At 47.7% G+C, this 56341-nt stretch overlaps 2 protein-coding genes across 2 annotated transcripts; both read left to right on the top strand.

The window, feature by feature from the left end:
- The first annotated feature begins 6718 nt into the window (after positions 1-6718).
- NFATC4 (nuclear factor of activated T cells 4) lies at positions 6719-35224 on the top strand. Its single transcript, XM_033169791.1, has 10 exons — positions 6719-6920; positions 14428-15415; positions 22230-22392; positions 24974-25173; positions 26451-26623; positions 27931-28071; positions 28384-28439; positions 29819-29945; positions 30072-30593; positions 32788-35224. The coding sequence occupies exons 1-10, from the start codon at positions 6824-6826 to the stop codon at positions 32853-32855; spliced, it is 2535 nt and encodes an 844-aa protein (XP_033025682.1). The 5' UTR covers positions 6719-6823; the 3' UTR covers positions 32856-35224.
- A 4327-nt stretch (positions 35225-39551) lies between these two features.
- LOC117059355 (receptor-interacting serine/threonine-protein kinase 3-like) lies at positions 39552-53679 on the top strand. The gene is made up of 9 exons (XM_033171020.1): positions 39552-39746; positions 42323-42534; positions 44564-44921; positions 47146-47306; positions 47688-47737; positions 49759-49932; positions 51167-51249; positions 52120-52264; positions 53392-53679. Exons 2-9 carry the CDS (start codon positions 42389-42391, stop codon positions 53637-53639), a joined length of 1365 nt encoding a protein of 454 aa, XP_033026911.1. The 5' UTR covers positions 39552-39746; positions 42323-42388; the 3' UTR covers positions 53640-53679.
- Positions 53680-56341: the final 2662 nt, after the last annotated feature.

Below are 56341 nucleotides of genomic sequence, written 5' to 3'. Positions count from 1 at the left end.
CTTTAAAGGTCAGCACCAACACTTTGAATTGTGCTCGGAAACGTACTGGGAGCCAAGTGAAGTGTTAAGTGCGGTAAAATATCTGAACATAAGTGGAAGATTCATTGGTTTCGGAGGAAATATTTTTCATAGGTCTATATATAGCTCATATATTGTATTTTTCTTTTTCCTTTCTTTATTTTCCCTCAGTTTTCTGTTTAAAAAAGCTTGATACTTGATGTTAACTATTTTTGTACAGTATAATATATACACACACACACTAACTTACATTTATAAAAAGGAGATTCGTTGCTTTTGTTCTACCGTTGCACTCATAGATTTCTTCTTCCCATCCAACAGGGCCAAAAGGCAGCAATGATGGGAGCCATAGTCCAAAACTACTTAGGACATGCAACTGTGTGTGAGTAGCTATACTCCTCAATTTTCGCTAGAGGGCGGGAAAGGTTAAGGAATCTGGAAAGCTAGGAAATTTCATTGTATTTCACCTGTCATTTCCAGGCTGAAGCTAACTGCTTAATACCCGGTTTAATTGAAAACAGCAATTTGGAGTTCCAGCAGATAAATTCTCTTTGTTTCTTCAACCTTGCTTAGCCACTCCTTTGCTTAAGCTCCGGAGCGTGTGTGTTTGATGCTGTTTTATACGGAAACAGAAACTATTCCTTCCATCAGGAGGCAGCAAGTATGCAGGTCAATATTCAGAGGCGGGGTGTGTCTGTCTTGTTTTCTTCGATACCCCCTCCCTCCCTCCCACCCACCTTTCCCATTTCTTTTTCTGTCCTACTTTCTAAAGTGAAAAATTCCTTAGAACATCCCGCTCAGAATTAACTCTATTCTAGCACATCATGATTTCATATTTTCAGGGCATGGCACAGTGACTATGTGCCTCTAAGTAATACTTGCTGGGCATGAGCAAATAGTAGAAGGGGGGGGATCTCTGGCTTCCATCCTCTACTTGCGGGATTCCTAGAAGTACCGTATCTGAAAGCCTGTCTGGTGTAGTAGCCACAGCTCTGGGTGAGGCCTGGGGGTGGGAACCAAGTTCAAATTCCCACTCAGCCCTAAAGCTCCCACTGGGTTATCTTGAGCCACTAACCCATTTCACAGGGTAGTTATGAGGATAACATCGGGGGACACACACATATATATTGCCTTGAGCTCCTTTTCTTGGAGAAGAAAATCAGGATATAAATGAAACAAGATAAAATCTGGCTGAACACGCTTGCTGAAGGCAGGGAGGCTAGAACAGATGGACGATGGAGAGGAGGGCTCAGCTAGAATCTAATTTGGGCCACTAGCCTACTGTACAGGGTTGCCAGTCAGATGGTAGGTTTGTAGAAAAAGGGAGCATGTTCACACCATGTTGGAATGAAAGGATACAGGAGGTACCATAGCTCCATGTAAGGTGGTAATGGAGATATAGGCTTAAGTATACTGGAACTTTGACTATATATGGAATACACATTGCCAGTTTGTATAGAACAGAGATGGGGTCCTCGAGAAACAGCTGGATTGAAACTCTTAATTCAGCCAGACCATTGGCCATGCTGACTGGGGCTGATGGTTCCACAGGCTCCCCATTCCTGACGAGTCTAAGCGAGGTGGGCCCTTAGTCTGATTCCCTAAAAAACACCTGGCTGTGTTCCTTTTTTTTGGGAAGAATCCTTGGTGAGCTGCTAACAAACCCCATCTTTTTCTGGGACACATTTCCCCCCGGAAAATATGTACAATTAAAAACAAACTTAATTAGGCCATATTGCACAATTTTAACCCAATCTTGTCACAATTCATCAGGGCTGTTGTGTGACCACGCTGCTGAGAAGTGCTACGATCATTTGTATTGACAAACTCCGGATTTTTACAAAAACGGCGTCGTTCAACTCCAAGCAGGGCACGTTGTGAACCCTCACTCTTGTCTCCCTTTTAGTTTGATTGAGCCAGGAAGAAAAGTACAAACTGTCCATTCCTCTAAAAGCAAAATTGGTGTAACTGCTTCTCCCCCCCCCCCCAACACCAGGGCCCATCTCTTTAAATCATTCCCCCGTCGATCTGTCCATCTCCCTGTTAGTAGGACAAGAATCAGTTCTGGGGTAGTCAAATCCCCTGTGTTTTAGCCAGTGCTGATAAAGCCGTTCTATAAAGAGGCAATGTGGTGTAGTGGTTGGAGCGTGGACTGCAGGAGACCAGGGTTCAAATCTCCACCTGGCTATGAAGCTCACTAGATGGCCTTGGGCCAGCTGCTGTCTCTAAACCAGGGTTTCCCAAACTTGGGTCTCCAGCTGTTTTTCAACTGCAACTCCCATCATCCCTAGCTGGCAGGACCAGTGGTCAGGGATGATGGGAACTGTGGTCCAAAAACAGCTGGAGACCCAAGTTGAACTTACCATACAGGGATGTTGTGATAATAACATAGAGAGAGGGAGAACTAAGTGTTGTGCTCCACCTTCCACCTTGAACACTAGGGAGGAAAGGTGGGATATATGCATGGTAATAATAATCATCGTAGTAATAATAGTATTACCGAACTATGGATTTTGGAGATTTTTTTAAATGGACCTACACAGCTATCTTTGCTCATTAAGGGCTCATTCTCTCATTCTTTCTTTCCACTCAGGTCATCAGAAAAATAATGTGGTGGAAGCCGTGGGATTACCTGGTTTGTTTAAAAGAACTTCTTTGAAAAAGGAGGAGGAGGAGGGGAAGAAGAAAGAAAGAAAGAAAGAAAGAAAGAAAGAAAGAAGACAGGGGGATCTCACTGAGAAACAGTTTCCGTGTCTGGCTACTGGGAATGCAAAGTTGTTATAGAATAGGCAGACAGATGTTGGACTGACACTGAAAATCGGGGGGGCTGTGAAAGCTTCCTGGGGTTCATTTGGCTGGGCCAGAAATACAGGAGTTACAGCATCATTGGAGACGATGCTGAGAAGTTCTAAGCCCTGCCCCCCCCCCCCCCAAGTCCAGCTTGGAGCAGGAGCTAGGAAAAGATTTCAAACTTGTCCCGCCCTGTGCGCTGCGCTTTGGCCTAAGTCTGCATGCTAACAGACGGATGGTTTTGATTAAGTTAAGGAAGGAGAAGAAAAGAGCGGGGGGGGGGGGGGAGAAAGAAGGAGGACACGTGCTTTGGCCTGGGACATCTCTCTGTTTTTGCAAAGGCCACATGCGTCACTCTCCCTCGTGGGCCATGGAAATGGGAAACGAAAGAATGTTAACTCCTTGGAGTGTGGACTGATGGGGAACCTGGGGGGGCTGGCTTGCATGGGTAGAAGTTGTTATGTGGCTTCATGGGGTTTTGCTCTAGGGGAAGAGGGGAGGTTGGGATTGCAAGGGTGGGGCCTGTCGATCTGGGGTGGGGTACACATTCAATTTTGTTTGCATCTCAACGAGAAACTACCTAATTTGAACTTCTCGAACCAATACGTGAACCAAAACGCAAGCATCTTTGGAAATTCACCACCCTTCTGAATCTTGCAATGCAGTTCTCCAAGCACTGTGTACAAAAATGCATATACAGTATTAGGAGAAAGTGTGCATAAAAATGCATTCATTCGTGAAAATAATACACCAAAGCATACGGTTTTGCAAAAAATGTTTATAATATCAATCTAAACTGCATACAAAAATGTGTATATTAGGATAAATTTGTACCCAAATGCTGGCAAGTGTTCATTTGGGTTTTTAAAAAATTGCAATTTGGTAAATTTCTGCAGAAATGTAGAGAAGAACATTTAAGAATGGAAGAATGAGAAGGAAGAGAGAAACCATAACTGACAAAATCATCAAGTCCTAATCTGAAGCAATGAAGATCGCATTTGGTGTTTGCGCTGAAGACCAGACTTTTATTAGGAGGAACTCACTATGATGAACTCCAGAACTACTTTTGAAAAGCAGCTTTTGCCCATCCCACTTGCTCTGATCAGTGTCACATTCCAATGACAGGAGAGAGATTCCCAGCCAGTTAAAGGCAGCACTAAGGGCTGCCCCATGGAGGAGGGTTCATGCTTGTTTTCTCCTGCTCTGGAGGATAGGACTTGAACCAATGGCTTCAAGCTGCAAGAAAGGAGATTCCGACTAAACATCTGGGAAAACTTTCTGACAGTAAGAGCTGTTCAGCAGCGGAACAGACTCCCACGAGAGGTTGTGTGGACTCACCTTCCTTGGAGTTTTTTAAACAGTGGTTGGAATCTGCCACGGATGCTTTAGCTGAGATTCCTGCATTGCAGGGGGCTGGACTAGATGACCGTTGGGGTCCCTTCCAACTCTAAAATTCTATGATTCTATCCCTGCCAAGTTAGTTGTCCAGTAACCTGGACGGTAATCATCACCATTTATTTGTATGGCACTTTCCAATAGAAAACCATACCAGTTCACAACGTGAATAAATATTACATTCAGTAACAATTATAGGTTGTCTAGTTTTGGAGTAGAAGCTTGGGATACCAGGGCTCAAACGCGTACTACTCAGCCGTAGGAATTTCTATGAGTTCAGCCGCCTTGTACAGATGGATCCTTACCTTGGTTTCACCCAACAGACAATGGGTTAGTCAGGGGAGTGACAAAAGAATGCCAATGATCCTTAATGACTGGGGATGCCTTTGTTAGTGTGACCTGGAACTCTTGCTCCCCTGCCTATGGAATGTGGCACTAATCAGAGCTAGTGGGAGGGGCAGGGAAACACTTTATTATACCAAGTGTGGAGAGAGGAGAGAGAGAGAGAGAGTTCTGAGTCAAGCTGGACTCGATGCATCCGTAGCAGGATTGCGGTGGTCCAAAGTGTTGCTCTTGGCGGGGAGGGGGGTCATATTCAGGATCAGCAATATTGCTGCCTGCTATAGGTGTCTCTTGCTTCCAATATGCTCTGCCTGCACATTTGTATATAAAACCAATATTACAAGTTGAGCATCTCTCCAGGTGCTCAATGTCATCCAAAAGAAACTAGCACCACTCCAGAGCTGGAATCCAATAACATGTGGGGAAGTCACAAATTCCCCATCCTTGTAATGGTGTATTCTCGTCCTCTCTATCTCTCTCCCTTTATCCCAGCTTCCACTTCCTTCCTCCTTCCTTTGTAGTTTCCTTGCTACAAAACTTTAGATTGCAGTCTCCTTGAGGCAGAGACCTGTTCCATTGTATTCTGCACAAATAATAATAAAGCTGAGCTGTGGCAGATTTCAGTTTGAGCAGGGTCTTAATGTTTGCTCCTCTTCTAACCCAGGCACAGCCAGAGGTAGATACATATGGGTTTGGGGGACAAGGCCAGTGTCTGGGGGAGGCCCCTAGAATTTTATATCCGGGACAAAGCACTACATATAAGCTGACTTCAAATAAACGGCTTTTGCAACGACTGCTCCTAAGGCGACAGATTAAATATAAAACCCAGCCAGACCCGTATTCTTCCCCTAGTAAATTGGTAATCCTAGTCCAGGAAGTGGCAGTGCCTCTGAGCACACACAGAGTGCCATATCCCATCTCCACGCATCTGCATTTAAGATAATTGGGTGAGCTTAGCTTCTCTAAGTGTGGTGTTGCGAGTAAAAGAAGCCTTCACCAGAATACTATCTTCCAGAGGTTTTGGATGCAACTCCCACCAGCCTCAGCCAGCACAACCATAGTAATCCAAAATAGCTAGAGGGAACCAGGATGGCAGAAACTGGGTTAAAACAGGTCGGACCAGGACCTGGCTCGAATCACCTGCTCAGTGTCAAAGCTCAATAGGTGACCTTGGGCCTCCTAGTTTTACCGAGTTGTCATGATAGGACGAAACCCAAAATAAACCATTTTAAAGAGGTAGTTTCAATGTTGTCAAGGACAGAGCCCCATAATAATACATTTTTAAGCAGACTCAATGCCCATGTAAAACGCATGACTTCCAAATAATCCTGGAAGCTGCAGCTTTTTAAGGGGGGGGGGACTGCAGCTCCCAGGATTCTCTGTGCTTTAAATGCGTGTCCACTTGTCTAGTGCCGGACCTGTTCTGAGTTTCATGTTTTGCATATCACCAGTGCAAGCACCAAACACGCAGCTTTCCGGGTTGGGAAGTTATGTTCCAATTAATGTTGAGTTTTGGAGCATCAAAATATCCGGAGCTGCATACAGGCAGCTGCACCATTCTTTCGCGTGCTCATATAAGATCTGTCACCCCCTCCCTGCATGGTTGCAAAAAAATGGCTTCGCGCACACACTGCACATGCTATAATCAGAATAATCGCAGTGTAGCTCTCAGCAAGAGCAACGCGTCCCTCTGCCTTTAACAGCCTGCCTGGGTGTGTCCAACCCGTGCATAATAAGCAGCCTAAGGAGGGCGGGCCCTCCTTGGGCTGCCTTCCAATGGGCTCCAGGTAGGCTGGTCCATCTGGAAGGACCAGAATGGGGGTGGAGGAGGAGGTGGTTCCTTTTTTCATTTTCTCGGGCAGCGTGAGATGGGGGATTATAGAACAGCCCAGTTCGGGTTCTCCCCCCCCCTCCTCTCCCCTTCTTGGTGGGCGTGGCTTAAAGTGACATATGGGGGCATGGTTTGGGTTTTCTGAAAAGCCAATCAGCAGCGAGGAAGAGAGTGGGAGGGGGGCAGCTGGAGGAGAGGGAAAAGTTTGTTTGGGAAAAGTTTTTCTTTATTTTATTTTATTTTTATATTAAAGGGGGAAGAAGGCGCGGAAAGAGGTATTGCGTTAAAAGGGGGAGAGCAGAGGTGAATCTAACCAACACCTCCTCCACCTAGCCCCCAATTCCCTTTTTATTTTTTTTTATTTTTTTGGAGGGGTGTGGGGAGAGGAAAGGGGCTTGCAACCCTATTAGGCTGCATCCACCGATTCTCCCCCACCCCCTGGAAAAAATGGGCGCAGCGAACTGCGAAGACGAGGACTTAGAATTCAAGCTGATTTTTGGAGAAGAAGAAAAGGAGCATCCAGGAATGGGGGTCCCCTTGGAAGGTGAGATGCGGGTTGTTATGGGGGCTTGTGGTGGCTGGTTACAAGGAGGGAAGGTGTGAGAATATATGGGGTGGGGGGATCAAGTTTTTTTGTGCGTGTGTCTGGTGTAGCTGGAAAAAGTCCCCCCTCCCTTTCCTTTTTAGGACAAGGGCGGAGGGAGATGGCACGAATGTTCCCATCTCCCTGCAAGAAAAGTGTGTGTGTTTTTCTGCTCCGAGAGTGAGTAATCGAATCCCTAAAACATGCGGCCCACGCAAATGGTTAATACTATTTGCAATCATTTTAAAGATGGGTGTTGCGTTTCTGCCCATGCTGGTGAGGAAAGTGCGTGAGTGAATGAGAGAAGAAATCGGTCTCGAGTTTCACACACGCCCCATCATGCTTCTGTGAAAATTTTGGAATCTGAAAACTTTCAGGTTGCACTGAACTCTGCATAGATTGTGGGGTGGTTTTTTTGTAGCTAATAATAATAATAATAATAATAATAATACAGAAAAACGTATTGATCAAAAAGAGTTAATGTGTGTGCTGCTATGTGTGGATGCTGTGAGCTGAAAAATCTTTGGTTCAAATCGTGGTTTAGCTGTGAACACATTGGTTAATCTGAAACAAATGGGGGCTGGGTGGCCCTCATGATGTTACTGGATGATTATTGGTGTGTTTTTTAAAATTTATTTTTTATCCTCTGTTCACCCTAGGGCAGGGGTCAGCAACCTTTTTCAGCCGTGGGCTGGTCCACGGTCCCTCAGACCATTTGGTGGGTCAGACTATATTTTGAAGGGGGGGAAAATGAACTAATTCTTATACCCCACAAATAACCCAGAGGTGCATTTTAAATAAAAGGACACATTCTACTCATGTAAAAACACACTGATTCCTGGACCGTCCGCGGGCCGGATTGAGAAAGCAATTGGGCCGCATCCGGCCCACAGGCCTTAGGTTGCCTACCCCTGCCCTAGGCTCCCTATTTTAAAATTTAAAAACAGGTGATAAAATTTACAACCAGAAAAACGAGCACGAGTCCTAAAGATCTGCATCCTAGGTGTCAAAAGACCAGATTGAAAAGGACAGTGGCTCAGACCATTGGCCTTGCAATGGCTGATGGGAGATTGAGTCCAGGCATATCTAGAGCAGGGTTTCCCAAACCCTTTCCCAAACTTTAGTCTCCAGCTGTTGTTACACTACAACTCCCATCATCCCTAACTAGCAGGACCAGTGATCAGAGATGGTCCAAAAACAGCTGGAGGCCCAAGTTTGGGAAGCACAGGGTCACAGGGTCCCCACACCTGGCCCAAGGTGACTTAGGATTTCCTAGCCTCGGCCACAGTGCGTTTAATGGTTGCCTACCTTATAGGGTTGTTGTAAGTACTGCTGAGCTCCTCTACATTAACTGCAGTTAAGCCAGTGGTGGTGAATCTGGGGGTCTCCTTCATTTTGGGGCAACTTCCCCCAAGCCATAGGCAAGACATGGGCGGGGCAGAGGCAAAAATGGGTGGAGCAATGAATGCAGATTTCCTCATTATACAGTAGGCTAGTTTCTGCAAGCATACACACATCTCTCTCTCTCTCTCTCTCTCTCTCTCTCTCTCTCTCTCTCCCCCACATCCAGAAAAGCAAGGGGCATTATCAGAGTTCATGGGCATGTTCTAACAGAGGGGAAACTCTCAAGGAGGGTCTGAAGCAGGGCAAGTCAGGAGTGTGGCCTGGGGAGAATCCTGAGGGCCATGTAGAGGAACTTTGAGGGCCACATTTGGCCCCTAGGCCTGACGCCCCTACTCCTATGTTAAGCCCCTCTGGTGAATGTACTCTTCTCCACCTAGTTGGCAAGAACAGGCTTTGCCTTCTCTCCAAAAGTGGGGCTTAAACTAGTTTGGTAATAATTGCAGGCAGAAATAGATACCGGTATCTGGCAGAGGGTATCTAGTCACAGGTGGTGCAAAATGCCCAAGAGGAATGAAACGAAACTGTAAATCCTTTTCCCCCCGCCAAACCCTCCATCAGTTTGAAAGGTAGGCTTCTGCACGTTCAAAACGGCATAATAATAGCATCATAGTGGTAATTCATATGTGCCCACACATAGCGCAAGAGAGGCTGTAAACAGGTGTTTGTTCACTGTATAGTTAGTGACTGCTTTATCTCCAGTTAAGTCATCTGGATGCTTAACTGCTTGCAGTAGGACATGTTGGTACCAATGTGTTCTTAGGGGCCAGCACCACAGTTGCAAACGTTTCTTCAGTTTTCATCGTGAATTAAGAGAAATTTTTGTATTTCCCCGAGGTTCCGCCCCCCCCTTTCGATGTCTGAAACTTGTCTCACCCCCGTCAAAACCAAACTTGAACCCCAATCCCTCAGGATGAACATTCGCCCCAGAATAATTTAATTTCTGTTAGCTTGTTGTTGCAGCAGCGTAGGGTAATCCCGGAGCATAGCGGCACCTTTAACCAATTTATTGGGCCATGGGCTTTTGTCGGCCAAAACCCTCTTTCTCAGATGCTTGAAGTGGTCACGTCAGAAGGAAGAATTCAAAACTCAAAATATCACATTTGCAAACCCAGGCTTTGAATCCCGAAATGGAAAAATGTGGATTGCGTGACATGCATTTCCACACGCATATTTGAAAAATGAGAATGGGAGGTGGGGGTGGTGATGGTGGGGGTGTGGGGGGGAAATCCTTCCCCCTTCTTTTATTTTCTTAGATGAAGTTTGCAACTCCCACTCCCCTCCCCCCTACGCCCACCCAATATCTGTCTCGGAAGCTGGTATGGGGGACATTCTTGACCCTGTAGCCCCCTGAACTTGTGGGGGGGGGTGCTTCTGGAAGGGGTTCAGCTGAAAGTGGGCTGGCTGCCCCCAAATATATCCACACCCTGGCTGAGGGCGCTGCTGTGAGGAGGAAGTTGGCAGCCCCCTGTATGAGCCAGCCTCTGAGGCGGAGGTAGGAAACTGGGTTTTTTTTCCAGAGAGAAAGGTCAAACTGTCTCTGGGCAGGCGGTGTCTGGTTCAAATGAAATCCAGATGGGGGCTGAGAGGGCCTCGGGATCCCACAGAATCCAGACCCTCTACACTGGCTCCCATCCAAGGCCTTCAAATCCCGGGTGTAGGGGAGCTGGGGTTGTTGTGGGGGGGGGGCTTTTGAGGTGGCGGCAAGTGGGGAAGAAGGGGGGGGTGGAGGAGACACACTTCAAGCCTCCCGCATACGGTTTCAACTAGCTCCCTGCAACAGTGCAATTTTCCTTTTCGTCTCTTGGCCTGCGCCCCGTTTCCTTGGCAACGGGGGTCCCTGCCAGTGGAGCCTGGGGCTTTGGGAAATGGCCCTTTAATTGGGTTCAGATGGCGGCCCCTCCCTGACAGTCTTCTCTTATTTTCTCTCTCTCTCCCCCCCCCCCTTTTCTCTTCCATCCAACTGGATCCTTGTCTCTGGCCCACAAAACAGGGTGGAGGCCCCCCGAGAAGACTAGGCCAAGTTCAGGGGAAACTTTCTAAGCCCACTTCCCCTCACCCCACCAAAAACTATTTCAGAAGCTTTTGTCTCAAAAAGGGAGGTGAGCCTTTTTGGCTTTCTCCCTCCACCTGCCCCTCAACCCAAGGAGGGTGGAAGCTGGGAGGGCAACTCTTGGAGGCAAGATGGGAGCCACCCTGCACTTTGGGACTTTTGCTGAAGAACAAACCAAAGCCTGTGTTACCCTGGAATATCCTGCTTCCAACAGAGGACAGCCTGGTGCCTCTGGAAAGCTCCCAAACACAGCAGCTCACCTTGTTTAAAAAAGAAAAATCCTAGGCACATGGCATTCAAAGATATACTGCCTCTGTACATGGGGTTTTTATTTGAGTCGCAAAATGGCAATGCAAAAAAAATGGAGGATGCAATCTGACCTGGTGGTTTGCAGGCTTCCTTTACGACCCACCGAGAGCAGTATTGTCTGCTGCCGCCTTTGCAAAACTGATGTTTTGGATTACAACTCCAGCCACTACCAAAGGCCCACCGAACCCAGTGCCCTGTTCTCAGCAGCTGCCAACCAGACACTTATGGGAAGTTTGCAAGCAGGAACCGAGGCCCCCCCCCCGCCCAACTTGATTACCTATCTTTGGTATTCTGAGGTACACTTCTTCCATTGGTGGAGGCAGAACATTGGGATAGAGTGCCTCTGAACCTGCAGGTTCTATTTAGCTACAATGCAGCAGTCGCTTGCCTTTTTGCCTTCCCAGATTAACAGGTAGATAGATACAAGGCTGCCAGTCTATTTGTGTGTGTGCCTGTGTTCTTGACCAGCCACCTCCATTCTTTCCCTGCCTTCCGGTTTTGCCAATTTCCCATAGTTGTCTCCCACACAACCACACATGCATTGCCCTGCGAGTACCGCAAAGCATCTTCCAGCTGCAACACCCAGGCAGGAAACAGTTGCTGCTCATTCCTGCTGAATATTGGCAGAAGGTGGAGCAAACACGGTGCTGGGGGTGGGTTGTGTAATGCAGCCTTCCACCAGCCTGCAGCTCCCATCACCTCTATTTTTGCAGTTCAAAACAATGTAGAAGGCACCAGGTTGGCAACAGCTGGTGTAATGTGACAAGACTGGGTTGGATGGAGGGTTGAGGTGTGAGCCATTTGGGTGCTGTGATCCACTCCCTAGAGAGAGAGAAGATGGCGGGAGCGGAGAGGTCACAGCCAGGCAACCTATTTAAATCACTTTTGCACCACTTTAAGAGTCATGGAGGAAACTGGGAAGTGTAATTTGTTAAAGGCGCCTTGTTTGTTTGTTTGTTTGTTACATTCATATCCCACCTTTCCTCCAAGGAGCGCAAGGTGGCATACATTGTTCCTCCTCTCCCCATTCGATCCTCACAACAACCCTGCGAGGTAGGTTAGACGGAGAAGGGAGTGACTTGGCCCACAAGCTTCACGGCTGAGCAGGGATTTGAACCCTGGCCTTGCCAGGTACTAGTCCGGCACTCTTAACCGCTAGGCAATCACTGGTTTTTGAAACTACAATTCCCAGCACCCTTAGCAAACTACAATTCCCAGGATGTGGGTGTGACCAGAGAGAGAAACTTTAAATTAGAAGCAGCTGTCAGTAGAAGAAATGGTTGCAGGGCAGAGAGGAAGAAATCAACTTTCATCTCTCTATTTTTTCCGCCTCTTTATATCTTTTTCCAAATATTTGCTGTGTGTATGTATTTTGTTTTTTTCTAGGGGGAAAAAGTAGATAACTCTTCCTTTATTTGAATTGTGGGTAGTTCTCTCCACCCCCCAGCGAGCTATATTTAATATCCATCCCATGGGGTTTGGGTTCTTTGCTTTCTCTCTCTCTTGACGTATGCAGGCAGGATGCCATAGGCGAAAGGACAGCATGCGGCTGGATCCTCCTTCTAGGATTCTTTGTTGCTGAAAAACCTCCTTTTTTGTTGTTGATGGTGGTGGTGGTTCCCCTTCATTGCTCAGGCCCTCTCTTGGATTAATTTGACAATCGGGTCACATATTTGGTGTAATGAATTCAGCTACTGATAGCTGTGGGGAGGAGGAAGGCAGAAAGACAGCAACTCAGTAAGCTAGTTTATATTGAGTCAAAGCCTTGGTCCGCCCTACACTGGCTGGCAGCAGCTCTCCAGTGTTTCAGACTGGGGGTGTTTCCACCCGTATCTGGAGATTCAACTTGAGACCTTTTGCAAGCAAAACAGATGTTCTGCCACTGACCTATGACCCTCATTGCTCTCTTACTGCTAGATGTTCTGATCAGCCATCTGTTGGCTCATGGCTTCACTAGAATTCATTCATTCATTCATGGCTTCACTAGTGTGTTCTCAATTCATTCAAATCATTTCTATCGGGGAAAACTCCCGATAAAAATAACTAATCCCAGCCCTTCAGGCTTACAATCTTAAAAAAAGGCACAGCGTGAAAGGAAAAAGGGAAGGAGAGGGAAGAGGAAAATGCATGCACTCAGGCACTAAATTCTTACCGTTACAAGGCTCTTACAATGACCAATTGGTACAGAAATGAGCTGCTCACATGGCTCCTTAAAATTTAACTGTGTTATTCAAATGGAAACTTGCACATATACCCAAATGCATTTACCGCTTCATGAAACAGCATGCAGATTGAGGTTCTCTTCAGAGCCATAGAAGCTAGAAAGCTTTTGCTTTTTTCAAAAAAGATGGTTCACAAGACATTGCATTGGTGTGCAAGACAATCATGGGATTGCATGCAGTTTAGCAAATTGTGTTCCCTTTTACCAGTAGAAAGAGGTGCTCATTTCACTACCTGTCTGTGGTCTGTTAGCCTAAAAGTATATCTGCCACTTTTTGGTAAACTTATGGTAAACCTGCTACCTTGGTTTTTTCCTATCACTTTTGGGACAGCTGAGCAGAGAATCACTTGAACATTAGATTATCCTCTGACACCTTCAAGGTCTCCAAATTCCATCGGTCACACCCACACTTAAAGCACTTTGATGTCCCCCAAAGAGTCCTAGGAACTGTAGTTTGCCTCTCTAGAGAGCTACACCTCCCAGGATTCTTTTGGGGGAAACCACATTTTAAATATACAGTACATTAAATGTGTTTTAATTGTATGGTGTGGATGTGACCATTATGCTTTGATCCTTATTGATTTATTAACGTGCCTACATGCTACATCTGTCAACAGCTAGTGGAGAATGGAGCCCCCATGTTTGAAAGCAGTATACCTTTGATTGCCAGTTGCCCGGGGTGGGGCAAATAACTGGAAATGGCTATCTCTATCTTGTGATCTTACTAAGCTGTTGAATGCTGTGGCCAGGTAAACCTTTGATTGACTCCAACGTGGTGGCGCTCTCTCTCTCTCTCTCCTTTTCAAATTTATACATTTCATTAATTTTACAATCATTCTAACATTTCAAGGTCTGACTTCCTTCCGCCTCTTTCTGCGGTTCCTTAAATTTATTTTTTAATATCTCCGGCATATCCAAATTCATTTAATCAGCTCATTTAATTATCTACTGTAAATATATACTCTTTTGAAACTGCAGGCTCTTACAAAAATCCTGCCAGTGTTTTTATCTGTTTGCAATCTATCTGTAAATATTCAATAAACCGTTTCCATTCTTTTATAAAAAGTTTGTTACCTTGATTTGGTAAGTTTCACCATTTCTGCATGTTCCATAAGTTTTTGTATCCATTCTTCCTTTGCTGGGGCGAGTAACATTCTTGCTGCTGTGGTCACATACATGAATAAATTTCTATACAATTTAGGTATAGTTCTGTCTCTATAATTCCCAAAAGAAAAGCTTCTGTCCTCCCCCCAAAGTTATTTTAAGCATCCTTTTCAATTCATTATATATCATTCCCCCAGTAAGCTTTAACCTTACGACAAGATAAAAAGAACCTTTGCATTTCCAACACTTGTTTGATTTAGATTTATACATTTTTGCCAGTTTCCTCGGTGTTAGATACCAACGACATACCATTTTCAGCCAACATGGTGGTTCTAATTTCTTTTCTCTTTCTTTCTTTCTCTCTCTCTCTTTCTTTACAGACCTGGATGCGGACAACCTCCCTGCCTACTGTTCACTTGCCTTGGGAGACCCGCCTCCCTATACCTCTCCCCTGGGGATCCCCTGCCCTCTGCATCTTGGCGGGGGCCGTGCAGGCATGCACTCCCCCCCACCCAGGCCGGCCGACTTGGACGGTGACACCTTTGAGAGCCAGCCCGCCCGGCGTGTCCGCCTCGGAGGCTCCCGTGTGCTGGAATGCCCCAGCATCCAGATCACGACCATTTCGCCAGGCCGGCGGGCCGAGGAAGACGACTGGGACTCCTCGCCTCGCGACTACCTCCTCCTGGAGGCTTTCGGGGGCTACCGCGAGACCACCCCATCTTCCGGCTTCTTCACCCCGAGCCCTGCCAGCAGCGGCAGCGTCTCGCCCTGGAGCTTCTTTTCGGATGACGAGGCCCCCGCCGGGGATGATGTGGAGCGGGAGCTGAACGAGGCGGCGGCCCGCTTTGCCCTCAGCTCCCCCTTGGGTTCTCCCCGGGGCTCCCCCAAGCCATGGTCGCCCGCCGACGAGTCATGGCAGCCTTATGGCGCCAGCTATTCCCCGAGCCGGGGCGCAGAGGATGGATGGATGCTCCTGGGCCCGCGGCCAGCTTCGCCCTGTGGCAAGCGGCGATACTCCAGTTCTGAAACGCACTCCTCGGCATCCCCGTGCCTCTCCCGGAGGGGCAGCCTTGGAGAGGAGGCCCCAGGGGAGACCGTAGAGGCGGGAGGCGACACCACGCCCTTCAACTGTACCGGAGCCCGGCCGGCGGAAAGCATCCCCCAGAAAGCCCGGAAGACCTCGACTGAGCAGACAGTGGCCCTGACTAGGAAGGAGGAAGGGAGCTGCAATGGGGAGGATGGGGGCAGCGGCACCACGGGGGGCTACGGACTTGGAGTGGGGCGCAAGGAAGGAATGGATTACCTGGCAGTGCCTTCCCCGCTGGCCTGGTCCAAAGCTCGCATTGGAGGTCACAGCCCTGTGTTCAGGTAAACTGAGACTCTAATGCTCTGTAGAGTTTGGATAAGTGGTCTCCCTCCTTTTCCCATGCAAGAATGTCAAGAGTTTGGGTTGGAACTGTGGCCTGAGAGAGGGTTTCTAAAAGCGGTCATCCAGGTGGCTTGGGGCGATTCCCAACAAGGCATGATGGGAATATCCGTCTTGTGATGCTTATCTCTAGCTCTTGGTAGCTGGAGGTGGATGGCTTTGCGAATGTGGAGTTACAAGTTGGAACCACTCTGGGAATTGTAGCTCTGTGAAGGGAGCAGGGATCTCCTAGCAGCCCTTAGCAAACTACAGTTCCCAGGATTCTTTTAAACTGCCAGAGCTGTTTAAAGTGAAATTATTATTATTATTATTATTATTACAGTATTATTATTTATATCCAACCACTCTGGGTGGCTTCCAACAGGATATTAAAAACACAATAAAATATCAAACATTAAAAACTTCCCTAAACACAGCTGCCTAAAAGTCAGATAGTTGACATCTGATGGGAGTGCATTCCACAAGGAGGGTGCCACTACTGAGAAGGCCCTCTGCCTGGTTCCCTGTAACCTCACTTCTTGCAGTGAGGGAACTGCCAGAAGGCCCTCGGCGCTGGACCTCAGTGTCTGGGCTGAACGATGGGGGTGGAGACACTCCTTCAGGTATACTGGGCCGAGGCCGTTTATGAGCTTTATGAGAATGCTTTAAATGTATTACGTGGATGGGGCTTTGCTTCTTAGCTTCCTCACATGTAGTTCTTTCGTTCACCTCTATAGACTATCTGTAGTTTACAGGATGGATTGTGGAAATTTAGGTTTGTGCAATTTAAAGCGGATTAAAGTGCTCTGGAGCAGCAAATCCACTTTTTAAAAATGGACTTTTGGTAGTTTCACAGGGATGGTGGGAAATGCGCTAAAACGTGTAGTGTGAACAAAAAAAATGATCAATGAGGAAATGCAGGAGCATTACTAGAACTCAGCTCTGGCAACTCTCAGGTGGGCGCCATTGTGATTCTAAGAGAACAAGGGAGAAGTTTGTGGTGAGCTCTGGCACCCTCCCCCCCCCAGAAAAATAGCACTGGGGGATTGTATAACCACTGCACAAGCAAATCAGGATGAACCATCATTGTCACATAACCTGCCCACAAAACAAATGAGAAGGAATGCTCAGCAAAGCACAGGCGTCCAGCCTTTTCGTAAGCTTTGAGCCAGCTAATCAGGACAATTAGCAGGGCATCTGGAGCAGCCCCAGCTCAGTCCCTGAGATTGCAGATTTTGCTGCCCTCCTAGCGTGGGTCCTAGCTATCTTCCTGTAGCATCCGAAGACCTTCACCTGAGCATGCCGTTGTCGGGAACTGCGGGTGGGGGTGGAAGCCATGGCTCCCTCCTTCTCCCACCCTTAAGCCAGCTGGTTTGAATTTGCCAGCGCCATTGCCGGCTCTGTGGTTTGGCTGCCAGAGTTTCTGTTGTATAAAAACAACTTGTCAGACCAGACCAGGCAGAAGGGCTGGTGTCTCCAGTTACACATCCCAGACCCCGGCTCTGCATGCGGTGCTGGGGGCGGACGGGTGGGAGCTGGCGTAAACACACAGTGCCTTGTTCCCTGTTAAGGTAAGCAGCTGGATTGGAAGAATTTCTCCTGCATGGTGGATCAACGTCATGACCTTTGAGTTCAGGGGCAGTGGCTCCATCCATTCCCTCCTCTGCCCCCTTTGCAGTTCCAAAGCCCATAGCCAGCAAGTCCCCCATTTCTTCAAAGTAGAACTTAGCATCTCTTAAGCCAAGCTTGTGGATACAATGGGTTAGCCTGCGACAACAACCCCACGAGGACTAAAATACAGTAGACCTTGCCTCTTTGTTTGCAGAGGTTTCTATAAGGGTGGTATTGGCAACTTAGGTCAGCCTTGCAAAAGCTGAGCTGCTGCATTAAAGGGACCAAGTTTGCAAGTGCCAAACTGCTGAATCAAAGAGTCCTTGGGTGCGTGTACACGGTACCAGTTTAAAGCGCACTTGGTTGTCCTTTTTCCCAGCTGGTTCTGGGGGAAATGCATCAAAACACACTATTTCATAAGAAACAAGACAGATACAGGAGAGAGATGGATTGCATACACCACTTCCCAAAGCAGCAGTGGGAGGGCACTGGATACAGAGCAAATGGGAGCGTGTAGACAGCTTCCCCCCCCTTTCTTTTGGGAACTCTGCTTCTGCACGACAAGTGCGAGGGGAGAGGGTTTTGCAGGAGCTCTTGGTCAAACTCCCTCTGCATGCGAGTTGAAGGAAGTCTCACCGAATAAGACACCCAGTTTCATAGCCTCTCTGCACGTGAAATCTATGACAGGCTTCCTCAACCTTGGCCCGCCAGATGTTTTTGGCCTACAACTCCCATGATCCCCAGCTAGCAGGACCAGTGGTCAGGGATGATGGGAATTGTAGTCTCAAAACATCTGGAGGGCCGAGGTTGAGGAAGCCTGATCTATGGTGTGGCCACTTCTCGCATACGGTGTACTCAGAAACCCGGTCTCTGAAACCGGACACAGAGGTTACAGAGGAGGGCGACCAAACACACGGAACACCCAGTGTTTGGAAATGGCCTACAGCAGGAGTCTGCATATATCTCAGGCTTGTATGGTCCACTTTGTCTACCAGCCAGAGCCAGTGGCTCTGAGCATATGCCTGATCCAGGAATTTGAGACCTATATTTAAACAAAGCTCACAAGTCCTTTATCTCTCTCACACACCAATCCTGGTTTCTTCTCCGCCACCATTTTTTAATCACAGAGCTTTCCAAACTCTGTGTTGGCTGCAGTGTGGACGTGTGAATGCTCCTCGTGCTCCTACCAGGGCTGCAAAGGGATTGGTTTAACCTCCGGTTTGCTAATAAAATTGAATTACTGTGTCACGAAATGATGCATGTCTCAAAAAGTGTGTCACCCATATGAAAAGTTTAGGAAGCTCTGCTCAGGGCCGTCTTAAGCATATCCGGCGCCGTGGTGCAAAGATCCCTTCAGCGCCCCACCCCTTTCCCAGAGTTGTCGATCTTTTTTTTTAGGGCTAGAGGAGGCGGGCAGCGGCTGGAGGGCAGCTCCTCCGGCGGGGAAGAGGTGGAGGCTGGACGCGGTGCCTCCCGGCTCAGCTGGATGCTCCGTGCCATGGTGGCCGCAGCAGGCAACACACCGAGCAAGCGGGCCTGTGCTGAGTGAGGCAGCGTGAGCTCGTTTTTTTCCCTTTTAGCATTCTGGTCCCCCGCAGAATTTGACACCTGCAAGCTAAAAGGGAAAAAACCGAGCCGACGCTCGGTGGGAGCGGCACATGCACCCTTGCTCACTCAGCGCACTGATTCGGTGTTCCTGGACTCTCACCTGGCACCCTCCAGAACCTGGTGCCCTGGAGCCCCATGCCACTGGCCTCTATCGATAAGACAGGCTCTGCTTTATAGCAATCTCATTTGTTGCTGCTGATAGTCAACTGGGAGTCCTGAACGCTTGCTGAACTACTTCAGATCCCCCAGAGGTCTACCAGTAGCTCCTGATTTGCCTCCTGTCCACCCTGTATCTAAAAGCATTTGAAGATTTTCAGTTGTTGTTTTTAAAATACATCATTACATGGGCAGCTTCATCAGATCACACATGGTAGAGGTAGCTAGCATAGATGCACAACTCCCATCGCCCCTTATCATTGGCCATTGGCCATGCTAGCTGGGGGCTGATGTAGAATTGGGAGTCTAATAAACATCTGCAGGGACACCCGATTGGCTACCCCTGGAGGATAGAAGGCCAATGATAAGGAACTGCCTTTCCAAACATCTCTCCCATAACTTTAGAACTGTGGGTTGCCTAACAACATGGATTGACTGACATTTGGGACAGGCCAGAGGGCTTAATTTGCAAAGCATGGCAGCCTTTTGTGTTTTAAGCGCACTAGCCTGCTAGCCAGTGGTGGCAAGTAATTGCATGCAGGACGCTGCCTGGGATTCTGCAGAGCAGGGAAGGGGAACCTGCGATCTTCCACATATTTGCAGGAGTAGAGCTCCCATCATCACTGAGCATCGGCCATGCCAGCAGGCACCGATCCAGTATCGCCCAGAGAGCCGCAGGTTCCCCATCCCTGCTGTACAGGCTAGTGAGCTGTATCACTCCTCTGCAGCCAGCATAGAAACCAAGTTCATTGCCCGGGGTTGGCGAGAGGCACTCTTCCATACGCAGAGTGCTGTAGGAAGGACAGAGAGCTCTCTGTAAGGCTAGTAACTATTGTGGAGTTGCATATAAGGCAGAGAATTTGGGGCCAGTGGTTTGTTTAGATAAGAACATAGGAAGAGCCTATTGCATCAGGCCTAAGGCCTACCTAGTCCAGCATCCTGTTCTCACTGTGGCCAGCCAGGGTCCCATGGTCAGCTCACGAGGAGGACCTGTGTGTAACAGTGTCTACTTTTGATTCCAGTAACTGGTATTCAAAGGGATACTGCCTCACAGGAAGGCAAAGATAGCCACTGTGGCTAGGAGCAAACGGATATCCTTATCATCCACGAATTGGTCTAATCATCCTTTAAAGCTATCCAGGATGGTGGCCATCACCACTTCTTGTGGGAGAGAGTTCCACAGTTTAATGGATGTGCTGAATGGAGAAGCACTTTCTTTTGTCTGCCCCGAGTATTGCAGTGTTCAGCTTCATTTGAGAAAAAACTTCTCACCATCCACTTCGTGCCGTCCATCGTTTTATAAACTTCCGTCATGCCTCTTCGTACTTGACTTTTCTCTAGCAAAGAAGCTCTAGTTCATAGAATCATAAGAGCTGTAGAATTGGAAGGGACCCTGAGCATCATCTAGTCCAACTCCTGTCCCATGCAGGGATCAAACCTGTGACCCTGGTGTTATCGCCACCATACTCTAACCAATGGAGCTAGCTCAGTTTCTGAGCTACAAACTCAGGTTGCAACCTTTCCTCATAGGGTAATTCCTCCATCCCCTTGATTGTTTTGGTTGCCCCATTCCGAACCTTTCCCCCCTCTGCAATGGACCAATTCATGGAGAATCAATCTAGCTAGGGCGGTTAGCTATGATGGCAAAACAGATCCTGTTTTGAAGCTGCACATCTCTAGATACACTAACATGAGTTTGACCAAACTGCAGGAGGCAGTGGAAGACAGGAGTGCCAGGCGTGCTCTGGTCTATGGGGTCACGAAGAGTCAGACACGACTAAACGAGTAAACAACAAAATCTCTAGATACAAGCTACTGTGGCCAAACTGCGAAGGGAAGGGCTATAGCTTTGGTGGTAGAGCATCTGCTTTGGATGCAGAAGGTAATCCTTGGGCATCTCCAGGTAATCCTTAGGAGAAGCCCCTTTCTGAATCCTTGGATACCTGATGCCAGTCTGTATAGACAGTAATGAGCTATACTGTACAGTCGTACCTTGGGTTACGTCCGCTTCGGGATACGTACTTTTCGGGTTACGTACTCCCGTAACCTGGAAGTGTTTATTGGTGCGCAATCCGCACATGCGCAGAAGCATTCTGCGCAGTTTGTGCATGCGCAAAGCACGATTTTTGGGTTACGTACTTTTCGGGTTTCGAACGGCAACCCGGAACCAATCAAGTACGTAACCCGAGGTACCACTGTATATAATTTGACTTGTACATTTTCCTATGCTTTTATGCTCTCCTTGTGGGCTTCCAAGGGCCTCTGATTGGCCACCATGTAAGAGTGGATGATTGCATGGTATGGTTCTTAAGTCTGAATCCAGCAGGGATCATGATCTGGAGCAAGAGAAGTGTGAAATTGGGTACTCATCAGGAGTGTGCTCTGAATGAATGCCAATGTGAAAAGGTTATCTGGCTTCTGACTACTAGACCCTCACCTATGGTAAGCTCAAAATTGGTGATGAGCAAGCCAGGAGAAAAGTATATATATCTGAAATACATGAGGGCTAGTAACTCATTGTAGATCCCTTTGCAAGGCTTGCAATTAATGTTCTTAAATATTACTAACTGCAAACTTGGGAAAGGAGGCTGGAGGTTCTGCACTGAGTGCCCGTGAGCGTTGTAGTTGGGGAGAAATCAGCTGGTCAAATCTCATGTGCTTTTTTAATAGTTGTTTTGAAGCATGAACTCTGGTGAGGCCATCTTCCCCTGCCATCCTGTTGCAGCCAGGATTTGGGGGGGGGGGAGCTTCACCCACCATCCATTGGAAGAGAAGCCGCAGCATCATGATAGATCGCATTCTCTACGTGTGTGGGGGTTCCAGATTCGATCCCTGACATCTTTAGTTCAAAGGAGCAAGCGCCATAAATAGTTTCTATCCAAGAGCTTTGATTGCACTTAATAATGATCTCAGGGTCAGTAGTAAGTAATAGTAAGCAGTGAGTAGTAAGGAATGAGACAGGCTCTTAGGTTATGCTATGCTTTTAATAGGTTATGTTATACTCTGGATTATGTTATGTTTTAATAAGGATGAGAGTGTTGGAGATATGTGCAAATGTGTATGGTAAATCCGGTCTTTGGGTGTTTGATTTTCGTTGTTGTGTATACTGTGTATATACGGACAATGACAATAAATAAATCTTATCTTATCTTAAAGGACCGCTGCCTGAGATCCTGCCAGTCAGAGTATAAAATGCTGAGTGAGTTAGGTAGACAAATAACATGTTTTGTTACTTAACAGCTTCTTGTGTTCCAGTTTCCTCTTTGGTGCAGCTACCTATTAAAGGTACACGAGTCCCCTGCTGCATTCCTGTTTGGGCTGCTAGCAGGAGGAGGTCAGGCGAGGTCACTTCCAGTGCCTAAGTCATCAACTTCATGGTGCTTCCTTTCACTCATTCCCCAGGTCTTCTGCTCTCCCCCCTCTGGACTGGCCTCTCCCCAGCCAGTATGAACAGTATGAGCTGAAAATCGAGGTGCAGCCCCGAACTCACCACCGGGCCCATTACGAGACGGAGGGCAGCAGGGGTGCTGTGAAGGCCGCTCCAGGAGGACACCCTGTGGTGAAGGTATCTAAGGGGTGGGGGGAGCTAACAAGAACCGGGATAAGAATGGGACCAGGGGATTGGGCGGGTGGGTGGGAGGAGGGACAATGAACTGAAAAAAAGTCCCCAGTTCGCATCTCTCCTGCGGCCACTGTCTCACAAAATGACTGTAGGCCAGGCATAGGGAATGCATGGCTTTGAAGTCATTAGACAACAACTACCATTATCCCACGAACGTTGTGATGGGAGCTGGAGTTCAAAACCTTCTGGAGCATTGAAATGTATGGTAACGCAGAAAAGGCAATACAGTATTGCATTCTTCTGTGTGTCATGGTTTCATCTTGGATGTGGGCCAAGAGTACACCTGAGCATGTGTAGAGTATATCTATTCACACCACATAATCACAGGCCACACCTCCATATTTGGGACAGGAGCTGGTAAGGCTTTCAGGCTGAGGGTTGGGTGCTACCTTTGTCATTTAGCCAGGTAAAGCCAGCTTTGCTTTCAACACCATTTATTCCGTAAGAGCTCCTATGCGTTTTTGTTTTCTGTTATTGTTATTTTTAAAAGCCCTCTCTTCTGCCCCCAGCCTCCAGAGAGCTTGTTGACAACGTAGTTTTTAAAATATATATATATAAACATCTCGGCATTTTCAGTCAAGCTAATCCAGAAGGGAAACTTCCTTTTAAAAAAATCTTTTCTTTGAGGGTTGGTTTTGAAAGTCTCCATCCAGAAATTTGAAAGATGAAAACTATTCCCACTTCAAAGGCTGCTTGCGGGGGCCAAAAAAAAGGAAAAGAAAGAAAGACAAATGTCACGGATTTTGTTTGCAACAAATTGTGAAATAGCTGCCCGCTAAATTTAGATGAGTGCCTTTTAAATAAGTGGGAAGGTTGAAACATTTTTTTTTAAAACTAACCCACCACTTTATGAGAGTGTGGGGGTGATATTTGGCCTGCTTGTTCTTACAGTGACAGGAAGGTTTGATCAGTGTGTGTGTGTGTTTGTGCTGTGATGCAACTTTCCCTATACTCTACGGGAGTATCACTTTGTATCCTAGTTTTTCCCAATGACAACATGGAGACCTACCTGTGTATGTTGATTCTCCTAGGGTTCTATTGTGGGGTGTGTGTGTGTGTGTGTGTGTGTGTGTGTGTGTGTAAAGCCAAGCTCCATCCTTTCTCTCTTCTCCCCCCCCCCAACCCAACTCCTTTTTTGTGTGTGTGTCCTTCCCCTTCCATTCCCCATCACATTCCCTTGTAACCAGGATCTCAGGGCTGCCCTTTCCCACGCTCTTGACTCGTTTCAGATTCGCAGCGCTGGTCTCCTCCTGCATCCAGCCCCTCTGCGTCACTCTTAGGGATAGCAAGTCGGGGTGTGTGTGTGTGTGGAGTGTTTGTATGTGCGCACGTGGGACAAATACCCCCACCCCTTGCTCCATATACTTCCTGGCAAATTCCACTCCTCTTCTGCGGGCGTTCAGAACTCTCGCCCTTCCTTGCAGAGAGGCAAACCCTTCGTTTCCTAAAGCTGCGTCCCCTTCCCCCTTTCTCCTGCCACCTCCCTGCTTCCCATTCCCCACCCCACCCCTTTTCCAAAAGCTGGCATAGGTTTGTGCAGGTTCCAAGGCTGCTTCCACTGCCCCCACAGTCCTTCAGGCCTCGGATCCTTCCATCTTCCATGGCATGAGTGGGGAGGGGAGAGGTAAAAACGGAGCGTTTTCCTTTAAGGCTCAAATCGACTGCAGCTGGAAGTCTTAGCCTCTGATTGGAAACATCTGGGCGTCCCTGAGGCAAGACCACCGAACTGCTGATGTCTCCAGCTGCAGTGGGCATTGCCAAAGAGGGTGGCTGGTAAGGAGGCAGTGGAGACAGAGAGTAATCAATATGTAAGACACACAGTGCTCTTTTCATGGAATAGAGGCCCACCTTCCAGGTCTGTGATTTCACAACTTAATTTAAGACAGGGATTAGCCCCGAGAATTTAAAAAATAAAATAAAATTCAAGACTGAATTTGAAGCAAGCGTATTTCATATCCACTGCAGCGATTAAAAAAAAAAAAAAACACAGCCGAACCTTCCCCTTCAGCTGCTAAGTGTTTATGAACATTCTGTGACGTCATAGCCACAAAGTCTTGGACAGACTCTTTCCTAGCCTTGCTGTCTCTGAACCTTCTGAAGTGGTGATGGCGAGGAATTTGAAACTGGGACTTTTAAAACATGCAGATCCGTGACCACCCATTGCGGGTTCTTCTCGCAAGGAAATGAACCGGGCCACCCTTTTGCCACATACAGAGCATCTGCCATGACGCGGCATCAGAGAATGTTCGGAAGTGGACGGGAAAATTTATGTGTGAGATGTCCCATTACAGAAGGCGTTGGCTGGGGATGGTGGCCAGGTCTTAGCAGGGATGATCGCTCAAGTCGCTTTGGTCGTGCAGGAAAATGTCTGGGGTGATTATTTTTTCCTAGAGGGGCGGCAGTCATCACACAGATTTTGCCACACCCTCAGACGAACTCAAAAGCTCGGTCTGCGGTCAGGGCAATAAGATGAGATATTTTATTTCAGAGAAGCTTACCGTTCTCCTTTATCTCCCCACCCCAGCTTTTAGGCTATGATGAGAAGCCCCTTACCTTACAAATGTTCATCGGCACGGCGGATGAGCGGAACCTGCGTCCCCATGCCTTCTACCAAGTGCACCGCATCACCGGCAAAATGGTTGCCACCACGAGCTATGAATCCATCATCAGTGGCACCAAGGTCCTTGAGATGTCCCTGCTGCCTGAGAATAACATGGCTGCCAAGTAAGAATTGCTTTGCGGGGCTTTCGAAGGGTGGTGGGGGGGTGATGTGGTTGGCGAATATGCCCAGTTATAAAAAATACAGAAATCCCTCCCTATGTAGCAGCAAAGCTGATTTTGCAACTAAATGTAGATGCTTAACAGGGAGTAGCAACCAATCCTGTGTTGGATGAACATACTTAGTGAGTTTACAACACATAGGGAGGTGGGTTTGTGCAATTTCAGAAAGGTAATATATTTACAGGGCAACAAGGTAAACCCTCCCCCAGGTTCCACCCCATGCCACTCTCAAATTGAATGCACCCATTATTCTTGTTTTGTGGGTGCTTTGGGATTAATGAGTTTTAGAAAGGAGTACTGGATCCTCAACAGGCGTCAACACCCATCATGGTCAGGCAAGTGCCAGGGCCCAGTTGAGCTTTTTTCAGGTCCCCAGCTTCCTTTTCATAAAACCAGTGCATCTGTTGCCTGCCATGTTCTTTACCCCATAGTGCCTCTGGGTTTGCAATGCAGTGGGGCTCAAGGCGTTCTGGGGGAAAGAAAATGTTGGGTGGCCAGTGTCCTGGTCTACCCATGGAAAAGAAAGAGAAAAGAAAAGAAAACCCTGTGTTGGGGGAATAGAAGAGGGCACTTGCGGAGAGCAACCCAAACCTGGCAGTGACCCTGATTTTTTCCAAGGCAAAATGTGTCCTAGTTATCAAATGTGTGTGTAGTTTCAGTTCAGCTCTAGGCAGCATTCTGATGCTGGTAGGAGACAGAAGCTGATGATCTAAGAGACTCTTCCTTCTCTACTATTCTCAGGCGGGGTGAGGGACCCTTTCAGCCCAAGGGCCATATTTCCTTCCAGGCGGCCTTCTGGAGGCCACATGCCAGCAGAGGGTGGAGCCACAAGCAAAAGTGGGAGGAGCTACCCTCTGGGAGCAGGTCCCAGATCTGGAGGGCAGATCCAGAAGGGAAAAATGGGGAGGAGCAACAAATGCAAAGTGCAGGAGCCATGTTTCTTGCCTATCCCTCCATCCAGACGAGCAAGAAGCACCACCAGAGTTCAATGGAATATTCTAGCCGGGCAAAAGCCCTCAAGGAGGATGCAGAGCAGGCCTGGGAGGAAGGGGTGTGGGTAGGATCCCAAGGGCCCAACATGGGCCTGTAGGACTCTATTTAACCCACGGGACTGAGATTTGCCATCCGTGTTCTGAGAAAGTGGTGCATAACACGAACAACAGTGAACTGCTGTGGATTCACAGACAACTCCCCCCCCCCCCGTTTTCCCCCTGCACCAGTATCGACTGCGCAGGGATCCTGAAGCTACGGAATTCGGACATTGAGCTGCGCAAGGGGGAGACGGACATCGGGCGCAAGAACACGCGGGTGCGCCTGGTCTTCCGGGTCCACGTCCCACAAGGAAATGGAAAGGTGGTCTCTATCCAGACTGCCTCTGTACCCATCGAGTGCTGTGAGTGCCCTCTGAGTGTGTCGTGTGTGTGTGTGTGTGAGAAGCAAGCCTCCATATAGCTGCAGGTCAGCCTGAATCCTAAGGTCTCATCCACACCAGACATGGAAAGCACTCTAATACCACTTAACTGTTGTCCCCTCCTAAAAAAGGGGGGGGGGGAGGAGGGAGCTGTAGTTTGTTAAGGGTGCTGTGGAATTACAGCTCTAAGGGGTCTCCTAGGGACGCAGGTGGCACTGTGGGTTAAACCACAGAGCCTAGGGCTTGCTGATCAGAAGGTTGGCGGTTCGAATCCCTGCCACGGGGTGACCTCCCGTGGCTTGGTCCCTGCTCCTGCCAACCTAGCAGTTTGAAAGCACGTCAAAGTGTAAGTAGATAAATAGGTACCGCTCTGGTGGGAAGGTAAATGGCGTTTCCGTACGCTGCTCTGGTTCGCCAGAAGCTGCTTAGTCATGCTGGCCACATGACCTGGAAGCTGTACGTCGGCTCCCTTGGCCAGTAACGCGAGATGAGCGCCGCAACCCCAGAGTCAGACATGACTGGACCTAATGGTCAGGGGTCCCTTTACCTTTACCTTTAAGTGGTCTCCTTGCAACTCTCTCAGCACCCTTAGAAAACTACAGCCCCCAGGATTCTTTGCAGAGGGAGCCATGACTGTTTGAAGTGGTATAATGCTACTCTAAATGGATAGTGTGGTTTAGATATTTCAGACGACTTTACTTGATCAGTGCAACAGTGCCCCCTGGGGATCGCACAGAAGTGGAGTCCACAGGCCTGTGAGTTACACGGTCTTATACAGAAGCGCATGCGTGCATAAAGGGCGATGGCGTGGTGTGAAAGAAATAATTCTGCGTGACTTGGCAGTGTATCGATCAAAAAGTCACATGGCGCAAGTCGTAATGCGTTGTAAAAGGAACTGTTAGAAATTGGGACAGAAGCCGTTAGCATTATAAATGAGGGAACGTGCAATAATCCCTTCATCTGAATGCACCCATATCTCTGGAGATGAAGAAAAAACAAAGGTGATTTCCCAGAGTGCAATGCTGATAGGGCCAACTTATGCTGATCCAGTTGTGAACACAAAATGGCGGCTGATTCATAATAAGCCTATAGGCATCATGGAAAAGGTGGATTTTAGAGAGAGGGCGGGTGGGTGGGTTTGGGGAGGCAGTTCCCTTGTACACTGGGTGTATTCGGTTCTTCATTCCTTTTAATGGAGGACTGCCTCAATTCCTCTTAAATGTGCCTGTGCTTGTGCAAGGTGATCTCTCCTTTGTGACCCCCCCCTCCCTTTCCTCTCCTGCCCTCAGCCCAGCGCTCAGCTCAGGAGCTCCCCCAAGTGGAAAACTACAGCCTCAGCGCGTGCTCGGTACATGGCGGAGAAGAGATGGTGATCACTGGTGCTAACTTCCTGCCCGAATCAAAAGTTGTCTTCATTGAACGAGGCCCCGGTAAGCAATGAGCAATTTTTTACTTTTGGCGATGGGGCGGCTGCTTGGCCTTTGATTGCTTTGCAGCACAGGTCGGTAATGACAACTGAGAGATGGAGCATCCATCCTCAGAGGCAGTGTGCCACTAAATTGCCAGATACTGGGGGCAATGGCCGTCTCCTGCACGACCAGTTGGTGTGCTCTCCAGAGAAACACAGCAAGCCTTAAACCCCTTTCAGTCCCCTGCCCTCATCATCCTTGTTAATAGGCCCTCCCCTCCACCTGACCTTGGTCAATTGCTTTTGTTGTTGTTGTTGTTGTTGTTTACTTCAGATGGAAAACTCCAGTGGGAAGAAGAGGCAAATGTCAGTCGGCTGAAAAGCACAGAGGTGAGAATTCTGGACAGGGGCTAGGTTTATGAAACATATTTAGTGGCTGTCAGGATCTTCCCCCGTACTGCTCATGAGTAACAACAGAGCCTCTTATGAAAACTGAAGCTATTTATTAAGCATTGCTATTTACAAGCGGAGCTAGTCAAAAACATGACCGTTCAATCACTATCAGAATCCAGAAGTACATTCCTTCGGCTCCCCGCCCAACACCAGATTATCGGCACCCTGAAACGATGTCTCCTGGGTCCTCTAGCCCCCCTGCTCTGTGCCTGTGTTGGAAGCTGTGGGCTTCTGTCCGATCTTCTCTGGCTGGTGGTGCTGGGTCTTTCAGCAGTGTCACAGAGCCCTTGCTCCGCCCCCTCGCTTGGAGACAATTCCTGTGATAAGTTGGAGGAGGAGGAGACTGTTTGCAAAAGGGGCTCGGGTTCCCTATAGCTTCGTGAGCTGTCTTCCCTTCCTCTCTCCCTCTCCTTGTGAGTAGCTGGGCTACTCCTGACAGTGGGGGACAGGGAAAGACTTTTATTGAATGTGGATGAGAGCAGGGAAATCCTGGGCTGGACCATTACGCTGATCACACAGAGACAAGTAATGAGTCTTAGCTATTGGAGAACAGCTGGTTTGTTTGTTGGTTTGTTTTTTAAAAAACCTCCATGTTGGTAATTATTATTGCCAGGAACAGGTATATTGAGGGGAAATGGACACTTAAAAGCTCCTGGAGATTCAGTGCAGGGAAATAAGTCCTGGTATTTTTTCTACTGATACATGCAACGTCCAGGAAGGGGAAACTGTCCAGGTGTTGTTGGATTATAACTTCCATCATTTGTGGCTGGAGTCCAGTGGCATCTGAAGGGCCACAGGATGACCCTGCCCAGCACGAGTCACATTTATTATTATTATTATTATTATTAAAATAATTAACATTGAAATAGATGGGATATAAAAGGGATAGAGAGATAAGGCGGGAAGGAATCAAATCCTGCCAAGTGGAACGGTCACTGACAGAGGCTGGTCTGGGAATGGGGAGTCCAATGGCAGTTGTTCCCAAATGAGCCGATGGAGTCGGCCTTTCCATTTCATCTTTGGTTCATCCCAGTGGAATGGCTGGCAGTGGCGCCCGCTTTGAGCTTGTACACAGAGCGGGATTGAAAGTGTGTATATCCTCTCATGCTGGAATGGAAACAGATCTTTTCATGAGGAGCAGGAAGATGATACGAGGGAACCCAGAAATGATTTCTGAGGATCTGAGGTGCTTCTGCAAACGCCTGCTCATGAACTGTGGCTGGTTGTATAGATAGGCAGACCTCCGTTTGGCAATTTTTTACCTGAGCAAGGCCATGCAACACATCATCTCCTGCTTTTTCCCCCTGCTTCCACAGGCCTCGCTGACCCTCACTGTCCCCGAATACAGCAACAAACGAGTGTCGCGGCCTGTTCAGACCTATTTTTACGTCTCCAACGGACGCAGGAAAAGGAGCCCTGCTCAGGCCTTCAAATACTTACCTGGTACGTCAAAGTGCAAACTGGAAATGGGAGGAAACATTGAGGGGGTGTATGACTGCTAAAAGTGATATTGATTGTTTTTCTTTCTCCCCTCCTCCCTTTCCCCTTCAACCCACCCATCTCATCCAGTGATCTTCAAAGAAGAAGCACTCCCAGATGCCCCACACCGTGGTTTCGCCCACACCGCTCAGACCTCTCCTTTCCCACTACAGCCGCCACAGGGCGCCATGGATTTCTCTCCCTCCAGACCCCCCTTCCCTTACTGCCCCGAGCGCTCCCCGCCGTGCTCCCCCTACGGCCCCGACTGGAACCCTTGCTCCTTCTCCTCCCCCAACCGCTACAACCCTGCCTTCCGTTTCCCTCAAAACGAGGCCTATAGGGGCGTCAACCTCTCTGTGCCCCTCCTGTCTCCAGCGGGCCTGCCCCATCTCCATGCCCTGGAATGCCGCCCACCCCATGTCCAGCCTCCCAGCCCACAACTCGGCGCTCAGCCACCGGGGCGGGGAGAGAACCGCAGCGGGGAGAGGACTCCGGAATGGACAGATCCAGAGCTGGGGTCCCAAGAACATAGCGCCAAAGAGCTGGAGAAATCGGGGTTTGATGGTGGCTTCCGGGATAACTTGCCCATCCATGGGATTACGCTGGAGGAAGGTAAAGCTAGAGCTGTGAAGGTGGGGGGGGGGGACAAAAACATGTCTTTGTGTCTTCTCTTGAGATATTTACAGATGATAGATTAGATAGATAGATAGATTGTTGTTGTTCAGTCGTTCAGTCGTGTCCGACTCTTCGTGACCCTATGGACCAGAGCACGCCAGGCACGCCTATCTTTCACTGCCTCCCGCAGTTTGGCCAAACTCATGCCAGTCGCTTCGAGAACACTGTCCAACCATCTCATCCTCTGTCGTCCCCTTCTCCTTGTGCCCTCCATCTTTCCCAACATCAGGGTCTTTTCCAGGGAGTCTTCTCTTCTCATGAGGTGGCCAAAGTACTGGAGCCTCAACTTCAGGATCCGTCCTTCCAGTGAGCACTCAGGGCTGATTTCTTTAAGGATGGATAAGTTTGATCTTTTTGTAGTCCATGGGACTCTCAAGAGTCTCCTCCAGCACCATAATTCAAAAGCATCAATTCTTCGGCGATCAGCCTTTTTGATGGTCCAGCTCTCACTTCCATACATTACTACTGGGAAAACCATAGCTTTAACTATATGGACCTTTGTCGGCAAGGTCCGATAGATAGATAGATAGATAGATAGATAGATAGAGATAGATCAGTGTTTTTCAACTTTTTTTGGGCAAGGGCACACTTGTTTTATGAAAAAAATCACGAGGCACACCACCATTAGAAAATGTTAAAAAAATTAACTCTGTGCCTATATTGACTATATATAAAGTAATTCTCTTGAATAGGAATCAAATAAACACAATTTTTCCCACGGCACACCAGGCAACATCTCGTGGCACACTAGTGTGCCGCGGAACAGTGGTTGAAAAACTGGTTGAAATATTGCCAGGATCGTGGTATTCTATGGACCGCCCCAGACTAGCGGTTTATTGTGGATGCATTTTTCAAAACAGTCGTAGCTTAGAAGTCGAATAGAATCTGTTCCAGAAGTCCGTTTGAATAGAATCTGTTCCGGAAGTCCGTTCAACATCCAAAACATTCGGAAACCAAGTTGCGGCTTCTGATTGGCTGCAGGAAGCTCCAGCAGCCAATCAGAAGCTGCAGAAGCCCCATTAGACGTTCAGATTCCAAAATAATGTTTGCAAACCGGAACAATCACTTCCTGGTTTGCGGCGTTCGGGAGCCAAAACGTCCGAGTTCCAGGGTGTTCGGGATCCAAGGTACGACTGACTGTATGTTCATGACACAGTAATAATGTACTGTGTCTTCATGGTGGATTTCACCTGCTTTCGTTTGTTACTGCTGCCTGTAGAACAAAAGCAGGGCAGAAGAAAAGCAGAATGTTTGTGGTATTAAGAATTTAAAGGATTTCAGCAGGATATGCACAGACTGGAAAGGAAGCTTTTGCAGGCACGAACATTATTTGAAAGCAGGATCGTATCTAACCACCCCAATAGCATTGTGAGTGTAAGTCATCATGCATGCACAGTAAAAAATAAAAATAAAAAAGGATGCCTGGGGTGGCTCCAAGAGGATATGGAGGATGAAAATGTCACCTCTCCAATCCCAGGCCACAATATTCTGCAAGTTCCACCTGCTGATCTGCCTCACCTGCCCTAGGCCACAAGGGAAACATAAACTCAGCAGCACTGCTGGTGGTGTTATTCTCTTATTGCAGATGTTGAGTAGAGAAATTAAGAAATTTCAATTTGCCTAGGTCATGAACTTGCTTAGGTGAGTTCTTGGTAAGGACAGGGTGATGAACTAATTCAGTCCCTCTTTTTTCGTCTCTCAGGAGGTCAGCCATAGGTCTTTGTGTGTTTCTTAGAGAATGCACAGATTAGCCTTTTAATTTACGCGCTTCTTACTTAAAACACATGCTTTTCAGGGTAAAATATGCACTTTTCAGTGCATTCACATGTAAAAGAAACCCACATGTTTTGCACGTTTTTTTTACATAAAACGCGTACTTTTGTGAACACTTTTTGCGCATCAGAAAAGCATAGCAAAATCCAGAGAACTGCATGATCTGACTAGGAGTAGCACACCAACCCACAAGCAGGTTCAAGAGGACCAGATCCGTCTGCTGCAAACGAAACACATTCCTCCCCAAGCCCTAGGGGGGACCTTGAGTAGTTTGCCACTGAGCTCCTAAGGCAGCACTTATGAGGCTTCTCTCAAGCTGTCTCCATCTCACCCACATTCGCCTCTTTTCTCTCCACAGTAACCGAGATCATCGGCAGGGACCTAAGCGACTTCCCCGAGCCCTCCTGCGAAGGCAGGCGGAGCTGAGATGCCGCTGGATTACGGGGTGCTCAGATCTTCCAAGAGAAACCTGGAGCTTTGACCCAGAGAAAGCTGGCAACACCCAAGATCACCCTGAGCGGCCAGTTTTCATGGGCTCTCTGCATCCATGAGTTTTGCCTCTGACATTTTCTGCCTATCCTTTTTATTCATTCATTCCGCCACTCCTTTTCTTTTCCTGCCAATGCTTCCATAAAGGGCAAAGTCAGCCTCAGAATAGCCATGGGTGGATAAAGGCAGCGGCTCTCCGTTCTCGGACGTCCCGGCAGAACAAGCCTCGAAAGAAGCTCACCAGCAGAGCTACCACTGCAGTAGCCACCCATTTCTGTTCATCCATAGTATCTGGTGCTAGGAGATATGTCACATTCTGGACTGAGAAGTGGGCTTGCACATCTGGGTGTCATGGCGCAGAGCGACCTTATCTTGTGGCTCCTTAAAATCCCTGTATGATATTGGCCAGTGCAGGGCCCTGTCACAATGAATTCAATAGCCTAGCCTGGCCATCTAGGTGAGGCCTTCCATTTGCCAGATTCCCCTGTCCTGTCTGCTCATCCATCCAGTCTTCTGCGCATTTTCTCCGCCCGCCCTACCATCATGCTCTTGACCATGTCCGTCCATCCAAGCCACCTCCCGTCTTCCCTTGGCGTTGAGAAGGGCTCCAAGTTTCTCCTTGGTGACTTCCGAAATGGCTTGTGCCATAGGTTCCTGGAGACAGGGCTGGCCCGAGACATTTTGGCACCTGAGCTGAACCACAAAATGCCAGGGGGGAAAGATTAGTGAAGATCCACATCAGGAACATCTGCGCTGGGAACAAGGATGGAAGGAGACCAGCAGCACCTCCTATGCAACAAGAAGCCACTGTAGAGGCAACTGAGGAAGTGATAGATCTGGCCTACAAGGAGTAGCAGGCGATGCATTCCTTGGAGGCCAGATCTGCTGCCCTTGTGTACCCTGAGGTGGTTGCACCCCCTTGCCTCATGGGTGGGCCGGCCCTGCCTGCAGAACCTTCTCAGAAGGTTCCTTGGTTAGATGAGTAGGAGCGCAAGGAAAGTTGCTCTCGAAAGGCAGAATGCCCCTGATTCCTGATCTTGCCTTGCAGTGGCAGGGAAGTGTCCTGTAAATTCTCCTGCTTTTGTTCAGTTGCTTCAGGCCATTGTCAAGGAGTGTTAAGCCTGGAATGTGTCATTATATCAGGGCTGGGGAATCTCCTCCAATGTTGCAGGACTCCAACTCCCATCAACCCTGACCGTTGGCCGTGTTGGCCAAGACAGACAGGAGCTGAGTCCTGACAACTTCTGGAGGGCCCCGAGTTCCCTATCCATGCCAGTACATTTCCCAGGCTCTGTTGTTTGCTTGCAGGTATTCCTTGGCAAGTGCTGGGGGCGGGGGGGGGGACACTTTGGTAGGCGATTCTGTGGGTATGAGAATCCCATGGCTCTCCAGATGTTCTCCCATCAGCCCCAGTCAGCATGACCTGTGGTCCAGGGTGATGGATGTTGTAGTTGAGCAACAACATATGGAGAGCCCTTGGTGGTCAGCTACCCCTGATGTACCACCCTCTCCATCCGTCATCTCCTGTGGTGCAGTGATCCTTCTGAAGAACAGCCGTGACTAATTTTTTCCTTGATATTTGCCAGTTTCTCTGTTCTGGAATTATTTTATAATTGTGCCCTTGCTGAAGAAGCTGCTGGTGTGTGTGGAAGGGGAAAGGAACCGTACCACTGTTGTCTTCCCACCTTTAATATGTATGCTTCCAAGTTGGTCCACGGGGAGGGAAATCGTTTCCAGCCGGGAGAAAAAGCCATAAGATGTGTCACTGGTGCTAACAGAGGAGACCCTAGTCCTCATGAACACTCTCCCTTACAAGGGTTATCGTTATAGGTGAGGAGGCACACAATGTTTTCAGAGCCATGGGCTGCTTTGGAAATGGCCTTCCTACCTTCACTCAAAAGAGATGTGCTTTCCTCTCCAGAGTTGACCAGGTGAGTGGGAAGTGGAGGGAAGTGTCCTGTGAGCTTGCAGCAGGAACTGGCTGTGCACAGGGCTGATTGGCTAGTGCTTGTGACGCAGACAGGAACCTCTTGCATCCTCAGAGCAGTTTTGCACATTAACTTTTTTAAAAAACCAACAACAACACAAGGTGATGAATTAAAGAAAGGTCAATCCAGTACCTTTTTATAATAAAAAGTAGGTCAGCTGAAGTGGCGGCATAGGAGACAGACAAGCCTGATATAATTCATCTAGAATGTTGATTGGCCGGTACGCACATTTGTCACTTCAGTTGTGAAGCTAGGCTTGCTCTGCAGCTGAGAGTCCTGTGAACTCTTTCTGCACCCTTACAATCACAGTGATTTTTTTTTAAAAAAATCAAAGTTCTAAGCCCTAAGCCTATGAGAACTATTCTAGTAAATGTGAGGGTGCTGGCTAGCTTGCACAATCTCAACAGTCACCGTGACTCCTTTCTCCACATTTAGCAGAAATGGGATATGTTTGTGCAAAACGAGTCAAAGTATTCAAAATTATTTCTTTAACAACATTTATTCAGGTTTCAGAATCCCCAACTTTTCTGAGCCCAAGAGTTTGCATTACATCTGGGTGATGAATTTTCAATCAAGTGGAGAATACGCAGCTAAGCAGTTTGAGAGAGGGTGCCGCCACCGAACCACAAATTGGGGATTGACAATACAGAGTTGATAGCAGCTGTTTTTAAAGCATTCATCTCCCGAAAAATAATAATCGGGCATCTGTGTGAGGCTGGTAGAGAGCAGAAAGCTCAAAGAAGGAAATGAATTGCACCACAGTAACTTAATAGGGTGCTTTGAAATTTGGAGAGACAGTAGTTACACTCATAAAGTTGATTCCCGCCTTCCTTAAATCCTGCTCCTTGAGATTGCGATCAGAGACTCAGGGATCGGAAATGGTGAGGGTTAATTAACAGCCCCCCCCCCAGCGTTTTCCTTGTTGGGGAGGAGTCGTTGGCATTTTATATTTTTGATATGTACTTTTGGGGGAGTGGTGGGAATGTTCTTTTGTAATTAAACACATAAAAAGGCCTAAAGGAAATAACGCTCATTGTGCAATGCTGTCTTGTGTGCGTTTCTGCCCCGGAGGTATCTGAAAGAAAGGGAAGTTCTAGCAAGCAGAGAAGCAGCTGGAGGAAATGCCGAACTGAAGTTTATCGTCCGGTGGTGGTTATCTTCTCTCTCTCTGTTTGTGATGTCCATGCGCGAGAGCTGTTGCTTTTGCAGCTACACCGGGGGTTTGCAGAACTACAGAAGTCTATGGAAATGGGAGGTTGTGTGTGTGTGTGAGAGAGACAGTGCCGGATTGACGTATAAGCTAAACAAGCTATAGCTTAGGGCCCCACTCTCTTGGGGGCCCCCAAAAAAATTAAATGGAAAAAAAACTGGATGTACATTTCCAAAATATACGGTAAAAAACAAATAAAATAAAACCTGCATACAGCAACAGTGGCAAATGGCTTTAGATGCCTATTAGGTCCATAAATTACCATATAACATATTCAGCACAAAAACAGCAACAATTTGTTGCTGACAAAGGACAGCTGGACATATAAAGGGGGGCCCCGTTACCTTCAGTAGCTTAGGGCCTTATTAAACCTAAATCCAGCCCTGGAGAGAGATGGATGGGAGGGGGAAATGAATAGAATCTGATGGGAGAAAAGCAGGGCGGGCGGGCTGGCACAATGACCAGGAACTATCCATGCTGCACCATTTTGTTGCAGGTAGCACTTTATTCAGTGTTCCTCCTTTTCACTTGAGCTATATATCTAGCTAGATTTTTAGCAGTTGTCTATCACCACCCTACCTTCCCTTAGGGCTGTCCTGTCAACTGAAAAAAAAAAAGCTCAACAACATTGGGGTTTGTCTAAAAAAAAAAAGCTCAATTTTCCTGGTTTTTTCTTTTTGAAATATGGCAACCCTACTTCCCTTATTCTCATTTTCATTGTACCCATTCCCTGAGTGCTGTGGGCTGAGCTTTGGCTACATCAAGGAATGTCTAGAAACATTCCCAACTGCTAAGTGGAAATGAATATGGAAGTGGCTGCATGTAGAACTGTTGCCCCACCTCGTCCCCCACATAAGCGTTCCTTGCATCGAATTGTAGAGTCAGAAGGGACCACAGGGGTCATCTAGTCCAACCCCCTGCAATCCAGGAATCTCTTCCCCAAACATGGGGCTCGAACCCATAACCCTGAGATTAAGAGTCTCTTGCGCTAGCAACTGCATTTGTCATGCATCCCACACCTACTCAGGTGTGGATCTATGCATGCTCCCAGAGCACCCGCCCAGCTCCTGATTGCCTGTGTGCCAACCCTACATGCAAATCGGTTGACTCATGCCGCCAGGGTGGTTGGTGTAGGGAGTTCTTGCATAGGAATGCCCGTGGCTGTTCTAGCCCAGAGTCGTGGAATGATGCAGATTGTGGTAGCAGCCACGACTGCCCTTGTGGCCTAGTTTTGGCTGCTTCATTTTTGTGCGTGTGCATTTGCTGCCCTGGGCTTCTTTGCGGGGAAAGGATTGGATATGAATAGTGATAATCAGAACTGGAAATTGCCAGAACTCGGTTCCAGCACCTCTCAGATGGGCGCCATTGCCATTCTAAGAGAACGAGGGAGGTGTTCGTGGTGAGTTCCGGCACCTATTTTTCTAGAAAAATAGCACCGATGATAATAATGGAATCTCAAATCAATTCATTGGGCTTGGAGAGGTGCTCTGTTCTGCAACGCTACTGAAGGATGACTAGCTGAGATGATGGGGGCGGGATTCAGGAGGTGGACAGGGAGGTCCTCTTCTATAATGTCTGTGGGCTGGAGGTGCACAGCACACCTGATGTGGTGTAGTGTTTCACTTGTAACATAGACTAGGGAGGCCTGGATTTACATCCTCGTAAAGGTGGCGCTGTGGGTTAGACCACAGAGTCTAGGACTTGCTGATCAGAAGGTCAGCGGTTTGAATCCCTGCCACAGCGTGAGCTCCCGTTGCTCGGTCCCAGCTCCTGCCCACCTAGCAGTTCAAAAGCACGTCAAAGTGCAAGTAGATAAATAGGGACTGCTCCAGCGGGAAGGTAAACGGCGTTTCCGTGTGCTGCTCTGGTTTGCCAGAAGCGGCTTTGTCATGCTGGCCACATGACCCAGAAGCTGTCTGCGGACAAACGCCAGCTCCCTCGGCCTATAGAGCGAGATGAGCGCTGCAACCCCAGAGTCGGACACGACTGGACCTGATGGTCAGGGGTCCCTTTACCTTTACCTTTAAAGCCCACTGGGTAGCTCCTGGGCCAATTGGTATCTTTTTGCCCAAGGCAGAACAGCAAATGACATAGCTTTATCTGTGCTCACAAGACACACATCAAGGTTCACAGCTGGTCAGATCTGGGCACCAGTGGCACACTCTACGTGCCTCTCTTAATATGCATCAACAACAACTTAGATAACTAGCCATCGGCTGCTCTTTTGCAGCACCCAAAACCAGCTGCCTGCAGTGGGCACCTCACTCTCCTCAATGTTAGGGCCGGCCCTTGTGAGCAGACTTGTGGTGATGCTACAAGTATACTGCCCTGAGCTCTATAGAGGGGCAGATGAGAAAGGACCTCAATGGACAGCCCAGTAGCCTGGGAAAGAGTTTATCCCCTATACATGTTTTGATATCAGCAGATTCATACCTTTGAAAACAAGATGCAAACCGAAACACAGCCATGTTTTGAAATTTCACTTGTCCAAACTGGGCAGTGTCCTTTTTCAGGTAAGTACTGCGCACAAAGGTGTACATATTAATGGAAAGTGAATGTTAGTGAAAATACCATACAAAAATACATCAGGGAAACATGCTTTGCAAAAAAAAAGGTGTATATTTGGGGAATTGCGTAGGAAAATGTGTGTTTTAGGAGAAATTATCCCTAAAATGCAGGTGTTTTTTCCTGATTTTAACTGACGTGGAAATGTGGAGAGCCTGAATTTAAGACTGGAAAAATGAGAAACTCAGAGGAAGCAACATATTGACATATTCACCCATCCGTAGCAATCAGACATGTATTTTCTTTGTATGTGGATCACCACCCCCCACCACCCCAAAATTGTCACGTTTTATGGGCTATCCGAAAAGGCAGAAATCTACTTCCAGCCATTTCTCCCATTGCCTTCTCTCTCCTGGACTTGAGGATAGACTTGCTCTGCATAGGAAGGTTCTATGGTTTTGAATTCATGCAGCACAGTCGTCTTCTGCTGATATGCCGGTGAAGGCTGCCCTGTCTACGAGGAGCGAGGGGGAAGAATTGCTCAGCTGCCCAGGCTCTGGCGGAGAAAAGAAAGCGCTCTCTGCACAGGCTCAAAGCCACGCTCTCCTTTCCTACCACGGTCCGGGTGCTGAGCTCCACTCCAGCTCTGATTTCAAAGCCTGATCTCAACTAGGGACCGACCTCTTGCAATGCAGGAATCCTTTCCTTTCTCTCTAAAAAGAGACGAGCAGCACTGGAAACTGCCTTTTAAATATTGGGGTGGAGAGAGGCTGTCCACTGAACGCGCGCGTCTCCCATTTATTCGCTGCTTGGTGTCATTAGCCGGAGATGGCAGGACTTGAACCTGGGACCTGCTGCTGCGCGCTGAAGCTCGAGGTTGTAGCGGCGGGGTCCGTCCTGAGAGTCTCTTCCAAAGCGCGGGAGGGGAAGCGGAAAAGGGGAGAGAACAGCAAAGAGGTTGTGAAACAGAAAGTAAAGGGGAAGCTCCTGGCAGCGCTGAATCCGCTCCTCGCCCGGAAGGGAAGTGGGATTAAGTTTGCAATGTCTGCCGAGGGTGAGGCCTGAAATTGAGAGGTTTCCCTGCCGCAAGGAACGCTTCCAGAAAAGAGATAGAGAGAAAAAGAGGTAATGGAGGGAATGGGTTTGAGTTGAGTGGGCTCAGTCTACCTGCAAAAGGAGTAGCAAAAGCGAGGGAGGCGAGGGAGAGAGTTTGGATCCTCAGACTCGTTTCTGCCTCTCCACCCTGCACCCCGGCCAGCCCATAATGATCGCTGCGCCCTGGTCCAGGATTTCCAGTAAACGTGGCTGTCTAATTCTCAGTCCTGCGCAGGTAAGGTTTCCAAAGCCACACACCGAACACGCCTGTGCCTATATAGAGCAGGAAATAAGGCACCCACAGGCTTCTCCCGCTTGTTCCCTTCCTCTCAGCCAGCCCTAGGCCCATCGCACTTGGTCATGCTCCTGGTGCGACCCAGATAACAAGTATTGGATCCTGCCCTGTCCTAAGTCCCCCTCTCGCTCAGGTGCTCATTGTGTGATTGGCACCTTTCTATCTCATGAGTTCCGGGTGGTTTTCCTCTTCCCCATCCTCACAACAACCCTGTGAGGTGGGTTGAGGTGTGAGCGAGTGGCCCTAGGGCAACCAGTGACCTACATGGCTGAGTGGGGGGCGGGCGGGATTTGAACCCAGGTCTCCCAGGCCCAGCACTCCAACCACTGCCTCCGTTGTGTAAATGCAGCAGAAATCCTGGAGAATGTGCCAAAAATACAACAAGGCATCCCCAAAAGGGGAAGGGGGGAAAGGGCAGGAAACCTTTTGAAGCTCTGATTAGAGTAAGGCAGGCTAACACAGGGTCCTAGAGTCCTCCTTCCTCAGCTTTGGGAAGGAGGTGGGAGGCAGTGTTTGAAATTAGCCAGGCACCAGGTGCATTTCGCACCCGGCTATCCGCCACTTGAGACCCAGTGAGGGATACCTGGACGCTAGGATGGCGCCTGACACCTTCACCATCTGGAGGTGCGTGCCTGGGGATGCTTGGATCTTGACTGTTTTCTCACACTTAATCCTGTAGGAATAGACTGTCCCTGGATCAAGTGACTTTAAGTTCTCAAAGCTCTTAACCTACCTCAAGATTATCATCTGAACTAGCCAGACATTTAACTGAGAATCAATCTTGCCCCCAAATGGCAATTAGACATTCCTTTTTGGCAACTGCAACCTTGGTTTAAGGATCCATTTGGCACCTAGGTTATATATCTGAGTTTCCAACACTGGTGGGAGGGCTCTAGGACACTGCTAGAGCCTCACACTTCCCAGTGCCTCCCTTAACCAGCTCTGGGAAGGTTGCGGGAGGACTTGGTGTGTGTGTGTGTGTGTGTGTGTGTTGGACCGCCCTGGATTAGGTTGTGGGATGAGGACCTCAGAGACCAGGTTTCAAATATCCACTCGGTTGTGAAGCTCACTGGGAGACCTTGGGCCGGTCGCTGCTCGTCAGCCTAACCTACCTCGCAGGGTTCATGTGGGGATTGAATAGGGAGGGGGGAATTGTGCATGCCATTTTAGGCTCCTTGGAGAAGAAGGGTGGGTTACAAATGCAATAAATTAAAATAAAAATAACCCCACTGTTATGTACTGAGTTGAATAGGATCCAAACTGCAGCAGTCTGATTGGTCCTAGAACAATAGGATTGAGATTGCAGCAGTCTGACTGGTCCCAGAACAATAGGATTGAGATTGCAGCAGTCTGACTGGTCCCCGAACAATAGGATAGAGATTGCAGCAGTCTGATAGGTCCAAGAACAATAGGATAGAGATTGCAGCAGTCTGACTGGTCCCAGAACAATAGGATTGAGATTGCAGCAGTCTGATAGGTCCCAGAACAATAGGATAGAGATTGCAGCAGTCTGATTGGTCCGCAGGAGCCACCCAATCCAGCTCCAGGTGGAAGTGAATCTGCACTCCGATTGGCATACAGGAGTATCCCGGAATTAGCCAATCACGTGGGGCCCATTGTGTAAATAGTGTATATAAAGCAAACGTTTTGGGGAAACTGCATTCCTCACTACTATGAGCTGAATAAAGAGCATGAAATTCACATTTCACCCACACCATTGCATCATGGATGGGCGGGGATTCAAACTCACACTTGCCATCTTGTCTGCTCCTCTTTGTCTGCCTCTGCCTTCCCACTTGCTCTCATGAGGGCTTGGGCTAGACAGACGTGTAAGCACCCGGATGTTTTTAGCTCAGAGCTGGAATGAAGACAAAGTCCCTAGCAGAGAAGAATGGCAAGCTGATGGACTATGTCGAGATGGCAAAGCTGACTGGAAAACTCAGAAAGCAAGAGAATAAGAACTTTATAAATTAATGGAAGAACATTATAAGTTACTTAGGAGACCACTGTAAGCAGATAGAAACAAAAACAGGATTTTGATTCACTTGTAGTGTAAAAATCACTATGGACAATATGGTTTGATATAAAAATCGGAGTATGGATGAATATGCAGTTATAGATCTTTAAAATGAGACCCCATGGAGGGGATGGGGGGGGGACGTCTTGAGATTCGGAGAATCTCTTTATACAGCTATGTTTTTCCTAGTTTGTGTTTATTTGTACTTTGTATTTGCAAAACCAATAAAAATGATTTCATTAAAAAAAGACACGTAAGGTGCCTCTTTTTCTTCCATCTTCGCTCACCTTTAAGGCAGGCCTTATAGCATGAGTCAACGCTGAGTGAGCTTCGCTGCAGGCAGATGACCCTTCGGGAAGGATGGCTGCTCCAAACAAGTTCTATGAGGAGATCACCGACCAGCACCTGAAGGACTGGCAGTGTATTGGCCGGGGAGCCTTTGGGACCATCTACCGAGCTCGACACAATGACTGGAGGATCGATGTTGCCGTGAAGATTCTCAACAGGTACTGGGAGCAGGTGGAGGTTGGGTAGGTGAGGAGTGAGCGAGTTAGTTAGATAAAAGGAGGTACTGTTCCCCTCCCCTCATACAGCGGAACCTTGGTTGTTGAATGTAATCCGTTTCGGAAGACTGACTTCTGAAACCTCCAGGCGCAATGGGCGGTCAGCAAAATCCATTGGGAAAAAATGGAGAAACACACCTCGGAAGCCGTTCGACTTCCGAGGCGCGTTCAAAAACGGAAGCATTCACTTCCGGGCTGCCGCCGTTCGAAAGCCAAAACGTTAGACTTCCGAAGCGTTCGACAACCAAAGTTCCACTGTACATGAATTCTACTATGGTAGATTGAGTAAAAGCTTTTACGAATCTAAGTCCTAAATGCTACGGGTGAGGAATGTCAGGGCTAGGGGGCAAAAATGTGCCCCCCTCCGGCCCTCTCTATGTGGCCCTTGGGACACTCCCCAGACCACATCCTATGTGCAAATCCTATTCTAGAAAGATTAAGTTTACATTTGTTTCCCAGGCCACTTTTGCCTCTGTTTCTGAAGGCCGTGCAATGAATAATGATGGTTTGAAATGATGATGATGATCCATTAGAGAATTCAGATTTGTGACAATGCAATGGGCTTTCTTTTTTTCCTTATCTAAACACCCCCCCCCCGCTCTCTCACACTACTGTTAGACCTTTTTTGGGGGGGGGGACATATTGGTACTATTCAGGTACCTGTGCTTATTTCTTCACTAGGGTTTGGTTTGGTTTGAGTGAAAAAAGATTTTAAATCCAGAAAATGGCATGGGAGAGAGGTATAAATTTCCCCTTCCTCAGATACCACTGCTCTCATCAAAATCTCCCCACTCCCAATGAAGTGGTTTTTTTAAACAAACAAGGTGGTCTTGCTCATCAAAAGCAGAACAGGTGGGAAGAGGAAAGAGCTGAAGGTTCTCCCAACCTCACTTTCTCACCTGAGTCCATTTAACAGTTCAGCAATCACTGGAGAAATGTTTAATTGAAAGAACACAACAACAACAACAACAACAACAACAACAACAACAACAACAACAACAACAACAACACCACACACACACACACACACACACACACACACACCACCTTGCAGGGATCACAAGGTCGGATCAACTAAGGGGAGCCCATCTAGTCCAGCATCCTGTCCTCAAAGTCGCCAAGCAGGTCCCTGCTGGAAACCAACACACAGGATTCAAACACAAGAGCCTCCTTTGGTTTCTAACAGCTGGTATTCAGAAGCATGGCTGCCCACAACTGTGGAGCCAGATCATAGCCATTGTGGCTAGTGGGCCCATCAATAGCTCCCTCTTCCATGAACTTGTCCATTTCTCATTTAACGCCATCCAGGTTGGTTTTCAGTCACAGCCTCCTGTGGGAGCGAGTGCCATAGTTTTAACTTCCTTTTAGCTCCACGCTCAACATAACTCTAAAGAAATTCTAAACCGCCTTGAGGCAGAGGCTGAAAAATGGAGTCCCCTTTTTTCGAGGGAAGAAACCTTTCCAGAGATTGTAGGATTGGTTTCATCACAGCACACTGGACATTCCACAAACACCCACCCGTGAGATTTATGAGGTCAGTAATCCCAGTGGCGCTGTGGGTTAAACCACTGAGCCTAGGGCTTGCCGATCAGAAGGTCAGCAGCTCGAATCCCCGCGACGGGGTGAGCTCCCATTGCTCGGTCCCTGCTCCTGCCAACCCAGCAGTTCGAAAGCACGAAGTGCAAGTAGATAAATAGGTACCGCTCTGGCGGGAAGGCGAACGGTGTTTCCGTGCGCTGCTCTGGTTCGCCAGAAGCGGCTTAGTCATGCTGGACACATGACCCGGAAGTTACACACCGGCTCCCTCGGCCAGTAAAGCGAAATGAGCGCCGCAACCCCAGAGTCGTCCGCGACTGGACCTAATGGTCAGGGGTCCCTTTACCATTACGTTTAATCCCAGTTTGGAGCCATTCTCAGAGTAGTTTCAGTCTGCAAATTTTGACTCTTTTACTCCCCCCCCCATTTCCTGCAGCAATACATCGTTCACTCGGGAGGAGCTCCTGAAAGAAGCCCGGGCCATGGAAGAGGCGCGTTTTACCTATGTCCTGCGTCTCTTTGGCCTCTTTGCGGGCAGAGTGGAAGCGGACACGAAGCCGGCAGGCTTTGGCAGTGCTGCTGGTTCGAATCTGGGCCTCGTGATGGAGTTCATGGAGAATGGCACCCTGTCCGCCTTGAGGTACCGGGTCCCTTTTGTGCCTTGGGCCTTGCGAATCCGCATCCTCCACCAGGTAGCCCTGGGGATGAATTTCCTCCACAGCCTCAAACCTCCACTGCTACACCTGGACCTCAAACCAAGCAACGTTCTACTGGATGAGGAGCTCCACGTCCGGGTGAGTTGCATCATTCCTGCTCCATAAGTGGAGTGGGCAGCTCAGAGTTGTTGCGTGTGCTTCTGGGCAGGCTGATATTCTCTGCAACCTCTGAGTGAGTTTCAAACTTTCAGTGAAGCTTACGGAGCGGTACAAAAACAAGGTAGAAGACCTGCATGGAATAGAAGGACTAAGAACATGTTTTGTTGCAGCTGAGCTGTCCAGTTGTGCTGCTGCAGACGCACCGTAGTCTGCTCTGGAAAGTGGAAACTGCAACTCATTTCTCATGCCAGATCGATCCCAGAGGAAGACAGACAGGGTGGTTTGCTATGGTGTAGTGGTTAAGAGCGGTAGACTCGTAATCTGGTGAACCGGGTTCGCATCTCCGCTCCTCCACATGCAGCTGCTGGGTGACCTTGGGCTAGTCACACTTCTCTGAAGTCTCTCAGCCCCACTCACCCCACAGAGTGTTTGTTGTGGGGGAGGAAGGGAAAGGAGATTGTTAGCCGCTTTGAGACTCCTTCGGGTAGTGATAAAGCAGGATATCAAATCCAAACTCTTCTTCTTCTCTTAGAGAAAGTGAAGCTTATAATTGCTACAAACTTTAGCAAAGTGATCCAGACCAGGGATTAGACGTGTACGAGGACCATCAGTTGACTTACTGTAGGGTGGGGAGCAGGTATTGTTGGGGTTGTTGGGCTTCAATTCTTGCCAGCCCCAGTCAGCAAGACCCAACGACTGGGGATCATGGGAGTTGTAGTCAAATGACGTCTTTGGTGGAAGAGGCATGGGTTCCCTATCCCTGTCTTAAGCGAACGACTGTTTGACATAGAGCAGTGGTTTCCAAAATCCAATCTGCAGAACTCCAAGGTCCCTCAGAGGGCTAGCAAGAGCGCTTCAAAGATTTTATTTTAATTACATTTATATCCCACGTTTCCTCCGGAGCTCAAGGGGACGTACACAGTTCCCCCCCCCCACTTTCCCCAAATGTCATCCTTGTAACAACCATGGCTGGCTGAGTGGGGATTGAAACCTTGGTCTCCTAGGTCCTAGTCCAAAACTCTAACCACTATACCACACTTAGCTCCCTAAGGTCACTAAAGAGACAAGTAACAGCAGCTTGCTTTAATATATTCAGGTGGGTGCCCTTGCCATTATAAGAGAACAAGGGTGTGTTCTTTTATTTTTTTATTTTTTTAGAGAAAGAGCACTGAGTATATTGCATTACAGTATATTGTACTATAAAGGCTTTTGTTTGGTTTAAAGCAATATACAAGCCTCATAAATCAAATCAAAATAAAAAATTTCTTTCCAGTAGCACCTTAGAGACCAACTAAGTTTAGCCTGGAGAAGAGAAGGTTAAGGGGTGATATGATAGCCATGTTCAAATATATCAAAGGATGTCATATAGAGGAGGGTGAAAGGTTGTTTTCTGCTGCTCCAGAGAAGCGGACACGGGGCAATGGATTCAAACTACAAGAAAGAAGATTCCACCTAAACATTAGGAAGAACTTCCTGACAGTAAGAGCTGTTGGACAGTGGAATTTGCTGCCAAGGAGTGTGGTGGAGTCTCCTTCTTTGGAGGTCTTTAAGCGGAGGCTTGACAGCCATCTGTCAGGAATGCTTTTATGGTGTTTCCTGCTTGGCAGGGGGTTGGACTGGATGGCCCTTGTGGTCTCTTCCAACTCTATGATTCTATGATTCTAAGTTTGTTCTTGGTATGAGCTTTCGTGTGCATGCACACTTCTTCAGATCCAGGGGAACATTCAGATAGGGTCCTCACCCCTGCATTATCATGTGGTGCACTCTTCTCTCTCTGAAGAAGTGTGCATGCACACGAAAGCTCATACCAAGAACAAACTTAGTTGGTCTCTAAGGTGCTACTGGAAAGAAATTTTTATTTTGTTTTGACTATGGCAGACCAACACGGCTACCCACCTGTAACTGGAACTCATAAATCAAATGTCTTCTTAGCTTTTAAATTGGTGGAAGTGGGTAGATTGTTCTTATTTATTGTATTTTATTTTATGAATTGCTTCTTCCTGAGGCATCCCAGCCATCACATAACAGAAGGTGGAGTCGGTCTTCTGCAATCTACAATTGCGCGGGCGGATGACTCAGGTTGTTGCCTACAGGTTGGATGACTCAGGTTGTTCCAATTTCTTTCTGTGAAATGGGTGCATCTCGTTCTCCAGCCATTGCTCACATCACCTTCCTCCCCCCCCCCCAAATCCTCTTGGTTCAGGTGGCTGATTTTGGGCTCTCCAAGTTCAAGCGAGGGACCACTCGGAACGCCAGCATCAAATCCAGGGAAGAAGAAGAGTATGGCGGGACTCTGGAGTTCATGCCCCCCGAGGCTTTCACCAGTGTGAACTACAAGCCGACCCCAGGCACAGACGTCTACAGGTGAACATGGGTTGCATTGCCTGTGTCTTGCAACAGGGGGCACTGCAGTAACATGAGCGACATAGAGTTGAGGATCATTTGGCTGTGACAAACCAGTTCCCAAATGAAAGCTACTGATGGGGTAATCCAGTAGTCCCATAAATTCTACTGCGCTCTTTTCCTTTCTGTCTGGCATTGGTTACCAGTGTTCAGTGGTGGAATCTCCAGCCTGTGTGACTGTAGCCCTTTAGTATGCGAGCTCCTCGCTCATAAACTCTGGATAAGCTTGTGAGCTGGAGCAAGGAATGGGGCTATGGAAAAGGTTCGTCTACATGGGAAGAGGATCTTGTGCGGGGCAGTCTCTCCCGAGATCCTGATTCTCTTGTTTCTCTCTCTCTTCAGCTATGGGATTCTCATGTGGTCGTTGCTCACTGGCGAAGACCCTTACGCACGTGAGTCTTCTTCCGGTTTCTTTCTACCTGTCAGAGATTTCACAGACTGCTGGGAAATTACATTTATTAATAGGAACAGGCGCTGAAGAACCATCGTAAGAAAAGAGAAGAAAGCAGTTGCCTAACAGAGAGCTGCAAAGTGTGTGTGTGATTCGGCCTACCCAGTGATTAGACAGGATTGGCTAAGGCAGCCTTTGCCAAGAACAGTCCATATGTTGCTCACTGTTGTAGGCAATATGCTTCTGTATACCAGTGAGGAGGACTCACAAATGGGGAGAGTGCCATTGCGCTCAGACCATGCTAGCTGGCTTCCCATAGGCATCTGGTTGGCCATTGTGATGATAGGATGCTGGACTTGGGTGGGTTCCCAGTAGTGTCCTTCTTACGTTCTTCACCTGCATCCCTGAGATGCTAAGCTGGATCCAGGGGAAATCTCAGATAGGGTCCCCACCCCTGCATTATCATGTGGTGCACTCTTCTCTCTCTCTCTCTTTAATATAAATGATTTTTATTATTTTTTAAACTATAACAACTACAAAGAATAAAAATAAATTCACATACATTCATCTGTTTGGGCAATCTTTGCCGTGACTTCCCTCAGACCTTTCAAATGGCTTTCAAAATTCTATCTTAATTCTATATTTCTTAATCTATCATTGCTTATAATATCATATGCATATTAACCACTATAAAGTTCGTAATTACAATAATATTTCTACCATTATCTACAAAGCTTCTTGAAGTCCTATAAACATATTCAATTGAGAATTATTGTCTCTCAGATAGTTCATAAATTTAAACCAGTCTTTGATGAATTTCTGGTCCCGCTGTTCTCGGATTCTTCCCGTCATTTTGTCCAGTTCTGCATATTCCATTAATTTCACTGTCCATTCTTCCTTCGTCGGTATTTCTTCCTGTTTCCACCTTTGTGCTAACAAAATCCTTGCCGCAGTCACTGCATATTGGAAAAGCTTAACGTCTTGTTTTTTAATGTCTATACCTATAATACCCAATAAGAAAGCTTCTGGTTTTTTAACAAATGTATATTTCAACATTTTCCTCAGTTCATTATATATCATGTCCCAGTAAGCTCTAACCTTCTTACACTCCCAACCACATGACTGTGTGTACCACATGCTTTCCCCCTCAACTATTAAATTTGGCCCTTGACGATGTGTGACGAAACCAGGGGAAGCCTTTGAGGAAGAGCTCTAGCTCAGGGGTAGAGCATCTCCTTTGCATGCACAAGGTCACCGGTTCAATCCCCAACGGGATCTCCAGGTAGGAGAGGACCTTGTCAGAAATCCTGGAGAGCCATTGCCACTCAATGTAGACAATACAGTGAAGCAGCTTTCTTTGTTTCTACACTAAGATTCCATGTGTCGTTTAAATCCCCGCCCTTTAAATGGCTCAAAATTTGGCCTGCCCCCTCCCCATTTTGCAATTTGCAAATTAATCTGCAAATTGTCATGTCTTGTAAAAGTGCCAGGATGGAGTAGTCAATACTAGGTAAACTTAAAGGATCCCTGGACGGTTAAGTCCAGTCAAAGACGAATGTGGGGTTGCGGCGCTCATCTCGCTTTCAGGCCAAGGGAGCCCGTGCTTGTCCACAGACAGTTTTCCGGGTCCTGTGGCCAGCATGACTAAACCACTTCTAGCACAACAGGACACCGTGATGGAAACCAGAGCGCCGTTTACCTTCCCGCTGCAGCGATACCTATTTATCTACTTGCGCCGGCGTGCTTTTGAACTGCTAGGTTGGCAGGAGCTGGGACAGAGCGACGGGAGCTCACTCCGTCGTGGGGATTCGAACCGCTGACCTTCCGATCGGCAAGGCCAAGAGGCTCAGTGGTTTAGACCACAGCGCCATCCGCGTCCCTAGTCAATACTACTGGGACTGGGACTTCGGAGAACTGCATATGAATTCCTTTGTTATACTGGGCCTTGTAAAAATCTGCAGGGCCTTGTAAAAATCCCTTCTGAATATTTTGCATACAACCTGTGTTTCCATGTCTGCTTAGATGTCCCCCCTGGAAATATGAGCTCCATCATCAAGTCACTGATCCCCCAAGGCCAAAGGCCCAGTACTAAGGAGCTGGAGGGGATGACCAATAGAGTGTTGAAACTAGAAGACTTGATCAGGCTGATGAAACTCTGCTGGCATCACAACCAAGACCAAAGGCCGTCCTTCCGAGGTAATAAATGTGACCTTCCCCCCTCCCCACGAGAGGGCTAAAACATCAAGTGGAACGTAACGTTTACATTTCATTTGAAATTGTGATAGTGGTTTACGACAGATAACTTAGTCAAAATGGGAAACGGTACCAGAAATCACATCAGTTCATATGTCCCTTTGCAAACAAGAATAGAAATCAGGCATTCGAATACAGGTAGGATTCACTGTTATCAATTTCCCCCCAAAGTCTACTATTTACTGTCATTACACACACACACACACACACACACAGCACATGACTTTACTCTCTGCTCCATGAGAATGAATGCTGTGGAATTATATAGCGGTAATGTAATGAATGACATTATTAAATTTGGCCACAGCGAACAGCGAACCAAATAACATCTTTGCAGAACCTGAACTGCAGCAGAATGGGAACAGCGCTGCATGCATTTGGGTACTAGGGAGAGGGCCTTCTCAGCGGGTGCTCCTAGGCTTTGGGGCTCCCTCCCTTCTTGTTCTTCAGCTGGCATGTAAAGACTTCTGCACTAGCAAGCTTTGGAGAACTGGCTGCCTACACCACGGAGACCATGTCTTGGTTCTTGAGCTGCTTTGCTGGCAGTGATTCAGTGGATAAAATACAGATTAGGCCTCAGGTTAGAACGAGAGTCTAAAGCACATGATCAATGGTGTTTTTGCAAGTGCCTTTCACCAGCCTTTCTTATGTATGCCGTTTGTGTGCATCTGTGAAGGAGGGTGCTTGTGCTACCTGTAACTGTGTGGTTCTGAATGCACAACTCCCACCCTACCCCTGGGTGCATAATAATAATAATAATAATAATAATAATAATAATAATAATAATAATAATTTATTTGTACCTGTCCATCTTCCCGGCCACTCTGGGCGGCTTCCAACAAATATTAAAATACATTAGAATATCACAGATTAAAAACTACCCTAAACAGGTATTTTCAGGTATTTTCTAAATGTCAGGTAGTTGTTTATCTCTTTGACCTCTGCTGGGAGGGCGTTCCACAGGGCGGGCGCCACTACCGAGAAGGCCCTCTGCCTGGTTCCCTGTAGCTTTGCTTCTCACAGTGAGGGAACCGCCAGGAGACCCTCGGAGCTAGATCTCAGTGTCCAGGCTGAATGATGGGGATGGAGACGCTCCTTCAGGTATTCATTCAGGTAAATGGCTTGAGGTCTCTGCAGGCCCTTCCCTCATTCTCATTTCTCCCCCCATTTTGCTTAGAGTGCAGCCAAAACACAGAGGATGCGTTTTCCCAGCACAAACCACACATTATAGCCGCTGTACGCAGAGTCCAGGATTGCTTGGTAAGTTGCACTTTTTCAGACAGCCGCCAGGTGGTAGGAGTCCTCTACTTATACCTTGCATAGATAATACTGAGGAGAAATAAGAGAACTGTAGAGTTGGAAGGGACCGCGAGGATCATCTCGTCCATGTCAGGTTGCTGTTGTTTTTAAATTCTCCCTTGTTATTTCCCCTCAGTAAACTACAACGGACAATCATTTTAACCACCCCACCCCCCACCCCGGCTGCCTGGTCTGTGGTAAAACAGCTGCCAGTTGCGACAATGTGGACATTCTCCTTCATTGGTTAAAGAGGCAATTTCATCATCGAAACAATCATTTTTAAAGAAATACATTTATTTTTACTGAAATTTTCTCAGATAAACGAGAAATACGTAACGACAAACACAACATACGTAGCAATACTTAGTCCGGGTAACACTTGTGCAGAAAAAAAGTAAAGCAACCAGAGGACACAGTAATGCCTGATGTATAGAACAGCCATAGGCAAACTCCGGCCCTCCAGATGTTTGGGACTACAATTCCCATCATCCCTGACCACTGGTCCTGTTAGCTAGGGGTGATGGGAATTGTAGTCCCAAACATCTGGAGGGCCGGAGTTTGCCTATGCCTGGTATAGAAACAGCGATCTGGAAAACCAATGGAAGTAACTGATACGTTTTAAAACTAAAGGCCAAAAATGGTAAGGTTTAATACCAGTCCATAATGGGTGATGAATATCTGGCGGGGGTGGGGTGGGGACTGTCCTGTGTTGTTGCAAAACAAGTGCAAGGAATGGAAAACACGTAACTGAGAATGATGTTATTGGATTTAACCCCTCTAAATCGACTGCTAGCGTGGTGTTTTCTTTCTTCTGGTCTCATTTAAATAAAGATGGAGAGCTCTCCAAATAAAACCAGGGTTAACTCAGGTACGATATCGAAGCCCTTGGAACACGAGGACCCACTAACCTCTTCCTATGAACTGGAGGAGCGTTTTAAGACTATGCGACTGGAAGATTTTCCACACAGACAAAATGGTGAGTGGAGTTTGCTAAATGGGTCTGGGAGCTTTTTCCACTTCTAAGGCAGTAATTAAATAAGGGAAACTTTAGCACAAATCTTGCTGAGATAATGGGCGTGCAGAAGTGAGAAAGAGTTTTATTTATTATTATAATACACACACACACACATGCAGCATATATATATTCATGTAGAGACCAAGTAAGTAGTTCTGGGTATAAGCTTTCATGTGCATGCACACTTCTTCACATCTAATTTTTTTCAACTGCGTCCGACCAACACGGCTACCTACCTGAACGTGTGAAAACACTAAAAGCTGTCCTCCTCCTCACCCTCAAGTCAAGGTGAAGGCCAAGGGTAGCCATACTGTTTGGGCACCTGAGGTAGAAAATTCAGCAAGTGCCTCTCCCTGACTGTAAAAAAAAACACAATAATGAGAAATCGGACAACCTGCTTCCCTTTCATGAGAACAAGTATCAGCCTCCTGAGACATCCACCTCCCTCTTCCTAAAGGAAGGGGGCTAGCAGATGCCTTTTCCTGCGCACGAGGCCCCAGAGCAAAGGCAGAAATAATGGCTCTTGCTCCGATGTGGATTGTTGTTGTCACTGTAGTATGTTTGTCCAGTGTTTTGCCTCATCTCTGCTTGCCCCTCTGTCAGAATTCTCCCTAATTTTGCATCCTGGAGGACAGGAAGCATTTGGGCCCGGTCCTCATAGCAAAACTGGAATGTGGGGTATGCTTAGGTCAGTGGAGATGTGGAGCTTGCCACAACAAATCTCAGTCTCTCCTCAGCCAGCCCCACTCACCTGCCTTATATCCAGAGGGTAGAACTACCAGCCAGTTTGCTTGGCGATGTTTTCCTTGTAGAACTCAGCAGGGGAAATGGTTTGGGGACAAAACTAGAATTAGGTATCTGTGCCTGCCATTGTCTGTGGTCCCAGCTACTTCCTTCCTCTCCACCAGCCCCAATGGGCACCAGCCACTGCTGGCCTATGTGTGGGCTTAGGCCTCATCAATACTGCCTTTTTGTCACAGGCAAATCATGAGGGAATGTCACCTTGTGATGCCATCTCCTCTTCAAAATGTACTATGTTCACTTGCCTTTATTCCCACTCACACACCCCCTTTTCCTTTTCCTTTCAGAGGCTGCACCCTTTTTGGAAACAAACCGAGAAGGGAAATCTGGGCTTCACCGTAGTCATAGCGCGCGGATCAGGAAAGTAAGGACACTGCTATCAATGTTACCCATCGAGGCTGAGGAGAGTTGGATGGGTTGGGGAAATGGAGTGGAGAGCACAAGCTGGGGGCTTCGGCGAGAAGCCATTGGTTGGGGTTGCTGTGGGAACTGTTGGGTGGAAATGGACAGTGAGGGCTCAAGTGAGGGACGGTGAAGGGCCACCAGCTCTGAACTGGTTTCTGGCCAAGCTCTTACACAAGCATGAAAGGCTGTGTCACTCGTGTTTGATCTAATCCAAGATGGCGGCTGTGCTGGCATCTGCCCTGCCAACTCACCTTGGAAGCCATTAGTTGGGGTTGCTGTGGGAACTGTTGGGTGGAAATGGACAGTGAGGGCTCAAGTGAGGGACGGTGAAGGGCCACCAGCTCTGAACTGGTTTCTGGCCAAGCTCTTACACAAGCACGAAAGGCTTATATCTCCTGCACACACATGTAGGGGCTGTGTCACTCGTGTTTGATCTAATCCAAGATGGCGGCTGTGCTGGCATCTGCCCTGCCAACTCACCTTGGAAGGATCGACTGGGACACCAGCCTTTTCTTGACTGGGGAAGATTACAGGGTTTGCCTGTTTTGAGATAGTTAAAATGATTCAGCAAGTCACTGGTTAGAACAGATAGCTTAGGGGTCTCAAATGTGGGGCCACTTCCAATTACGTTAATGCTTTGCTCTTCAAATTTGCTGAGGACCCAAGCTATGGATCGCCTCCTCACGAAGGGGTGAAGATCCGAAACTGGCCCAGGCATACAGGTAATTTTTCTGCCTTTCTAAAAGGGAGTAGACCCTCTTTCTGCTGCAGCAGGGATGGGGAGCTGTTCTCACCCTAAGGGCCCATTTGCTACAGGAGAACCTTCCAGCGGACAGATGCCAAAGGCAAATGTGTCTGTGGTGGTCAGAATCAAAATGTGGGCCGAGCAAGGGATGCAGTTCTTACCTTTGTATGGTAGCCTGCATTCCAGCTATTCAAAAGCCCCCCAAAGCTCATACACCCCTCAAACAGGGTTCATCTCACACTGTCAAAGTCCCAGGACACCTTCTAGCCATGCCAAAGTACTTGAGGAGGTTGAATGTTAGGCCCAGTGAGAGGTGCTGCCTCAGGAGGAAGCATCATTTGCAGAGAGGTCCAAGGGAGAGCTCATAGGGAGGTCTGGAGGACCACATTCAGGGCCTGGGCCTGGGGCTCCCAACCCATGTATTACAGGGATACAGAGTGAAGATAAGACACAGACATGCCCCTCCCCTTGGGCAGCGAATCCACTTCAGAACCACACTCACTTCATTTGGACAGGTATACAGGCTTCCAAAGTGAATCCAACTCGTTATGGGCATCTAATACATCCTCTCTCCAGGAGAAGCCAGCCGCTCCTGCAAAGCACCAATTGGAGAGGTTTTTTTTTAATTAATTATATTCTATTAAATTTTGAACATTGTACACCCCAAAATAAAATCTCACAAAATGATAAAGTAATGCAAATCTCTCGAGACCATTGGTGAACTCTAAGAATTGGCCATCTTCCACATGACAAAGAATTTACCAGCAAAAAATCACACCAACAAGAACAATCTCTGACATTATTATTGTGGAATATAGCAGGCTGGCAGCATAAAACTGAGGATGCCACTTTTCAGGACTCCAATACATCATGAATTTTTCTTTGGTTTCGTTGACCTCTCAATCCATTTTCCATGGGTTTTTTTAATTTCTCCCCCTTTGCTGCACCCTATCTATCTTTTATATACCATAACAACAATACAACCATCTCTCATTCCTTCTGTGGCTCGTAGTTCAAATCCTGCTTGCAAGTTCATCATGCTATGGCATTTCTTTAAATAACCCCCCCACCCCCCAAAAAAGCTTCCATTCTTCCACAAAACAATCGTGATTATTTATTTTGGCTGTTAGCTTTGCCAATTCCCAATAGTCCAAATTGGCAAGTGCTTTTGACCTGCTTGGAGCTCTGACTGCCTGGACTTTCTGACATCTACGGAGCCATCTCCTTCCCACCAGTCCAGCCATTTGATTCTGGGGGGGGGGGGGGCTTGCCCAGTGAATGGGAAGGGGTAGAAATCTGTGCTGGAGTCGCAGCCAGATATATGTGTCATTGGAAGAGTAATGGCGGAAGAGAAGCAAAAGGTCATCCCACTTTTTTTGGGGGGGGGGGGGAGAAACACCACACCTGTTCCTAGTGGGAAGTGCATCTGTCATCAGACCAGCTTGGCTGGCTGCTCTCATTTTAATTATCACTTGCAGTCCCCGGGATGTCTCTGCATTGCCGATGTGGCTTTTTGCCCCCTTTCAGAAAATTAAGTGCAGCCGAGCGCTTCCTCCTTGTAAAAAAGGGGATTTAAAAGGGAAATGCCTTGGGGAATGAAGGTCGGGGCGGATGAGATTTAGAACTCTGTGTAACTGGATGTAGCACTGTCATGTCTGGAAGAGAAATTTGACAGCTCAGGGCCTTCCAACTTTACCACCCTGTTCATAAGCAGTGAAGTTGGGAAGTGGGACGCTTTTTAAAAAAAAAAAAAATATTTTTTTATTAATTTTGTAAGATTATAAAAAGGATAACACCTTACTACATTTTATACAGAAGATAAAAAAGAGAGAAAAGAGAAAAGAAGAAAGAAAAAGAACAATAGGTTCTTCTTACATACATAACTTACATCTCATTATTGGGTGACTTCCCTCGCCCCCCCCCCATCTGAATTTCATTTCCTTAACAATCTCTAGCAGTTTCTGTAAACTAACATCTTAACCATTATACTTCTTAAACATATAATCAACCTATTTTTAAAAAAACCATAGCAAAAACCTATAGCTACTTCCTAAGGCGACACTAAATATTATAATATTTATTTAAAT

The sequence above is a fragment of the Lacerta agilis genome, chromosome 14 (assembly GCF_009819535.1).
Source record: "Lacerta agilis isolate rLacAgi1 chromosome 14, rLacAgi1.pri, whole genome shotgun sequence".
NCBI lineage: Eukaryota > Metazoa > Chordata > Lepidosauria > Squamata > Lacertidae > Lacerta > Lacerta agilis.
The sequence above is the reverse complement of the archived record's forward strand: the minus strand, read 5'-3'. Positions and strand labels throughout refer to the sequence as shown.

Excerpts from the sequence above, each read along its gene's own strand:
- LOC117059355 (XM_033171020.1), top strand. The coding sequence starts at position 42,389 with ATGGCTGCTCCAAACAAGTTCTATGAGGAGATCACCGACCAGCACCTG. Across the intron at positions 42,535-44,563 it reads GCCGTGAAGATTCTCAACAG|CAATACATCGTTCACTCGGG; the intron begins GTACTGGGAGCA and ends CATTTCCTGCAG. Across the intron at positions 47,307-47,687 it reads CCAGGCACAGACGTCTACAG|CTATGGGATTCTCATGTGGT; the intron begins GTGAACATGGGT and ends CTCTCTCTTCAG.
- NFATC4 (XM_033169791.1), top strand. The coding sequence starts at position 6,824 with ATGGGCGCAGCGAACTGCGAAGACGAGGACTTAGAATTCAAGCTGATT. Across the intron at positions 22,393-24,973 it reads GAGGACACCCTGTGGTGAAG|CTTTTAGGCTATGATGAGAA; the intron begins GTATCTAAGGGG and ends TCCCCACCCCAG. Across the intron at positions 30,594-32,787 it reads TGGGATTACGCTGGAGGAAG|TAACCGAGATCATCGGCAGG; the intron begins GTAAAGCTAGAG and ends TTCTCTCCACAG.